Here is a 72,089-nt window from a genome sequence, read left to right on the forward strand (position 1 = left end):
TTACCCCTTTTCCTCCTCAACTGTGCTTACGGTCACTTCCACACACCCCCTCCCCCCCACCCGACACCCTCTCCCCCACCCCCCCCCATTCCCCCCTCTCCCCAGGCCACCCCGCTGTTAAGCACTCCGAGACGCTGTCCGTTTGAAGGGCACTGCGTAAGCACAAGTTGCTGCGGGTAAAACGGAGGGGGGCGGGCGGGTGGGGGGGTTCAGTTTGGATCCTTGTTGTGTCTGTGCTGCTTGGCCTTGTGTGTTGTCTCCCGCTGGACGTCTGAACGGCAGTCAGGGGTGTAAGCTTGGGAAGGCTGGTTCGCTCTTGGCCCGGTGCCCGTGGCCGAGGGCTGTCACGGAGTGTGTCACACGCTCAGATTAAGCTCCTTTCATAATTTGTTTGACATGATTAACAGAGTGTTGGGTTTTATCTGACCCGCTTGTGGATTTACACTCCGTAAATAATTGAACAGGAGCCATCACTGGCTCTGAACCTCTTATGTGTCCTGTGTAATTCACGTCTAATAGACAGTGTTCAGCTGTGAACAGTCTCACACACACACACGTACACCCACCCGTCCAGACATATACTCACACACGCGTACAGATGCATGCATACACCCACACACATCCGGGCACACATACACGTTAATGTACACACGTACATAGACAAGACATGCACGCGTACACATACACACACGCACGCACACATCCGGACACACGCATACGTGCACGCACACATACTTATACACATGCACACACACACACATCCGGACACACGCACGCGTGCACGCACATATGCACTCAGATAAAAATGTTGCCACTCCCGTGTGGTGAAGACTTGTGCCACAAGCAGCTGCGCAGAGGATTACTAATGATCAGCGCATATGATTATAGCGCCCCATGACATTCTTGAGACGTCTCAAAGCGCTTCGTAGGATCAACTGACTGTGGACGAAACAGATATGTGCACGTGTGTGTGTGTGTGTGTGTGTGTTTCTTTGTGTAGGGTTGGAGGGAAGGAGAAAATAAAAGAATGCAACACATGAAGCAATGACTCCGGTGGACCATCACCATTGTGAGACGCTGACAGAATCGGCGCAATCATTTTCGTGCCCAACTATCAAAAAGCGGGCAGTAGAATTAGTGTCGAAATGTCACCATCCGGCTAAATAGCGCAGCCTGGCCCTCCCTGGATACTGCTGGAGACATCTGTGACCTTTGCTGTTATAAGGCAAAGCTTCACGGCCCCTCTCACTGCTGTCTGTTACGCTCCTTTCCCCCCCCCCCACCCACCCACCCCCCGGAGCAGGGCCAACGCTGTGTGCAGACAGAGTCGTGAAATTATAGGATTTTTAAAGATTATATTTATATACAGACCTACAGTTCAGCTCGGCTGAGCGGAGAGAGAGAGCGAGCGAGAGAGAGAGGTGGGGAGGGAGCGAAAGAAAGAGAGAGAAAGAGAGAGACAGACACTAATGAAGGAATCTACATATTAACAATCTGACACCTCTTCACCTTCTCTGAATCGTGGGCGAAGGGAAAACCGACACGCGCAGAGAGGGAGAGATCGGCGCGAAGATAACCAAAGGGTCGGCAGAGCCTTTCACGTCGGGAGGACGTCCCAAAGCACTGGACTGTCAGGGATTTGGAGCCCTGCGTTTGATATTGAATACAAGGGTTATTAATATTATTATTATTATTATTGCTGTTATTATCCTGCGAAGGGCTTTGTCATGTCCTCCTGTGAAGGGCAGGAACCCGGTTTGAGGCGGCTGCAGAGATCCTTCCGAAAGGAAACCAGACCCGATCACTAAATAATGGGAGAAATGGCTATCAATGCTAACCAACCTCCCCGGCTGTTTTGAGGGGGAGGCGTCGCTCTGGGGGACTTGGCCCCCGCCTTCGCTCCTAAAAGCACACACTTTACAATATGCGTAAAACGAAATAAGTCATTGTAATGCGGTCCCTCAGCCCACGACTGTTTGTGGGACATTGCTGTGCGCAATTGGCTGCCGCGTTCGCCCACAAATATACACTCAATTCACTTTACAGTGTGTTCTGTGAAGCGCTTTGGGACGTCCTCCCGACGTGAAAAGCGCTTATATCAAATGCAAGGATTATTATTATTATTTCATAGGAATTAGGAGCAGGAGGAGGCTATTCAGCCCCTCGAGCCTGTGCCCTGCCATTCAATAAGATCATGGCTGATCTTCTAACCTAACTCCGTCTGCCCGTCTTATCCCCATATCCCTTAATCTCTCTATCCTTTAGAAACCTATCAATCTCAGTCTGGAATATGTTCAAGGACTGAGCATCCACAGTCTCTGGGGTAGAGAATTCCATCGATTCACTACCCTCTGAGTCAAGAAATGTTTCCTCAACTCTGTTCGAAAAGGCTGACCCTTAATCTGAGGACTGTGACCCCCTCGTTCTAGATTCTCCTACCGGGGGAAACAGTTTATTTCGCCCACAAAATAGGCAGTCAATTGACTCTACAATATATCCTGTGATGTGCTCGTGATGTGAAAAGTACCATAATCAAACATAAGGATTATTATTATTAAAACCACTGCACTTTTCTTTTTCTCTGCCTCCCTCCCCTCCTCTCTTCCCCGTTCCCAACAACCCCGATCCCCCCACTCACCCCCTCCCTCCAAAAAAGTGAGCATCAAATCGCTTGATAACAGCTTTGAGTGCGCAGTCACACTTGGAGAATCTGTGCTCTAAGAATAGACTTCGTATAATAACCAGCCTTGAAAAGACATTACATCAAAAAAAAAAGGGCAGCTTCGCAAATGTGAGCACCTGTTTCTGTGCAACGTGTCGATTAAATGATGGCTGACTTGAATATAAATCCACCCTTTCCCCTACAGCGTTCCACGCACAAATTACCATCAGATGTGTAATGTTAAACCCCGAACACAGTCGGAGCGCGACTGATAATTAGTAACATGCTTCCCCCCTCCCTTTCCTTTGGAGTTCTATTTGTGTGTCCTTTGTTTGTTTGTTTGTTTTCTTTTTTTTCCTTTTCGCCTTGAATCCAAGCGATCGACCCGCTGTACAGGAGGAGCCGGTCTCCAGGTAGTCCTCGCGTTCGGAAATAGTCGGAGATTGTGCATTTGTAACCAAAGGCGGAAGCCAGTTCTGATATAGCAATAATCCTTCATTTGATACAGCGCCTTATCACATCATCGAGACGTCTCAAAGCCCTTCACAGGATACACCGTAAAGTGAATTGACTGTGTGTTTTGTGGGCGAAACGCGAGAGCCAAATTGCGCCCAGCGGCGCCATTGAGTCACCAAATTATTCTTATTTTATTTTGATGGGATTATTACCCCCAGAAAGCGATCCGCCAATCGACTAACAACCGGGTTCCTATTTTCCTATTTACTGCTGGGTAAACAGAGGCGTGTGTGTGTGGCGTTAGGAAACTTGCCTAAGTTTTGGCCCCACCTGGGAATTGAATCCGGGTCCTCTCGCTTGCGAGGCGAGGGCTCTAATTAATACGCTACAGGACTCCACAATTAGCACGCGTGTTGAGAAATTGAAGTGAAAGACTGATGTTATCTGGGAGATTGTGTGAGAGATAGATAGTGAGAAAGAGAGAGAGAGAGCAGCAATGAAGAGCTCCTTCAAAGCCCCGCTCTCCCCCCTCCAGCCCCACGCTGGAGTGTCAGCCTCGGCTCTGAGCTACGCCGCAACAACTAACAAATGAAGCAAATAAATAAAGATAAATAAACAAACAAACAAACGATCGGAAATAGCCCAAACCTCATTTTAGACCCGATTCTGCTACGTGACAGCAAGCGGGGTGTTATTTGCTTGCGGTCCCGAGCTTTGACCTGTTGCACAGACCAAGGGCAGTACATGCTCAGGTGCGAGAGGAGTTCTGGATGAAGTGAAATACCAATTCACTGGCATCAAGCTCAGAGTGAAAGATTGGATTGAAAAATCCCACTTCTTCTCCCGCTGAGCTTTATTGATAAAAGGATTTGTACGTCTTGTGAATTAAATCCCCACAGCCAGCTGCTCACGCTAGCTCCAGCCACGTGCACAAGGCTGTGAAAAGCGCGGAGGCAGACACCCAGTTTGTAAAGCGAAACTGTTTAATACCTGCCTTGGCAGGAATGAGAACACAGGAACAGGAGGAGGCCATTCAGCCCCTCGAGCCCGTTCCGCCATTCTATTGGACCGTGGCTGATCTGTACCTCAACTCCGATCACCCCGCCTTTTTGCCCCATATCCTTCTCTATCCTTGTTTAACAGACGCCACATTTCTGCCCCAAACACTTTGAGACGTCTCGAAGACATGATAAGGAGTGATGAGGAAAAGAAAAGTATTGGGTCTAATTGGCGAGAATCGGGATTTGTAAATGGGCTGAGCCTGGGAGGGACAGAGGGAGGGAGAGAGGGAACAGAGGGAGAGACAGAGAGAGGGACAGAAATCAGTCCAGAAGGTCTTGTCTTCAAACTGGTGCAGAAAATTCCAAAAATCTTCATTGCATTTGAAGATTCTTAAATCCAATTGAAATGGAATTATGCAGAGGTGGAGCTCAGGGGCAGAGAGCATGAGTTGCATGTACAATAAATCCTTGTGTTGGATATCGTGCCTTATCACGTCATCGAGATGTCTCCAAAAGCTTCACAGAATATACCGTAAAGTGAAGTGCCTGTCTATTTTCTGGACCCGGGTTCAATCCCACGTGGGGCGTGCGAAAGAACTTATAAAGGAAAAATGTACAGGGCGATGGGGTAAGAGCGGGGCATTGGGACTAGTAGGGTAGTTGGCACAGACACGATGGGCTGAATGGCCTCCTTCTGTGCTTTGCGATTCTGTGATTCTATGAAATCTTCGCTTGATTTGAGCAGAATCCTCGTTAGGTTCGCAGGCTGAAGCCCCATTTGCTGACGCCTACATCGGAAGCGGAAAGATCTCTTAATGAAATCAGCCTAATTTCCCCCCCCACCACCCCCCACCCCTTACCTCAACCAATTTAATTATTTGTCAGAGCATTAACTTTTTCCTTTAAATATTTGATAATTCAAACCATTAGGATCTAATAAGGGATTTGGATTAGGTGTTAAGAGGGTATAATTCCTGATGAGCTGTTTAAACCCTGCTCTGACTGTTAAGAAAAGCAAATTTGGCATTTAAGGAAAAAAAAATATTCAATAGCGGCAGCTAAACCTTCATCTGTTTATGAAAATTCTAATTAACACTCATTTACAGCGTGTTCCAGGCATTTAACTCAGTGCAAAATAAAACTCCTAAACATTGCCCTTAAAAATATTTGCATCTGCTAATCACATGCCTAATGAATCAATCACAGACCTAGTTACGATAAAGCATACATCTGAAAGTAGAACTAATATTTCTGATCTGCTGCAGCAACCCCTTTACAAGAAAGTGCAAATAAATTAGCATTGGGTGGATTTAATTGTGTTTTTAATTCCCCCTTCCTCTCGAAACTCCTCGAGAACCTCCTTCCGAACCTATGGGTAAACATTCTATCTTGGTCTATATTTACTCTGTTTTCTTACGTGGAGCCTAAGATTGTTCAGATGAACGTGTGAAAGATCCGGTGGCTTCAGTCGTAAAGTTCCTCCCTCACAGATCTAATTGGATTGCTGACTTCACGGGGACACATTGCCTTGTGCGAATTGGCCGCCGTGTTTGTCCACGAAACACAAAGCCACTGCAGACCCCACAGAGTTCTGTGAAGCTCTTCGAGATCCTTTGATAATGCCATAATAATATTAATCCTCGAATTTGATAGAGCGCCTTATCACGTCCTGCAGACGTCCCAAAATGCTTCACCAAATGTTTATAGGCATTATGTCAAGTACAAGTTACAATTATTGTATCACCTGCTTATGGAGGAGATAACAGTGCACAGAATAATAGTTATTATAATAATCCTGACATTGGCACACAGCGCCTTTCGTATCGGAAATTCATCTCAAAGCGTTTCACTGGACATACTACAGAGTGTAGTGACTGTGTATTCTGCGGGTGAAAGCCATGCTTTATATAACTGCCAAGTGCTGAAAGGTTATCTGCTGCCTACCCAAGTCGAGTTGCTATTTATGCAAAGTGATAAGCAGATGGTACCTCGACTCCAGGAATATCCGATGCCCTTCTGTTGTGAAGCACACACAAAATTCTCGGCAAATGCAACTCGGAACCTAGGAACAGACGACAGTTTTTAGCAGATGGCAAGCTTAACGTTAAAATATTAACAAGCAATCAATCAATGTCTGGCTGCGTTTAATACACCTTAAACTTCTCAATCGGATGTATTGCTCCTCCGGGTGTGGTAAATGTAGATTGACCAACTTCCTGCCCCGACTGACCGACGTCCTGTTCAGGCTGATCAACTTCCTGTGATGACTGGCCAACTGACCAGCTTGTGCATGACTTCCTGCGCTGGCCGACCGGCTCTGAGCTCCCGACTGACCGACTTCCTGCCACCGACTGACCGACTTCCTGTGCCGGCTAACCAATATCCTGCGCAGGCTGACCAACTTCCTGCCAGCTGCGGGGAGGAGGTTGGCCGACACGATAGCAGTTCAAAGATTGCAACAACAACAACAACAACAGGTTGCATTTACACAGCGCCCCTCACGTGAGGCAGCGTCCCGGAGGGAGTGGGGGAAGGCGCCCGCAAGCACGACCGAAAAGGAAGGAGTTTAGGTGGAATCTGAAAGTGCGGAAGGAGGGAGGGAGGGAGGGAGGGGGCAAGTCGGAGGGATTGGGGGATGGGAATTTCAGAGTAACACTCGGAGCAGGGCGGCAAGGAAGCTTGGAGAAGAACTATCATCACACACCACACCCCCGGCCTCCACTTAATTGGAGTTGGATTTGAATCTGCTTTAGTTGCGTAGACGGTGCCAAAAGCCGAAGGGGGTTTGTGAGATGACCTGAGGCAGACTCCGATCGATCGATCGACCGGCCGGCCGGCCTAACATCTTTCAATTGGAGACAACCCTCAGAGGTTACGTCCCAAATCAATACGAAAAGTCACGATTGAATGGGCGGAAAGGACAGAAGCCTCTGAGTCTTAAGATGCTTCAAGCCTTAAGATGGGGAAAAAAATAGCTGCTCGTTGCAATGTTTCGCTCTCCTGGATGGAGAGAACGAGAGAACGAGACAAAGAGAGAGAGAGAGAGAGAGAGAGAAAGAGAGAAATAAAGGATAAATTTCCAATTCTCGGCAGGTGTGTAGTGGACAAACTTGTTTGGAAAGGAAGAAACATTCTCTCTCTCTCTCTCTCTCTGTCTCTGTCTCTCGCGCTCTCTGTATGTGCTCTGCTACTGCTCAGAACATGACAAACAAATGCTAATGATATTACTGTGTTTTCGCTCGCTCCGGTGTGCAAAGCTTTTCTGGCATTGTTTCCAACCAAGTGTGGTATTCATGCCACGTTGATGTGGCTCCACGGGAGATTTCCATCTCCCAACACCACCCCCCCGTCCCCCGTCCCCACCGCCCCCCCTCTCTCTCTCTCTCTTATCTTTCAAAAAATAAGTCCTGATTAAGCAACGTCTCCAGTGGATAGAGGCTTTGATTGGTTTAACGTTGAGCACAGACTTGTAAGTATGTAGGCTCCGTCCTGTGCTCTCGGCCGTTAAAACATCTTTTGGTAACTTTTAATCCTTGCAGTTGCATCTATCAAAGAGCTTCACGTAGTACACTGACTGTAAAGTGAATTCACCGTGTGTTTTGTGTTAGCTCATCCACGGCTGTCTGTGGGGACGCTGCTGTCCGCAATTGACTGCCGGGTTTTGCCCACAAATATGCGGTCAATTCACTTTACGGTCTATTCTGTGAAGCGCTTTGAGACGTCGATAAGGCGCTATATCAAATGCAAGGATTATTATTATTATTACTTGTTTGACTTAGACACAGTGCTCTTTGTACTAAGGGAAGCGAGCGAAGGGGAGGAGGAATAGAGGAGGCTGTTTCACCTATTTCCGATGTGCACGAGCTTATCCCATCACTGCCTCCGCGACCTGCTGACTTCGTTGCGGCCTGTCTGCTCCCTGTGCTCGGCAGACACTCCGACCTGTTCCACGTCCGACTTCCCCTGTGGATCACCGTGACTTATGGCTTCTCTACCCAGTCACCCTCTCAGGAGGACCTCTCCGTCAAGACTTGCAACAGGAGCCTGTGTCTAACACCCTCTCTTGCGGTGTCGTTTTCCTTCCCTCGCCTTCTCTTTCCTCCTTTGTCTCCTCCCTCCCCAACTCCACCCCCCCCACCACCCCCTCCTCACATCACAACCTTCAAACTGCCTTACCCTCTGAAATTCAGCCACCACCCCTCACCCCTCACTATGCGTAGAGTCTACAAAAGAAATACAGGTATACAAACGTCACCCACAAAATTCGCAGTCACTCCACTTTACGGTGTATCCCGCGAAGCGCTTTGAGACGTCTCAACGACGTGACAAAGTGCTGTATCAAATGCAAGGATTGTTATGATGATTATTATTATTCTTATTATGATGGAATAGAATTTCTTCTCATCAAAAGTCTTAAAACATTGAACATCTTTAACGAATCTTTTGGTTCAATGTCTCTTTAAGGCGTCTTCCGTGGACTAAAGTGAGTCAACGTAACAACAACTTGAATGTATTACAGCCCCTTCACATAGACAAGTCTCGGACCCTTAATACCGGAAGGGGATGTTATTTGCCTGACTGTAAGTTGGTTTGAGGAGTTCCAGAGATAAGAGTTCAGTTTGACATCTGCGGTTCGAGTCCAAGCTTCATTTTGTGTTAAGACTTAATCCTGTTCATTAAAATATGGGGGTTATTCTTCATCAGTGAAACATTTCCTAAACCAATGGCCCCAAGCTCATCTCTCATCTTATTTGCTAAGATCTCTTGTTTGAAATTTTTCATTTCTTATTTCCAAAGCATGTCCGAGGTCCTGCAACTTTGGTTCGATGAAATGGAACGGAAGGGAATGAATCTTGACTCCGCGCACTGCAGTTAGATCTAATTGGACTGCATTTGATATCTAATTTCTAGACTTCAAGAAGAAAACCGCCACAAATTGAACTCCCCTGAATATCAGGATGAATCGGATCTGAATTAAGGTTTCTGATGTTAGTAACATGGACATAAAAGGCCTGTGAGTAAAAGCGCAGGAACACGCTTCGATTTCAGAACATGAAATGGCTTGGGGGGGGGGGGGGGGGCCAAATTCCACCCTGTGTAGGGTGTCCACAAATTACCCCATTGTTACCCCATTTTTGTTTCTACGCTGCACCGACCAACAACTGAAACGTGTGGAAAAATGACGATGATTGTAGCTAGAAGTACTAAATTGTGTTTAGACACCCAGAGGATCGGTGTGCCATCGTTTTCATAAGAATAAGAATAATTCTTGCGTTTGATATAGTGTCGCTGAGGCGTCTTAAGGCGCTTCACAGAATACACCGTCAAGCGAATCGACTGTGTATTTTGCGGGTGAGATTTTCACGGCGAGTAATGATCCGTTGCCATGTTCAGTAGCATTCGGCTCATTAACACGGATGGAGCGAGGAGGCAAGTTGTCTCTCTGGCAGCATGTTTCAGGCCTTCTGTAGCCACACTGCTGTTTTGCAACCCGGCTGGTAACGAGGCTTTGTTGACGCCCTGTGCAAAGCGAGCAAATTAGTCCGAGCGAGTAGCTCACCAGGTTACACCAGTAAATTGGATGAGGAAGACCCTTTGGTTCGTTTGATCTCATCCTTCCTGAATCTCTGTCTGTCCGTCTGCCCGACCGACCGACCGACCATCGGTTACAGCGTCGAGCTGTTTCTTAAGTGAGTGAGCCCTCATGTTCTGGCCAAAAACAACGACAACTTGCATTCATATGGCACCTTTCAAGCGGGTGGTGTCTCTGAGCGCTTGTATCCTCAATGGGAGGAGGTACTTTTTTGTGGTCTGTTCTCAAATTGGCCTTCATAGCTCAACCGACAATGTTCAGCCGAGAGGTACCATTTCAAACCACATTTTAACAGACGCGGAACGGAATGTGTTTCGGAATATTTATCCGAAACCAAGGGTGTGCGTTGAGTGGACAGCGCGCGTGTGTGTGTGTTTGTGTGTGTGAGTGTGTATAAATGAATGTGTGTGAGTGATTGTGTTTAAATGAGTGTGTGTGTGTGTGTCTTTGTGAGCTTTTAAAAGTTTAGGATTTTTTTGGGGGGGAGGGGTGGGTGGGGGATGTGTCTGGCATTGATAAAGCGTGGGAGTTTCTCCTGGAGTCAGTCTGACCTGGAACACAGGGCTCTCTTGGCTTTTCAGAGTCGAACTCGCAGCCGAAGATTGTGGATTAAAGTTGTGGCCTGGAGACGCGGAGTTCATATCTATTGCAGATGATTCTTGTAAGCCCTAAAGAGCTTTTCACTGCGAAGGTACTGTCCATCCTTCAAACAAAATGTTCAGCCGATATTTTGTCTGTTCATCTGGTGTGTGATAAAGATCCCATGGCACCAATTAAACAGAGCTGAACTGATAGAACTGTCCTGGCCAACATTCGCCCTGAAAAGACTCTGAGTTGCAAAGCTTGTTACCCACCCCCACCACCCCCATCCCCCCTCGATCCTATCTTTCGTTGTCTCCTCTCCTCTCCTCCGGTGAATGGACTGGCGTACGGCTGACTACACTTCCGCGCACACTCACTGACCGTCAATCAATGGTGTAAAAGTTTATGAGTTCACAGAGAAGGGGCATCAGAATCGAGGCTGAATCTCATCTGAATACGAATAACACGTGCGCTCACACGTACATATGTATATACACGCACACCCACACACAAACACACACACACGCACAAGCACACACTCTCATTCACACATCTTGTTTGTTATTCCCAGCGCCTTGGGAACGTCCCCTCAACATGAAAGGGGCTCTACAAATGGAATTGTTGCTGTTGTTGTAATTTGCGTCCGATCCAGCGCCTTATCATGTCGACGAGACGTCTCAAAGCCCTTCACGGGACACACCGTAAAGTAACCTGATCCGTTACTGTAAGTAGGTGACCCATTGCTGTTGCTCTCGACCCATTAATGTCTGAAAGAGGTAAGTTTCCCTTTACCTGCCCCACTGACAGCCCTCAGCTCATCTCACTGAGCGAAATAATTCACCGCCCAGTACAATGAACATGGATCTATAGCCTCTGTGGGATAACAAGCTGAAATAGTTCCTTTAATTCCGATCATCGGAAAAGTAAGGATAATTGAGTCTGACGTCCCAACAGCCAAACTTTGAATAATTCCTGGTGAATAAATAGTTGTGTCAAGCCTCCGCGACATCCCGAGACAGAGAATTAAAATGTTAGCACAGTGAGCGGCGCTTAATATCTGACACCGATCCATTGCCATCAATAGCTCATTCATGCAATATTTCCTTATCTTCCCACCCACCAACCTGTCAATATTTCACATTCACTAGGAACAAGCATTAATCATCCGGCTGAATGAAATTGTGCGAGGCGAAGGATGTACTGGGGAGAAGATAATCTCTTTTTCTCTCTCTCTCCCTTTCTTTCCCCTTCTCTTCGGAGAAAGCCATAGAGAGAAGGAGAGAGAGAGAGAAAGAGAGAGGGTTTAGCAAACAAATGAACAGCATCCTCAGTGAAATCCATGTTATAACTAGCGGAAGACACCTCGAATTGAAGGGTAGGCTATGTATGGATTTTCATCGCACTGTTTGAAGTCCCGCTCTGCTCTCTTATTTCATTTCATAACTTATTCTATTTTTTCTTCAGAAGTATCCAACATGCAGTCAATAAACCCCCATGTGTTATTCTCTCCCCGCCCCCCTCCCTGCACACAAGAACATCTTGAGATGACCCTTTAATCCTCATCTCAGACAGATAGTGTGATCCCTTTAATCCATGATGGAGCCCATCCAGCAATGCCAAACACTTAGAGACATCTGAAAGGCACTCTATAAATGTACATTTTATTAAGTTATTGCACTGCTACTTGGGTAATTTCATACGTGTCTAGCAACGTCCCTGCAAACAGCCATGACGAGAGCCACCGATTTTATCTGGGCGGGGGGGGCGGGGGGGGGCGGGTGGGAGGGAGGGGGTTGGGATTATCGGCCAGTACACCCGGATACGGAGAGAGAGAGAGAGAGAGACACTCCCTTTGCTTCTTCGAATAGGATCGTTGACGTCCAACTTAACAGGGCGCAGAGAGGGAGCTCGTCTTGAGGTTTAACGTCTCGTTCCAAAGGACAGCATCTCTGACAATGCAGTGCTCCCCCCAGCACTGGCCTGGAGGGTCAGCCTGGACCGTGTGAGATGAAGTCCAATAAAGCCCAACACGTGATTCCTTCACGTCGATGCTCAATGATCAATGTCCTTGACACTCAAATGGGTCTCTCACCCACCTATTGATTGCCGTGCTTTCCTGTTTCCCAGATTTACAGTGAGCTCCATCCACTTCCACAGTTGAAGCCACTCTCCGGTCAATAAGAGGTTCCTTTGATAAACAGTCACAAGTTTTCTCCATGCGATAAGTGCAATTGGAAGGCTGTGCGATTGATTAGTAACTGCTCCACGGTACACAAGCTCTGCACATCTTTGCTCTTGTTTGTGCGAGTCCGTGCGGATCTCAACTGGGTTATCAGCAGAGAACATCCCCTTATTCCCCTCCCTGTTCATGTCCCATCCCTCATTCCCCACCCACCCACCCCCTCACTCGTCTGTATGTCCTCCTACCCCACAAAACACAGTCAATCCACTTTCCAGTATATCCTGTGATGCACTTGGATACACCTCAATGACATGATAAGTCACTATATCAAATACAAGAATAATTATTATTATTATTATTATTATATCCCCTCTGCCCCTCTGAATGTCTGTCTGTCTGTGTGTCTGGAGGTCTGTCTCCAGCACGATTTAAAATACCCTCTTTATTTGAAATAACAATTTCTGTTTGCTGAGCGTTAACAATTTCCATTTAAGACCCGCAAACGCCTGCTTTGGTTTAGTACGTCGATATAATATATACACACCCACTTAGAGACAGATTGTATTTTCTGCTCAGCTGAGCCTCACTGTTTATTGCGCATCAGGAATAACGTATGTTGTTTAAGTGCGGTTTCTAACCCTGAAGGTTAAGACCACTCCCTCATGCGTGAGCTGCATATTAAGGTTGGCGGCCCCCCCCACCCCCCCCCCATCCATTATAATCCCAATTTAGATCAGAAAATCAGGTGGTGGAGAAGGAACCCCTATCATTTCTAACTGTGTTAATGGATTAAAACGCCGCCTCTTTAGTTTTACCCAATTTTCCTCCCTCCTTCCGGCATAAACGCAATGGTGTGAATCTTGTGGTTCTCAAGCCCATCTGGACGGAGCGACGTCCCACAAAACAGCCGTCAATTGACTGACCAATTGTACCGGGGGATTGTCGGCCAGGACTCCGAGAGAGAGAGAGAGAAAATTCCTTCTCTTAGTGAACAGCTCCGAGGGCTCTTTAACGTCCACCTGAACAGAGAGATTGAACGTCTCACCCAAAGGACAGCGTCTCCGACAATATTGCGCTCCCTCTCCCCGATAGTTCGGCGGTGGTGGGGAGAGAGGGACGAGGGGGGTGCGGAGTGGGCGAGGAAGGAGAGGGGAAAGGATGTGAAGCAAGTTAAGAGGAAACACTTAAAAGAACGAAGAGAGGCGTGATGGAGTCTATCCAGTGACCCACGGCTCCATTAACATTTGACCTTCAATCTCGCGCTTCTGACAGTTATCCTTAAATAAGCAAGACACTAAGTGCTCGAGGCTTAAAGTTATCCCGGCAAAGCCACTCCACTTGCTTGTTTTGCTAAAGTGTGCGGAGCGTTTGTGAATTTAAATTACCCTGCTGCAATGCCTCGTATAATTCATTGCTCCTAAGTACCTGTCGCCTGAGTGAGTGCTTTGGTTGTGTTAAGTATCATGGGAGATAATGGACAGTTGCCGCACACATTCAGCAAACTTTTACTGGGAAAGTTCCTCACTCAATCTCGCACTTGTAATTTAGTCATCTCATGTGTTTTTTTTTGGGGGGGTGGTCCCAAGGGGTTGGACCATAAGGGATTTGGACCCAAGCTGGAGGGGGTTGGGATCAAGAGGGGGTGAAGGGAGGGGAGGTTAAGGGGGTTAGGAGGATGACCGAAGGCGGTTGGTCGAAGAGGTTGGTCTTGAGATTGGGGCCTTGAAGGAGGCGGGGGAGGGAGCGAGGCGAAGGGACTGTGGGATAGCAGTTCCAAAGATAATTATCATAGACTATATGGGTTCCACGAAGGGCTGGAACCGATGACTTTGAGACTCGGAGATGAGAGTGGAATGGGATCACTCAGACAATAAGTGGGAACCCGTCAGAAGCAGGAAAGGAGTTGTGGCAGTCCGTGGGATTTTCTCGAGGAAAACATACACAGGATTGCGCATGTCAACGAGGTGAAGGTACCCATTCATCACCAATAATAATAACAACAATAATAATCCTCGCATTTGATACAGCGCCTCATCACGTCTTCGAGGCGTCTCAAAGCGCTTCACAGGATGCACTGTACAGTGAATTGACTGGGTATTTTGTGAGCAAAACGTAGCAGTCGATGGCGCACAGCAGCGTCCCCACAAACAGTCGTGGATTTAGTGACCGCATCATTATTATTATTTGGAAGGGACTTTTAACCCCTTAAACTGATCCGCCAGTCGACGACGACTGAGCTGCTACTAACTGCTGGGTAAACACACGGTGAGGAAACTTGCCTAAGGTTTGACCCTACCTGGGAGTCATCCTGCGTCCTCTCGCTTGCGAGGCAAGCACTCTAACCACCGAGCTACAGGACTTCACAATGTGCCAGTCGGCGAATGATGCCTTACATACTAACTACCGTTAAAAGGACAATTATGTATCGGAAGAGCTTTGTTGGACAAAAAAAAAAGGAGCTGCTAATCTCTGCAACTTCTTAAAATAAAGTCTCCCATCGTTACAATCTCCGAGCGCTCACTCATTTCCCCTGATAAAAAAAAAAGTCACGTTTTCCCCCAAGCAAAAAAAAAAGGTCGGTCTGCAAAGAACTTCATTGGGGATTAACGCAGGCTTCAATAGGAGCTTTGTCGTTCAGACGTATTGTGTGGTTCGAGACTGAGAGGCGGTGGGAAAGAATCAGCATATTTGAAGGACTCTGGGAGCACCTTTCTGATCAGAGGTGATTGTCTTGTTGAGTTTGTTGTGTCAGCGCTCAGTGAAAAATCTCTCCTCGAGTTCCGCAGTTACCTTGTGCGTCTTTCACCCCTCAATCACATCAGCTCCGGAGCGCAGATTAATCACAAGGGCTTGAGTCTTGACGGTGCAGATGGGCGACGTTTGACTGCTGAGGTGTGGGAATTGAGGTGACAGGGGCGAGGGTTGGCAGATTGATGAGTATTCCCACCATCCATCCTCTGCCAACTCCCGAGATTGCGTTCCAAGATTGCAATGTTCATTTCCGGTTGTCTGCCTGATGCCAGGCTGAGCACCTCAAGTCCTTGCCTTCTGTTGCCCTCAAGGTCTTGGGCTGTCATAGAGGTGACAATTCATCTCTCCTTCTGCACAGACAGTCAGGATGGTGATAGCCAGTGATCTGACAGCCTTTAATAACAATAATAATATTGCATTTGGTATCGCACCTTATCACGCCGTTGGGATTTCTCAAAGCTCTTCACAGAATTTTCGACTGTGTGTTTTGTGAGTGAAACTCATCAGCCACTTTGCGCACAGCAATGTCCCACAAACAGCCACGGAGTGAGTGACCGATTTTATTTGGCCAGGACACCGAGAGAGAGACACAGAGAGAAACTCCCTTCTCTTTTTGAATAGTGTGTGTGTGTGTGTGTTTGTGTGTATGTGTGTGTGTGTGTGGTTGCGTGTGTGTTTGATCGGATGTTATGTGTATGTGTGTGGGTGCATGTGGCTCAGTAGAGCATTAAAAAATACAGCATTCGCAGTAATGAGCTTGAACCATAGGAAAACAAATGTCATTCCATCAACAACAGCAACAAGATTCCATTAAAAGAGCGCCTTTCACGTCGGGAGAACGTCCTAAGGCGCTGGACAGTTGGGTCAGGACCCGAGCAGGGGGAAATGGTCAGGGTGAGGGGAGGGAAGGGAGGGAGCGAGGATGGGGTAGAGAGTGGAGAGGGGAGCTGAAGGCACGGTCAAAGAGAAAGGTCTTGAGACCGGCCTTGAAGGAGGAAAGGGAGGAAGCGGCGAAGGCCCTGAGGGATGGAGTTCCAGAGCCTCGAGGCTGAGAGGCTGAAGGCCCGGCCACTGATGGTGGGGCGGGGGGTGTGGAGCAGATCGGAGCCAGAAGAACGGAGGGTACGGACAGGTAAGTAGCGGGATAGTAGGTCGGAGAGGTAGGAGGGAGCGAGGCCGTGAATGGCCTCGTAGGTGAGGATGAGGATCTTGAATTCGATCCTCTGGGGGATGGGGAGCCAGTGGAGACGAGCGAGGGTGGGAGTGATGTGGTAGGCGGTGCCAGTTGTGGCGCAGATATGAGGAAGAAAGGACAGCTCAGGGTCGAACAGAACGCCGAGGTTCCTGACCGGCTTTGAGAGGCGGAGAGTACAGCGTTGGATGCTGATGCTGTCAGCACCATCGGCCAATTTGTACTCTGTGGCACAATTAGACTTCTCTCTGAAATGCAATGAACCACCCAGCTAAGGCTTCCTCCCGCAGCCCACAGTCACCACCGAATTGGATAGACCTCCGGCTCGTGAGGTACGGGGGGGGGGGGGGGGGCAGGTGTTGTGGATTTACCCCACAGACGTCCTGTAGCTCAGCGGTTAGAGCTCTTGCCTCCCAAGCGAGAGGACCCGGGTCCGATTCCCGGGCAGGTCAGGGTGAAACCTTAGACGGGTTTCCTTCCTCCACACACACACATTCCTCTGTTTACCAGCAGTGAGTAGGAACCCGACTGTTAGTCGATTGGCAGATCGCTTTTCCGGGGATGATAACCCCTTCCGAAATAAAAAAAACTTAAAATAATAATGATTTGGTGACTCAATTCCACGACTGTTTGTGTGGGGGACGCCGCTGTGCGGAGTTGGCTGCCGCGTTTCGCCCAGAAAAAACACGCAGTCAATTTATTTCACGGCACAGCGCGTAAAGCGCTTTGAGACAGACATCTCGTCGAGCTGATCAGGCGCTATATCAAACTCGAAGAGATTATTATTATTATCCCTTTGTTCGGCCGGTCACCCCACTGAAATCACGAGCGGGGATTTTATTCAAACAGATGGGTCCGAGTGACGCTGAGCAAACAGTAGAGACTGCACAATACGCGCATGTGTGTGTGTGCGTGTGTCTTGTTGCTGGCAACGGCTGTGCGTTGTGACAGCTGCACTCATTTTCTAACCACTGGTGGGTTTCAGAGCTCAGCTGGTAGCCCTATGGGCATTCGACAGGGATTTGATGTCAATGCTAAACTCTCAAAGCCGACGCCATCTCAAACAGAGGCCGTCAACCCTTTACATGTGCTGTTCAGTGACCCAACACAACAGGAATCGCCACCCAGACAGACTTAACTTGATGTAAGATTTCCCCCTGCACCTTGGGTGGCTTTGACCTTCTACCCACAGACCTCTCCACTCACCTGCCTGGGATGAAGCTGTTTACTGAGGCAGTGTTTTCCTTGTTTTCCTCTCGCTGTATGTGGGAGCGCTGAGTGGTTTTCCCCGGGTTCTACCATGGGCGGCTAACGGGAAGCCACAGCGAGGTCAAGGCAGATCAAGCTCTTTTGAAGCTGGAGGTACCTGCTCCAGGTACACACACAGGTACACACACACGATTAGCCACCAATCGACTAACAACCGGGCTCCTACTTACTGCGAGGTGTGTGTGTGTGGGTGTGTGTGAGGAGTAAGGAAACTTGTCTAAGGTTTCGCCCCACCCGGGAATCGAACCCAGGTCCTCTCGCTTAGTGAGGTGAGCCCTCTAACCCACCACGCTACGAGTCTCTACTGTTGGTTATCCTAGAGCAGCTTTTTGTTTGTGGATAATTAATCAGCGAGGTGGTGGTGGGGGGGCGGTAGCGGTGCGGGACGGAGAGGAGGATGTGGAGGGAGAATTGGGAGGTGTGGGAGGTTTCCTCGCGAATCTGTTCTCTTCACAGGTGTATAAGCGTGACAGGAAGGTGCACGCTGATGGCTGTGTTGGAGTCTGCCAGACAGTTGGGAACTTTACACTCGGCATTTCCGTGACAGTTGTTAAGAGTTGGCAGCTCTGTGCGTGTCATGGAGCTTTGCTGTTGGCACCGGGTTCTGTAACGTACATTCTCTCTCAACATCGCTCGTTCTCATCCCACGAAACCACTAGCAGCGAGGCACCACATAATAATAATAATAATAATAATAATAATTCCTGCATTTGATATTGTGCTTTATCACGACATCTCTAAGCGCTTCACGCCTCTACACTTCAGTTTAGTGTAGCGACTGTGTGCCTTTGGTTGGCAAAAGCAGCTAAATTTGCGAGTAGCAATATTCCCACAAACAGCCGTGAAGTGATTGATGGGGTCTGATAGGGGGTCTCTGACTGCACACCTAGTCCCCCCCACCCCCACGCTGTTCTCGGAGGCGGGGGGGGGGGGGGCCTAAACTGCGAACTCATAACATTTCCGGAGAAGAAGGAAAAAAAAACAACACAACCTCGGGAATGCCAACAATCATTTCTGAGCCAGTGTGCGCTGGTGTTGTCGTTTAACATTGTGATTTATGAAACGTACAGTAAAGGGAACATGCAGAGATATAAATGGAGAACTTTGGGGTTTGGACTGGAAAGTTCATTGCTGACAGATTACCCAATCTGTGGAGCTTGGAGTCCTGTAGCGTAGTTAGCGCAGTTGCCTCGCAAGCGAGAGGACCCGGGTTCGATTCCTCAGGCGGGACGAGACCTTAGGCAAGTTTCCCTACTCCACACGCACACGCCTCTGTTTACCGAGGAACCCGGTTGTTAGTCGAATGGTGGATCGTTTTCTCGGAGGTAATAATCCCTTCAAAAACAATATGAATAATTTGGTCACTCAAGCCACGACTGTGGGGGACTCTGCTGTGCGCAATCGGCTGCCGCGTTTCGCCCACAAAATACACAGTCGATTCACTTTACTCTGTGAAGTGCTTTGTGAGGGCTTGAACGATGTGATAAGGCGCTGTATCAAATGCAAGGATTATTATGATCATTATCTTGCTGTTGGAGGCAGCATCAAAGCCAAGTGTGGGGAGGAGGAGGTGGGCATCCCATTCTGGCAAGCCTCGGAGATCTTAACACAGGAGACTTCCAAAGCCACACATATGAGTAATCAATGGCCCCAACTTGCTCTCTCCTGATGAATTGTCTATAAGGCCGTTTGGCTGCTGGAAAAAGCCCAAATCAATCAGGAATTTGCGAGGCGGGAGACTGACTATCACGCCCAGAAAGAAATAAAATTAGCTCAGCCCGGTGTGGGAAACAGAAGCAGCAGCAACACTCGAGGAAGCGGTGACAGAAAGTCAATCGCATTTTGCCAACTCAGGTTAAATGTTCGCGAAAGTCAATCCAACTTGGCTGGATATCAGAGTCTAAGGCTGACTGATGCTCCAATGCTCGTGTGTGTGTGCGTGCGTGTGTGTGTGTGTTGGTGGGGTGTTATTATCAGAGGTGCCGTCCTTTGGATGAGACGTTAAACCAAGGTCCTACCTATGCCCTGTCCAGATGGATGTTAAAGATCCCGTGGCACTAGTTTCTCTCTCTTCTCTCTCTCTCTCTCTCTACCAACTGGTGTCCTGGCCAACAATGCCACCAGATAAAGTTGGTCACTCACTCCATGGCTATTTTTGTGGAACACTGCTGTGTGCAAACTGGTGTGAGAGAATGTGTGTGGTGTGTGTGAGAGAAGGTGTATGTGCGAAGATGTATGAGTGTGTGTGTGTGTGAGATATTAGGCCAAGTATATGTCCATATTTCTTATTAACAGCATCTCCCACCTACAGAGACAGTCTGAGTTCAGGGTGCAGTGTTTACAGATTGAAATGTAAAGTCAACCTCGCTCAATAAAATCACCTCGTTTATGTCTGTAAAGGTATGAACTTAGAAGGGGAGAAACAAAATCCCCTCTTCCCTTCACTTAATTGTTCTGCCGCTGTGTCTCCGTCTCACACACTCGAACCGATGGAAATCTCTGTTATGTTTGTTTCATTTCAGGCCATGAGCTTCCTTCCCTCCAGCGCTGAGCGGGAATGATCAGCGTGATGTGAGACAACTTTTAACGCTCAGTCTAAAGATGAAAAGGGTTTTGCTTTTGTAATCTTCCGAAACATCTCTTGTGAGGACAGTCTTTTGCCTTCCCTGCTCTTCCCTGATAAATATTTCTGCCTTTCGTGAAACAATCTCTCCCCCCACCTCCTCCTCCTCCGCTGCGCAGTGCTGTGATTAGAAATCAGCTCATATTTTTCCTCCTGTCCCCTATGCTACAATCGGAGAAGTGCATTGTTGCGGTGAAGGAGGAGATCATTCGGCTCATTATATACGTGCTCAACCCTCCCTCCCCACCATCCTCCACACTCCTCCTCGAACCTCTCCACTCTAACCCCCATCTCCTGCTCTCTCTCTCTCTCTCTCTCCCCCACTATCGTGTCTGTTGCTGGTGCTCGCTCCCCCACTGGAGCTCTCCACTCTACTCCCGTCCTTGCATTGGATATATCAGGTTGTTGAGGTGGCTCAAAGCGCTTCGTAGAATACATTGTAAAGTGTAGCGACTGTGTATTTTGTGGGCGAAACGCGGCAGCCAATTGTGCACAGAGGCGTCCCCGCAAACAGTCGTGGATTGAGTGACCACATTTTTTTTTGTGTGGCGGGGTGCCGGGCGGGGGGAGTGATTACCTTTGCAAACAGTCGACTAACAAACTGAGTCCCTACGTACCGCTAAGTAAACATCGGAGTGTGGAATAAGGAAACTTGGCGAGGGATTTGCCACAAATCCACAAATCTCCTTCAACATCAAACTGAACTAAACACAGCTGGACCTGGTGTGTTTGGGGCGGTGGGAGTGGGGGGTGCGGAATGGTGTTGGGTGGTGGAGAGAGAGAGAGAGAGGAGGGGGTGGGGGAAGAAGAGACACAATTTCGAATGGAAATGCGAACATAATTATAACTTTGGCTGGTTTTTGTTTCGAATGGGAAACATCGCCACAGTACCTGCGCGGGGAGAGAGAATGTTGCCGCGCCGCTTTGGGTAGAGCAGTGCACTTCATATTAATACCTCTCTGCTCATTGAGATAATCCACCCAGACATCCAGCAAGAAATCTTTAATATATACAGCTTGGCTGGGCAAGAGCCCCTCGCTCCCAGCAGTGGGCTGGCTGGATTCACGTCCTCCGCATCTGGAAGCTCAGAAGAACTGATCCCAGAGAAGCAGGTGGATTCAAGCTCCGTTGCTCAAACCAGTGGATGCGCTCAACTAATTAAACCGACTCCCACTAGCGATGGTGTGGAGTTGAGCGGAACTTGAGACAATACGGTTGAACGGATCAAGGTTATTCCCGTGGTACGTAAGATCGGAGGCGGTGGGGGGGGGGGTGGGGTGGGGGGAAACTCACAACGGGGCAATGGTTTTTGCTTGGCATTTGACGGACTTTCCATTGTCTGGTCGGGACTCAGTAAAGTGATCGATCGGAGTTATTTTCAGAACTGGAGTTTATCCCAGTATCTTAGACAACCATCCCCACACACACACACACACCCACACACACACATACCCACACATCTGCACACACACATATGCACACACACCACATACAGATACCCACACCAAACACACACACGCCCACATACACACACACCCACACACCGAACAAAATAAAATCGGTCGTTCACTTGGCTGCTGTTTGTGGACCGGACGTCATTTGGACCGGACGAGAAATATTCAATCAAGGAAAAAAATCTGAAAACGCACTACCGATCAAACAGTGATCGCATTTACCTCGACTCGTGCAAATGTTCGTGGGGGGGGTTGGTTGGTGGAAGAGTTTGGGGGACTCTCCTTGATGGCCCGCGGGCCATCTTTTTCACCCCCTTTCTCTTTCACTTTCTTTTACCCGCCCCCCCCCAAACCCCTCCGTCTCTTTCTCGCTCTCTCTCTCTCCCTTTCATTCTCTTTCACCCTCTCTATCTCTCTCTTTCTTTCAATCTCTTCCTCTCTCTCTCTCTCTCGTCGGATGAGCCACACAGAACCAAGGCCATCATCTCTGCATCGAACCACAATTAAAGCTATGAGCAGGCCTGTTGGACAACAGTTTCCATGGGAACGCGGGAAGAAAAATATTTGGAAAAGGGGATACTAACTGTAAGGATCAGAAATACAATCACTCATCACACAACAGCCATATATAATGCTGAACCGGTCACGTCCGGTAATAACAGACTCTTAGAGTTCGAAACCTTTTTTAGGGACTTCCCTGCCCTCTGTCCCTCGCTCTCGCACGCTCTCTCGCTCATTTCTGTGCCCGTTAAGGGCCTGTCAGATGCCAGGCATCAATGCCAGAGTATGTTCGGGCAGTGGCGGTGGAGTCCCATAGCGTAGTGGGGTAGAGCGCTCGCCTCGCAAGCGAGAGGACCCCGGGGTTCCATTCCCGGGCGGAAGACAAGACGAAACCGTAGGCAAGTTTCCTTACTCCACGCACACGCCTCTGTTGACCCAGTAGTCAGTAGGAACCCGGTTGTTAGTCGATTGGCGGATCGCTTTTCCGGGAGTAATAATCCCAAAATTCCATCACTCAATCCACGACTGTTTATTGGACGCTGCTGTGCGCAATTGGCTGCCGCGTTTCACCCATAAAAATATACAGGCGATTGACATCACAGTATATCCAGTATATATTCAGTATTCATGTTGAGACCTCTCGACGGATGTGATCAAACACAACAATTATTATTTTCCTGGTGTTGGAATTTCAGACCTTCAGAATCCCCGATGGGAACGTCCACAGTGACAGGGAGAGAAAGAGAGGCATTATCAACAGGAGCACATTAGCAAAGTCATCAGGAGGGGAAGAGCTAAATTATCTTAATTAGTCGAACCTGTAGGTAGCAAACAATGGGACTATTCTCTCTGAGCTCCACTGAAAAGCACCACCTGGCTGCTTCTAAAGGGCGAGGTAAACAGTCCAATGTTATTGAAGGATACGGGGAAAGAGCAGGGCAATGGGGTAAGAGCAGAGAGCTCCAGCGGGGGAGTGAGCCCCAGCACAGACACGATGGCGAGAGAACAGGGAAGTAGGATTTACAATAGATTCCGTGAAGGGCTTTGAGACATGTCAACAACGTGATAAGGTGCTCTATCAAATCCAAGGATTATTATTATTATTACAGTCCGTTCCTCATATAGCGAGAACACAAAAAGAGTCATTTTGATTATACCTAAAGATACCTCTAATACTTATTTTAATATCGCTTATTTCCCTCCTTTCCTGCACAAAACCTCTCGACGTGAGCAGTGAGACTGATGAAATTTTAATAACTTTTTTAAAGACGGCAGATTAAGACTATAACAGATTAAACTGCAGAAGTACTTGACTCCCAAACTCATATTTTATTAAGTTTTCCTGTAACCATCCTCTGAGCGGCAATAAAATATGCATTGACTTTACGGGGGGGAAATTTCCCCCGGCCACAAAACTCACAGACAAGCGTGTTTGTCTTGTAGGTGTCTTGGGGCAGAAAACAGGGAGATGGCACAGAGCAAAGAGACTCTCTCTGTCCCTCTTTTCAGTAGCTAATTGGCACCCAGCAATGTCCCACAAACAATAATAATAAGAAGAATCATCCTTGCATTTGAGACTGTTTATCAAGTTGTCGAGACGTTTCAAAGCGCTTCACGGAATATACTGTGAAGTAATAATAATAATAATAATCCTTGCATTTGATATAGCGCTTTTCACGTTGGGAGGACGTCCCAAAGCGCTTCACAGAACACACTGTAAAGTGAATTGACTGTATATTTGTGGGCGAACGCGGCAGCCAATTGCGCACAGCAATGTCCCACAAACAGTCGTGGATCGAGTGACCAAATTATAATTTTTTCAAAAAAGAATTGAACGGATTATGACCCCCCGGAAAGCGATGCGTCAATAGGTTAACAACCGGGTTCCTACTTAGTGCTAGAAACAGAGGCGTGTGGAGTTAGGGAACTGGCCTATGGTTTGGCTCGGCCTGGGAAACGAACCCGGGTCCTCTCGCTTACAAATAGCCGTGAAGTCAGTGACTGATTTTATTTGGTGGATTGTCGGCCAGGACGCTGGGAGAGAGAGAGAGAGAGAGAGAGAGAGAGAGAAAGAGACGCTCCCTTCTTTTTTATTTGCTTGTCTGTGTTTGAGTATAATAATAATAATAATAATAATAATCCTCGGAATTATTGCAGCGCCTTTCATGTCGGGAGGACGTCTCAAAGCGCTTCACAGGGTTTCACTGTGCGCTTGTGGGAACCTGGATCACCAACCTCCCCGAAGTGGCATTCGGCCAACATTGCTGAACACTGACATCATTGCTGGTTCTGTGTTTAGTTAATTATCTGGGTAATTATCGTCTGTTGTGACAAAAGGTGTAATCAGACGATGGCAAGATTCATTCGGAGTGGCGTTAACTCGGCTCTGGGCAAGATGCTGAATACAAAACCCTCAGCAACTCCCCTCCCTCCCTGGCTCGGCTTCAGGCTCCGCCACGGTAAAGCGCTGCGCCGAGACACTACCCCGTGAAGGACGCTATATAAATACAAGCTGTTGTTGATTGAGATTTCAGGACCTGATTTTCACTGGACTCTTAACACCATTGTTGGGGTCTGTGTCTGCGTCACTGGTCTGATCCAAACATATTGTGGTGGCGACAAGATTTACTCTGCCCTCATTTGTTTTTTTTTCCGCCCCCACAAATAGGTACAGGAAATCCGTATTTGATTAATTCAACGACAAATAATAATAATAATAAGAACGATTCCTTACGTTTGATATCACGCCTTTCGTTCAGGTTGGAGGACATCTCGAAACAACTCACAGGACGTATTGTAAAGGGCAGTGACTGTGTGTTTTGTGGATGAACAACGCAGCCAATTTGCACACAGCGACATCCCTACAAACAGCTGTAAAGCGAATGACCGATATTTTATCGGTGGGGAGAGGGTGGGGTGGGGATGGGCGAATTGTTGGCCAGGAGACCGGGGGATGTATTTGTCAAATGATGGACGCTGTGATAAATACAATTCCTCACTTTTATTGTCGCTACCCTCGACTGTTCGCGTGGACCTCGTGAGGCGCAAATCAGCTGCGCATTCGCCTAGAAAAATACACAGTCACTACACTTTGCACCTCAATCCTGTGAAGCACTTTGAGCTGTGCTCCTAAGGTGAAAAACGCCGCACCAAACGTTAAGGATTATTATTACCGAGTCAATCTTTTGGTTTCCGGCACAAAGGCGAGAAAGAATCATTAACGGTCTCCAAATATTGCCCCCACTCCTTCCCCACCTCCCCGCTGTCCCCCCCACGCCTCGTTCCCCCCCAAAAGAAATCTATTTGGAGAAAGTACTTTAATCAGTTGGGTGTAATTTCACGAAAGGTTTAGCTTGCGGACAGAAACAATGCATGCTCGTTCCATTTACATCAAGGAGCAGAGATCTGCAAGGTGCAGGCGGGAGAGTTAAAAAAGCTGTAAATTCCCTGGTTTAATGAATATTTGATTATAGAAACAATTGGTGCATATAATCCTAAACATGAGTGCTTGATTTGCTCATTACCTGAAGATAGTAAGATCTAGCTGTTTCAATGGCAAAGCTCCCCTGAGCTAGACGCAACCAACAGGTGTGTGCGTGTGCGCGTGTGTCAGCCTGTGGCTCGTTCGATAACATTCGCGTCTCCAAGTCAGAGGGTTGTGGGTTCAAGCCCCTGCTACACACGCACATACACGCACGCACACACACACACGTCAAGGGATTTTGAGCTCGCAAGCCTGGCTGACACTCCAGCGCAATGCTGGGGGATACAGCGAAGCAGAGCCGTATAAGATGTCTGCTGACGGCAAACCAAACAGGTACAGGAGGAAGAATAAATTGCACAGAACGCAGAGCGATGGAAGTTTCCCATCCGCCTCTTCCCCGCCTCCGCCGACCACCCCACAGCGAATAGTGAGCATTACACCACCCCTGTTCACCCCCCCCCCCCCCCACCCAAGTATTGTTAGGTTTAGAGAATAAGCAATCGGTCACAAATTAATGTGCTGACCAGATATTTCAAAATTCCATTAATCTGTGTTTTTTTAACCATCATTCTGTTTGCCATTTATTATTTATTGCCGTACCAGAGCTATTTATAACTACTTCACGAATAATGGAATATATTTTTGTATATAATGCACATATAATAACGCAAGCCACATGACAACACACTAATAAATATATCCCGAGCGACTGCACACAAACCGGTGGGGGGGGCGGGCGGAGGGGGGTGGGGGGAGAAACGAAAATAAGAATAAGGAAGGGAGGGCATAATTAATTATAACCTGATAATAAAATCGCTCGCATTAGAAATAAAATAAAACCTATTAAGTGAAATTTTCACCGGTTTGCATCATACATCTTTAATATGCATTGCGCTGACAGAGAGAGAGAGAGAGAGAGAGAAGTGGGAGAGAGAGAGTTCAAGGCTATTTATTAACGGGTGTTTCTTGTCTGCAAAGCTTCTTGTTTTATTTTGGTCTTTCGCTGCCTCGCTGGGAGACCTGACAGGAGAGGAGAAGAGTTCTATCATCCGAACAAAGTCCCGTAGCTCAGTGGTTGGAGCGCTCCCCTCGCAAGCGAGAGGACCCGGGTTCAATTCCCAAGGCGGGGCAAGTTTCCTTACTCCACACACACGCCTCTGTTTACCCAGCGGTAGGTAGGAACACGGTCGTTAGTCGATTGGAGGATCGTTTCCTGGGGGTAATAATCCCATCAAAATAAATAAATAACAATAAATCAATCCGCGACTGTTTGTGGTACACACTGCTGTGCGCAATTGGCTGCCGCGTTTCACAAAGTACACTCAGTTCGTAATCCGACTGAGTACGGGAACTCCCTCCTCATCGGCCTTCCCAACTCTTCCCTTCACACGCTGCAGATCATCCGAAACTCTGCCGCTTGTGTGCTCTCACGCACCAGGCTCCGCGACCCCATCACTCCCACCCTCGCCCGACTCCGCTGGCTCCCCATCCCCCAGAGGATCGAGTTCAAGCCCCTCGTCCTCACCTTTAAAGCCATCCATAGCCTCGCCCCCTCCTACCTCTCTGACCTTCTGACTCCCTACCAACTTGCCCGCTGCCTCCGTTCATCGGGCTCCGGGTGCTCCGTGTCTCCCGCCCGACCATCGGTGGTCGGGCTTTCATCCTCTCTGCCCCCACACTCTGGAACTCCATCCCACGGTCCCTTGGCCTCGCATCCTCCCTCGCCTCCATCAAGGCCGGTCTCAAGACCCTTCTCTTCGCCCGTGCCTTTGGTCTCCCTCCCACCTCTCTGCCTTCCCTCACCCCTACCCCACCCCTCCCCCAGGCTCGGGCCCCGACACCTGACTGTTCAGCGCTTTGGGACATCCTCCCGACGTGAAAGGCGCTCTACACATGTAATTTTGTTGTTGTTGTTGTTTGTATCACGGTGTATCCTGTGAGGCGCTTTGAGACGTCTCAACGAGATGATAAGGGGCTGTATCAAATATTTAACTGTAAAGTGTAGTGGCTGTGTTTTGTATGTTAATGTGGCAGCCAATTTGCAAACAGACTGGGGCTCCAGATGATTTTTGCATAAATAATTCCTCCCTCATCTTAACTCGCAAACCTTTCTAGTGTTCCTATGACTATTTGGAAAACATTCAACTGCAATAAGACTTCCTGCTTAGGAAATGTAACTCAATGATATGCAGCGGCTAATTTACTACTGCTACTTTTAAGTAATTTACTTGAAAAGGAACGGAATGTATAATATATAAAGGAGGGAAAGATGCATCAATTAATAGATGACAGTCTATCACACTGCAATGATTACATTCAGCGCATATTCAAGTTCCCATTAAAATTGCATCTTATCAGAGGTATTAAACAGGATTACCATGTTTGTTGTTCAATTAGACTGATAAATATGATGCCGTTACTCTTAAAGATACCCCTTGTGATTAATACGGCACTTTATCACATCGTCGAAACGTTGCAAAGGCCTCCGCAGGGTTTTGGTGTAAAGCGTAGTGACTGTGTGCTTTGTAAGCAGCCAATTTGCGAACGGCGATGTCCCAAGGGGTGGGTTTGAACCCACACCAATGCTGGCCCACAAACACACAGTCACTGGACATCACAGTCAATCCGGTCAAGCGCTTTCAGACGACCTCAGAAGACTCGAAAGGCACCACATCAAATGCAAGGATCGTTATTTTTTATTACTATTCATTATTATTATTCAGCCAAGCCATGAAATACCAAGGACCAGGTAGTGAGCTCCCACCCAACAGCCTTCCCACCACGCAGCTGAGTTGTTTCTTAAATTATCTCCAGTTTCCTGGTTTCTTTTGTGCTCCAGTTGCGAATCGCTCTCAGTGTACAGGTATACTTCCTGGTGTCTGTGCTGAACCTGGCCTCCAGCAACAACAACAACAACAACAAATAGCATGTGTATTGCATCTTTCTCGGTGGAAGGATGTCCCAAAGTGCTGGACAGTCAACAATTTGGACCTGAGCTGGGGGCTTGGGATCAGGAAGGGTGGAGGGCAGTGAAAGTGGAGGGTAGGAGGGTGACCGAAGGCACGGCTGAAGAGGGGAGGGGTGGGTCTTGAGAGGGGCCTCGATGGAGGCGAGGAAGGGAGTGAGGTAAAGGGACCGTAGGATTGAGTTCCAGAAGGTTGAGGACGAGGATTTTGAACTCTATCCCGCGAGGAGGATGGGGTGTCAGTGAGTGGGCGGGTGGGGGTGATAGGATCCTGGAGTTTCGGAGCGGGACGGGAGAGGACACGAGCTGCAGGGATCTGAGTGACCTGCAGCTTGTGGAGGGGATCCGTGTCGGTCTTGCCCCGTTGCCGGGGCACGGCGTGAAACAGCGGAATGTAAATCGATCGGCGCACAATGTTGTCGGGGTCTAAGGCTGTTCCAAAGCCCCGATTTGACGAGCAGAAAGCTGGTTTAGCCCTAATACACCATGAATTACAGCAGAACATTTCAAAGCGTTGATGAATTATCTTCCTCCCCGCAGTATGTCCCCATAAAAATAAAAAATGCAGCACGCGTTAAAGTGGCTGAGCAATGATGTGTTGAAGGGATTGCTCGAGCGAGTGACTAATGTGGCAGCTTTTTTTTTCTTAAGCAAGACAAGAAGTTATGAGCTGACAACAGACTGTTTTATCATCCATAACTCTTGCCCTTGTCACTCCCCACCCCTTACCCCCCCTCCATCCCCCGACTCCACCACCTTTCCCCCCCCCACTCATTGACGCCGCTTGAAATGGATTGGCAGCTTCGTTAACGCCAGCGGTTATCGGCGATGGGCAGATCGCTTTGATCCGGGGGTAATAATCCTCTCCAAAGACAAAAGGAATATTTAAAAAAGAATGACAAGAAGTAGAATAATGCGAAACGCAACAGTTTGTGGGACGCTATTGCGTGCAATTGGGCTGCCGCGATTCACCCACAAAATATACGGCCAATTCTCTTTACGGTAGTATTTTGTTTGCAGGGCTACGGGGAGAGCGCGGGGGGAGCGGGATTGATTTGGCAGCTCTTTACAAAGAGCCGCACAGACACGACGGGCCGAATGGCCTCCTTCTGTGCCGTATAATTCTATGATTCTGTGATATCTTGTGAAGCGCTGTGAGACGTTTTGACGATGTGATAAGGTGCTACATCAAATGCGTGGATTATTATTATTATTATTATTATTATTATTATTATTATTATGATTAACCTTAAGCATCAGGGGTTCTACACAGGAGACAATCCCAGCTTTCAGTCCACTCGAGAGAAACCTGAGTTGGAAAAGGCCTTGGTGTTGAGATGAAATGAGGCTGTAAATGTTTCCTCTTCGCTGACATAAGGGTCCTCGACAATGGAAATGTAATAATGTGTGAAGTGCTGTGCTTTACTGTAAGCGAAGCACAGGAGCGCAAAGGGGAGTGCCAGCTGCTCGAGAACTTAATGGAACCTCAGCTAAAGATGTTTTATTCTTCAAGTGAAAAACGAGGGATCAATTAGATCATATTCATCATATAATAATAATAATAATAATAATCCTTGCATTTGATATAGCGCTTTTCACGTCGGGAGGACGTCCCAAAGCGATTCACAGAATAGACTGTAAAGTGAATTGACTGTATATTTGTGGGCGAACGCGGCAGCCAATTGCGCTGTTCCGAGACATCTCTCTCCCTCTGTCTTGTTCGTGCTCGCTCTCTCTCCCTCTTTCTCTCTCTCTCCCTCGTTCTTTCCTTCTCTCCCCCTCTCTCTCTCTCTCTCTCGTTCTCCTTTGGTTTTGTTCAGGGAAATGAAGACAGTTTCCGAGCGAAGCTTTATAGATTCCTCACGGGTCACTTGCAGTGAGGCTGCAGCAGTAGTTCCGTGCGTTACTCAGATTGCACCTGACACAACGCGCTAATCGCTAAATCGCTATGGTTTATTCCTCTCTTTCTTCTCCCCCGCGCTCTTCCCCTTAGCACCTACGACAATGCAACACACCTTCAGCGATGCATTGGCCTGTCAGCCGAGACGATGTGAGTTCAAGTCCTGACGTGGGGTGATGAAGGCAGGAACAAAACAATTATATTTGAAGGCAGGAACAAAACAATTATATTTCCACGTCGGGAGGACTTCCCAAGGCGCTGGACAGTCAGGGATTTGGACCCGAGTTGGCTTGGGATTAGGTGGGTCATGGAGGGCAGAGAGGGTGGGGTTAGGAGGGTGGTCGAAGAGGAGGGTCTTGAGATGGGCCTTGAAGGAGGCGAGGGAGGGGGGGACAGGCGAAGGGACTGTGGGACGGAGAGCTTTAAGAAATCAGGGGCGTCGATGTCAAGGTTCCCGATCCAAATGAATACTCATCAACTCATTGGGGAATCAGCAAAGCACAACACGTCTGTAATTTAGCTAAATGTCAAGGTCAGACGTCACAAATTAACAATTAATCACACAGGCATCAGAAATGCAAAGTGAGAGACCAGTAAACAGTTCTTACGTCATTAGAAATTTATGCCTGAGGGCGTCGAGTCAATACATACAATAGAGGAAACAGCTATAAGCAATGATTAGACAAGATGGCAGTCCGGAGAGAGTGGGGGCGGGGGTGCGGTGGGTGAGTGGGAGGTCTCTTGTGTCTTGAGCGAAGATGACTCAAAAGGGACTTCATATAAGTGTGCAAAATTATAAATGGGATCGTAAAAGTAAACCCCGATCAAAACGTTCAGACGCCCCGAGACAGTAGAACAAGGGGACACAGGAACAAGGGAACATAGGAGACGGGAGGAGGCCATTCAGCCCCTCAAGCCTGTTCCGCCATTCTATTGGGTCATGGCTGATCTGTACCTCACCTGCACGGATGGCGAGTTGCGCAGGGGGGCAATTTCAGGACCGACACCAGGAAATTACCAGCTAGAACAGGGGTTAGGAGGGAAGTGGGGTTGAGGCCAGAACACATATAATAAGCAGCTTGATGCTTTTGTGATGGGAGGGAGGGGTGTGGGGGAGTGGGTTGGGGTTGTGGGGGAGTGGGTTGGGGTTGGGGGTGATGGCTGGCCTGGTACGCTGAACAGTTTGTCTGTCAAGCTGTGAAATCGCCTCTTATTTCTGCCGGTGGGCTATAAACATCTGTCCAATTACTGCCCCCAGAACGACGCTCGCAAAAGACTTTTTTTATCGCAAGCAAAAATATTTTTTTGTAGCTCTCGGTAGAAGCCAAATTGCAAAGTAATATCATGTTAATGCGAGGCAGTCGGAGCCGGCTCAGTAATTGGGAAGAACAAGCTTGTCGTTTTTGCCGAGTTCAGCACCGTTACGTTGACCGAAGCCGGAGGTCCATCGCTGTTGTCTGTTGAGCGGTGACCTCTCATCAACTGTAATGTCTCTCCCCCCCCCCACTCCCCACCCCCCACCACCACCTCCGCTCCCTTCACTCAGCGAGCACCGGCCTGCTTTGTGTCCCTCATCCCGTCCATCCTCCCATCATCGGTCTCTGAAACTCCATCATCCCAATTCCTCCCTCCCTCCCTCTCTTCCTCCCCTTGCTCAAGGTCCGTCTCAAGAACCCCCTCTTTAACCAGGCTTTCAGTCATCTTTCCCCCTCCTCACCCTCTCACCAGCCCTCCCCCCGGATCCGCCCCGCTGTCGAGCACTGCACTGAGAGTCAGCCTAGACTGTGTGAGCTCCGAGGCTCGACGTGGCGGGGGCTTGAACCCACAACCTTCTGCCTCTAAGGCCGGAGCGCGACCGACCTGGCAACTGAACTTGCCTATCGACGAGCGGAGCCTCACTCTCTCAGCAACAGCAATAATAACAGTATCGATCCTTGGCCCAACTTCACACACACACGCACTGCTCAGGGCACAAAGCCCAAGCAAATGCGAGGCTCTGTCGCTCGCGAGAGAGAGCTGGCAAAGGACTTTATCGCTGAAAGGTTGACTGAGAGGGAAGGGGAGCACATGGGAAGTTGCTTAATGCGACTGTTCTGTGTCACAGATAGCATTTGGCACTGGAAATTGGAACCAGAAATCGAATTGGAACGAAAATTTAGAAAAATGATATTCCAAATATTTTCGCTGTGAAATACCGAAATCTCCTGGACTATGAAATTACCCAACACGCCAGTGGCCTCAGACACGCTATTAATGCAAATGTTTCTGGCTGTTGCAAACACTTTCTCTGACTGTAAATTCCACCCCCCATGCCCCCCCTCCCCCCGCCCACCAATAAGTCAAGCGGAGATGGTGTGTTTCTATGATTCCATTACTTAAGGGGAAAGAGCAAGGGGAATGGGGTTAGAGGAGAGAGCTCCAGTGGGGGGGGGGGGGGGGGGGGGAGTGAGCCCCAGCACAGACACGATGGGGAGAGAGAGAGAGAGAGAAAGAAAGAAAGCAGGGGAATGGGGTTAGAGTAGAGCATTTGTGCATTGTCTGCCCTTGTTTTTGGATCATTCATTCCCGGACTGGGGTCCAAGTCTTTTAGGAGGACTGCCAATGGGTGCCTGTCAACAACAACAACAACTTGGACTTATATAGCACCCCTCGAAGGTCGAAGAAGTTGCGGAGTCAGGCGCTCTGAGGCGCTACCCTCCGCGGAGGGCTCTCTCTATATAGGTGCATGTTGTTGTTGTTGTCTTCAGCCACGAAGGGTGACCTGAAGACCTATCACCAGCTCCTGGATAAATAACAATAATAAGCCTGGCATTTGACACAGTGGTTATCGCGTCGTTGAGACGCCTCAAAGCTCTTCACAGGATGTACTGTTGGGTGAATTTGTCGGTATAGTTTGTGGGCGAAACGCGGCAGCCAATTGCGCACAACAGCGTCCCCACAAACAGTCGTGGAATTGAGTGACCAATTCATAAGCAGTCACCAGATCTGAGCGCTGTATGAGCATTCACGGGCTCTGGTTCCAGGGCTCCCTTATCAGTATGACCATGTCCTGGTCTAACCATTAATTAATCCCTGTTGAATCAACTAAACGAGATGATTGCTGAACAAAGAGGAAAAAGCTGAACACTAACTCTTTAATTACTCTGAAAAAGAAATCATTTCGTACACAAGTGTGTATCGAATGGCAGGCTGGAAAAAAAACAGGAGGGTTTGATAGCCTGAGAGGTTATTGGCGTAATGAGTTGATCTGATCTGATCTGATCCGATTGAAGGGATGGGGGAAGCTTGGGTACGCATTGCATTTCAGGCTTAGTTTCGAACATCGTTAACCGCTTCAGGCCACCAAAGCCACAGAACAGAGAGGGAGTGGAGGTTTTCAGTAATAATAATAATAATAATATAATAATAATAATCCTTACATCTGATCCAGTGCCTTTCATGTCGGGAGGACATCTCAAACCGCTTCACAGAGCATCCTGTAAAGCGTAGCGACTGTATATTTCGCGGGCGAAACGCGGCCAATTTGCGCACAGCGGGCGTCCCACAAACCGCCGCGGAATTGAAAGTGACCCAACTATCATTATTATCATTAATATCGTTATTATTATTATTTCTTGAAGGGATTGTTACCCCCTGGGATTAAACCGATTATCATTAAAAGCCGCATCCGTCGAAGCGAACAGAAATGTGCCGGACGGTTGTTCGACAAACCGGAGAAACCGGAGAGCAAAGAGGGCGGTGGGGGTGGGTGGGGGGGGGGGGGGGGGGGGCAGCGGAGGGAGAGGGTTTTGATCCGGATTCGCTGAAGTGGTCAGTCCGTTTAGTTGAGTCGCAGCTAAAGGCGGATTCCACCCCCCCCCCAGGCTCGGTGAGGGTTGTGATCGACATGAGCTGCTGTCGACGCTGGTTTGGAATCACGTGCCATCATTCACCGGTGCTTTCCGAGAACAGCTGGGAGGAGGGCACGTAGGACACGAGCGCGGGGAGCCGAAGCCCAACCATCAGCTTCTCCTGCCCACCGGTGCGTCAGAGCGAGGGAGGCTGAACCCGACCTTGGTGATCTACCACCGCGGTCAATCTCACGCTCCATTAACCCGACACGTGCTGTCATTAATGGAGTGCTGAGGTGCTAACTATGTACTTGGGAAGTCATAATCTATTCCAGTTCCTTCCTCCTCCACTCCCCCCCCCACCCCACCTCCGCCGCCGCTCTCCCCACCGTGGGAGAGATAGAGCGACAGAGGTAGAAAAGGAGGGAGGGGGTGGGGTGGTAGAAGGAGAGAGATAGAGGCAGGCTGGTACTGCCTTTGGCAAGGGGGAAGAGAGAGAGAGAGTGAGAGAGAAGTGCTGGTACAGTGTGTACACACGCGTGCGTAGAGAGAGAGAGAAAGAAATAAAAACCACTGCATCGGATGAGATGTTTAAACCTGACTTTCTCTCTCCGTCTGTGCCTGTTCAGGTGGCGGTTAAAGATTCCGCGGCATCGTTAGACAAAAAAGGGCGAGTTTCCCCCCCCCCCCGCCCCCCCCCATCCCGCCCTGATACTGTGGGTCATCCACTTCACGGCAATTGGCACATCAACTGAGCAATGACCATAATAATCCTTGCATTTGGTACAGGGACCTATCAAGTCTTTGAGTCGTCTCAAAGCGCTTCACTGGGGTTGTGTTAGGCGGGTAAAGGGTACACAAAGGGTTTTGGGGCTAACCCGGGTAATTGGAATCGAGGTACAGATCAGCCGCGATCAAATAGAATGGCGGAACAGGCCGGAGGGGCTGAATGGCCTCTCTTGTTTCCTGTATTCCTATGGTGGTGGGGTGGGGTGGGATGGCTAGGGTTGGGAGTGGAGTACAGTGCGGGGAGTGGGGTGGGGGGGGGGGTTAGAGGAAGAACCCAAACCACATTGCTGGGGATTTTTGCTGGGGACGGAAGCCGAGAGATTTTAACAGGGGATGGATTGGGCGCTGCGCAATCTCTGGCACACACTACACCGGCAGATGCAAGGCTTGTCATCTTCATTCTACTTAAACCCAGGAAATTCCTATTTTCCATCAGAGGCTTTGATTTAACTAAAGCACTTGAGGTTTCAATGCTCCACTGACCTCATACTTCCTGCTGTAATTATGCAACCGTTAAGTCTCTTTTAAGCTTTCGCCGTAATCCTGTGGCATCCCTTTTCCCTTCTTATGGGACGTCACAGGACCCTTCCACAGACGCACCCGCAGACCGACACACACACACAGACCCACATACACACACACACAGACAGACACCCACACACACACACACACACACAGCAGCAGCAGCAAAGTGATGAAATATTCAACTTGATGATGATCATCGTGTCACAGCGAGAGAGAGAGAGAGAGAGACACACACACACACACACGATGACAACAACATGCATTTATATAGCGCCCTTCACGTGGGGTAGCGTCCCAGAGCGCTTACACACGCAGAGGAAGCTTTCCCTCTCTGTGTGTTGCTTTGACGCGCAGTCAAAGCTACAACAAAGCCCTTTGCTTGTGCCGCTGGTTCAGTGGTCCAGAATTAATTCTGCAGTGAGCGGATTTCGGCCATCCTTAAGGCAGACCCTGCTCGCTTCCCACCCTCCCCCACCCCCCACCCTCCCACCTCGCCCCCGACCGGCTCTGCGACAGGCTCCTTCCTCCACGGTTTAGGGCACTCGCCTCGTCCGTCGCTTGCGAGGCGAGTGCCCTAACCACTGAGCTACGAGACTCCACGTAACTAGAGATATGAAACACACTGTGATTCTCTCTATAATTATACACTGGAAGCTGCTTATTATCAGAACAATGCGCTAATTAACGTAGAGTTTCTTTTCAATCTTTCTATAATTAAAATCATAACACAGTGCTTTCAGACGAGACTCAGCCACAGAGAGAGATATATGAGCAAAAGACAACCGGTCGTTTATCCCAACTGTCTGGCTCGGTCGGTAGTGTTCCCGCCTCTGAGTCAGAAGGTTGTGGGTTTGAATTCATGGTCTAAGTTGGTGCATTTGGCCAGATAAATTGGTCCATCCGTTGATGGGACTTTCCTGTGTTTGCTGAAACCAATAAATACAGGGTCACTGCATTTGACAGCAATTATCAATGAAATGCTGAGGGATATATCGATGTCTTCAACTGAGATCAATGATAATCAATGTGATTAGTATCCCAGCAGGATAATAATAATAATAATAATAATACTGATAATAATCCCTGGCATTTGATACAGCACCTCATCACATCGTCGAGACGTCTCAAAGCACTTCACAAGGCTTTTGTGGTAGAAAAGCGGCAGCCAATTGCGCACAGCGGTGTCTCACAGTGGATTGAGCGATCAAGTGGTTTTTTTTTTGGAAGGGTTGATTAGCCCCGGAAAGCCGTCCAACACTCGACTAACAACTGGGTTCCTACTTAACCGCTGGGTAAGCGGAGGTGCGAGCGTGAAGTAAGGAAACGCACCTCCGGTTTTGCCCTATCCCGGGAATCGAACCCGGGTCCTCTTGTTCGGGAGGGCGGCTCGCTTTAAACACTGTGCTACAGGGTTCGGTGATGAACGGTGGGGAGAGAGAAATGAAAAGGAAGAGAAGCGATTTGCTTCGTGGAAAAGAACTCTTGCTCTCAATTTTCCTTCGCTGTGCGTTCACTCGCAAATGTGTTTGAACATTGGCTGCTCGGATTAAACAAATGAATATGCATGAGCCTATGTATAGGATTCCGAATAACCCGCCTCCCAACCTCCATTACAGCAAACGTAGTCGTTAGTGTAATTACCCACACAGAGAATACATTAACTTTGAACTTTCCGAGCGCTTAAAGCTGGGCTGCTCCCAGAGATTGTCAGTGAATTATTCTCCCTCGAGCATCCACGGGAGATCGTGCCATTTACCTGTCAGATGCCAGGTGTCAGCCTGTGGCTCAGCCGATCGCACTCTAGCCTCCGAGTCAGAAGGTTGCGGGTTCGAGCCCGCGCTTGTCACGGAGTTTGGAATCGCTGGAGGGTCTGTCCTTCGGCTGAGATGTTAAACCGAGCTCCCTGTCCGTTCTCTGATCGCGTGGGTGTCCAAAGATCCCGTCAATTTCTTTTTTGTTTTGCCCAACTAAGCGTCTGACACGTACGGAAACCCGTCACCGTTGCTTAAGAGTCTCCAAACTCAACTGGGAATTCCATGCATCCCACCTACACCTGGAAATCCCAGAGAGACGCTCTCTCTCTCTCTCTCTCTCTCTGGAGAGACGCATCCTGCTTACCTAATTCCGGAGAGTATTAGGGCAGGTCAGCAAGACCCAAGGCTTGATGGGTGGGGGGACGAACCCCATCGTTGGTGTTGGCTGGGGGGGGGTGGTTGGGGGGTGGGGGAGCACTGTTTGTTGGAAGTTGCCGCGCGCAATTGGCTGCAGCGCTTGCACGCAAACACAGTCACTGCACTTCACACCGATTCCCCGGGAAGCGCTCTGAGATGCGTCGGAGTTAACGGCCGTTAAATGCAAATGCAAAGATCGTTGCCCCCCCCCCCCCCGGCCCCTCGACAGAAAACACCAATAAAGAATAATGTGACACTGACAATAATAATCCTTGCGTATGATACAGACGTCTTCGAGAAGTCTCAAAGCGCTTCACAGGGACACACTGTAGAGTGAATGGACCGGGTGTGTTTTGCGGAGTGTGTATACTCTGATTAACGCACCTTTCACTGCCGTGTGTTTTTGTGAACACAGGGACAGACTCACCCCCATTGGCAGTAAACCCTGTACCTTGAATTGCCTGTTATACAGTGGCAGAATTTCAGAGTCTGATAATCGTCTATTATAAGAAGGTTAGAAGAGACCAACGCAATTTTTTTTTTTGCTTAAACAGCACATGCTGTTAAAGCCATTATCCATTTTCGTTCAGCTCTTGTGGAGCTTTATCCTTTGTCATTACTTTATAATAGATTTGAATACAGTCATTTTTAACAGCGAAATGCTGCTTAAAAATAATGGCTTGTTTTTTAGTGAGCGGGGTGGGGGGGGGCGGGTGTGGGGAGGTGGGGGCCGTTGTGTTGGGGTGGATGGGGAGTTAGATTAATTAAGACCACGTAGGGAATGTGTGGTTTTGTCAAGCTGGAATGTGATGTATGGCTGTGTCAAGCGTGGAATGTAATCATTATGATTATTTGACAGCGCTCGGAGGACACGCTAAAGTTCTCGCAGCGCTCGGTAAAAAGCTTCTCCCTCCCGGTCTCCTGTTCCGACCGGCTGTTCGTGGGAGGCGTCGCTGTGCGCAAACAGGCGGCCGCGTTTCGCCCACAAAACACACAGTCACTCCGGTTTCCAGTGCATCCTGCGAAGCGCTTCGAGGTGACCAACATCGCACATCAGACGCGAGGAATGCGATTGATATTTTATTGGCCGGCGCGCTGGTTATTTTTTTGCTCGAGTGCCGATGCGACACTCGAAGCCAAGTTAATGAAACAGATAGAGTCGGGCTTTCAACAAAGGCTGTTGGTTGTGGGAGTGCGTAGTGTGACCCGCGGCTCGTTGCGCGACAGAGGAACAGGCTTACAAACCACTCTCGGCAATCGCTGAGCGAACAAAACGCAGGTAATTGCAAACAGCCGAGTGTTGATCTCTCACCTCGAGGGCACAATGGCAAACGGGAATGATGCTGCTTTTTAGGTATTCTTTGGGAGGGAGGGAGGGAGAGAGAGAGAGAGGGGGAGGGAGGGAGGGAGGGAGGGAGGGAGGTGAGCCTGTCCTTTGGGATTATTTGCAGAGAAATGTGCACCCAGTCTCTTTGGAGTCCGGGGGGGGGGGGTGGGGGTAATAATCCGCGACTGCTTGCGGGGGACGCTGCTGTGAGCAATCGGCTGCCGCTTTTCACCCACAAAATACACAGTCAATCGACTTCACGGTGTATTCTGTGAAGGGCTTTGAGACGTCTCGACGACCTGATAAGGCTCTGCAACAAATGCCGGGATTATTACTTTTATGTTGAAAAGCCCTGCACGGGATTTGCCGTGAGACGCAGCACAGCAGCCGTGGGGCAAACCAGGTTCGGTAATTTGCGAGCGGCAAACTCCCCGCGAGGCCGTGGTGAAGCTAGCGAGCGATTTCAGCGGGCGGGGTGGGGTGGAGGGAAGGGGTTCCTGCTGCATGTTTCACCCCACCTGGGAATCGAACCCAGGCGCTCTCGCTTGCGAGGCGAGCCCTTCTAACCGCTGAGTTTTAAGAGCGAGCACCGGCACAACCCTGTCCCTCGGGGGAAGTAAATCAGAAAAGCGTGCGGCGAGGCGCCATTAAAGCAGTTCGCGAGAGCCGCAAAGCAAAGTGGGAACGGGGGAAACGGTGAGGGGTCGTGCGGCTAAGTGTCTGCGTGTAAGTTCCCACAGCCTGCCGCTCGCTAGCACTGGGTAAGCGGATAAGGTCAGCCACACCGTGACAATATGCCAAGGGAAATGTCGCTGAGTCCCGTGAAAGGCAGTAACTGGGTGGTGGGCAGAGGGTGGGGGCGCGGGCGGTGGGGGTTGGGGTGTGGGGGGTGTGGGAGGTGGGCGGAGGGGGGATTTGGTCGTGGATTGAGCGACCAAACCGTTATTGTTTTTTCCCAGTGATTCTTAACCCTGGCGAGCGATCCCCCAATCCACTGGCGACCGGGTTCCTGCGTACCTGCCGGGTAAACAGAGGCGTGTGCGTGCGCGTGTGCGTGTGCGCACATGTGCGCGTGTGTGTGTGTGGAGCAAGGAAACCCGCCCGACGTTTTGCCCTGATCGAGGGGGATCGAACCCAGCTCCTCTCGCTTGCGAGACGAGAGCGCTCGTAAGCCCTGAGCGACAGGACTCGCTGCTCCAAGAAGCACGAACTCCTCTAACAGCTGAACCACACGCGTGTCCAGGCCGCCTCTCAGAGCCCCTGTCTCGCGTCACTGACACGCCCGTCTCGTGTTGAGCGGGCGCTCGAAATCCGCGACGGCAACTTGGCGCGGGTGTGCGCGCGCGTCGCCACGGCGGAGATTACAACACCTCGCTCGGAGCTCACGTGGCAAATGCAAATAGAGAGGTGCAGAGGAGATTCGAACATAAACCCTGACCGTGGTAACGTCTGAACCGGTTGGAATCGTCACTCCCCGATTCCTGACTCGCCCTGCGGCTTGCCTTCAGGTGAACAAATCTACCGTTTGAAGGTTCGGGAAGAACGAGGTGTGTTTTACTTTGCGGAGGGAGGGAGAGAGAGAGAGAGAGACAGAGAGAGAGAGAGAGAGAGAGAGAAAGAGAGAGAGAAAGAGAGAGAAACCCTTTCGCTTACTAAAGGTGTTAACCTACGTTATCTTTCCGTAAGATATCGCTGTGCGCTCCCACTGTGGAGTCGGAGCGGCCATTTAAGATCGCGTCAGCGAACGAACAAAGCAGGAGATTAATAATCCCCTCGAAAACAACGTAAAAAATCATAATACGGTCACTCAGTTTCCCCGACTGTTTACGGGGACGCTGCTGTGCGCAGTTGGCTGCCGCGTTTCGCCCGCAAAATAAACGGTCGATTCAGTTCATGGTACATCCCGTGAAGCGCTTTGTGACGTCTCGAACGCGCGATAAGGCGCTGTATCAAATGCGAGGCTTATTCTTGTATTATTTTACGTTTTACTTGCGAAGCGCTTCCCTTCTCTAGTCCCAGGATTACCCGCAGATGTTCCTCTTGTGCGCGGGGCACAGCGCAGAGAGAGAGAGAGAGAGAGAGACAGAGAGACGAGAGGCGAGGGAGAGGGAGAGGGAAAGTCCATCTGCATCAAATCAAACAGTCGCTAATTGCTGCTTCCCCCTGACACTGGCAGAGCCAGAAGTCACACCTGTCACACAGCATTGGAGAGATCCGGTGAGAGAGGCGGGAGAAAGAGGAAGCGAAGCAGTGCCGTGGGATCGCCTGAGGCCAAGCACAAGGACAAGGGCAGGCTCGGAGCCGTGAGCGGGTTGGGGCTCTTCCATAGATTATTCGCGGAAAAAAAAAACAACCTCACCGCACTGCGATTTTGCAGTGGCTCTAACAATGTCCTTAAATGCAAATGAACCGCGCCAGGCTGTCAAAGCGGGCGCCGTGTTTCCATCGCAGACCGTGAGCTGCATCCCTGTGGCAACGCCGCCGATCTCGCTGACGTGAGCGTTCGGAATCATGATAACATTCTTGACGACGGCACTGCGGGCGGTTTTACCTGGCGGGCGAAGGCCGAGCGAGGCAGAGCGAGAGAGAGAGAGAGAGAGAGACGGAGTGATGGAGAGAGAGAGAGAGACACACACAGAGAGAGAGAGAGAGAGAGAGAGAGAGACGCACGTCTTATTTCACTGAAGATGCGTTATTAACAATTTAACGATCGGGTAGAGGAGAGCGAATCTTCAAAAGAAAATTAATATGTAAAGTCATTGAGTAGATTGTCTTCGAGATTTGGTGACAGAATCTGTGTGTGTGTGTGTGTATGTGTGTGGTGGGGGGGGATGAGAAGGCAGCAGCAAAATGAAGGACTTTAACATTCCTCTTTTTTATTTTATGTCACTCCACTTTACAGTGTAGCCCGTGAAGCGCTTTGAGACATCTCGATGGCGCGATAAGGCGCTGCATCAAATGCAAGGATAATTATTATTCTTTCTCTCTCTCTCTCTCTCTCTCACTCTCTCTTTTCTTGCTCCGCAAACACAATCATCACAGGCGGGTGCCTCTCTCCAGCTTTGAAGAGAAGTCTCCAACGAGGGGTTTAAGCACGGGTTGTGCTCACACAGCAAAGCGCTGGGCCCTGTGATAAATGACCGAGTCTCTGAACCCCTCCTGAGTTTGCCTTATTGTCTGACACATCGTGCACTTCCAAGCTTAACAGCCCGAGTTAATGATGGAGAGAGCTTGCTGTTTACTTCGCAAATTGCTTAAAGTCTCTGTATTTGTTTGGAATATTATCTATCGTTCTTCTGGTTCGGTTAGTCAACCGATTGCCGCAGATTCGCTTTGCGCTCCTGTTGCAAGTCGCTATATCAATGCAAATTGTTTTTGTTCTCGTCGTCGTTGACGTGGTCGTCGTCGTCGTCGTCGTTGTTGTTGTTGTCGTCGTCGTTTGGCGCTGCTTTCTTAGTGACTATCTGCCTGGCTCGGTGGTCAAGCAGTCTGGGAGTTTTCTCCGCTGTGTTGAATCGGGATTGCTCGCAGGTTGGGTGGGAGGTTGGATGTGACTTCAGTTGCCAGAACGAATACTGTAAACAGTTGCTCCTGTCAAAGCAGGTGTTAGATGCTGTCTCCGTCCTTGAAGGGAGCGGAGCTGTAACTGAGTGTGACAGTCATAATGAGGCGGAACTGACTGACACAACCCAACATACCCTCACGTAGCAAATAGAGTCTCAAACAGTCACAGCGCGGAGGGCGAGGGACTGAAGCACACCTCCACGGTCTCACTCCTCCCTACCTCTGCAACGCTCTACCAACCTGTCCGCTCCCTCCGCTCGGCGGGCACCAGCCTCTCCATGTCCCCCCGCCCTGTCCGCCCCACCCCATCGTCGGCAGCCTTTATACCCTCACCCTCTGGAAGTCCATCTGCCTCACTCCCTCCTTTGCTTCCTTCCAGACCCTCCTCTTTGTCAGTGCCTTCCATCATCCCTTGTCCTCCACGGCTCTTGATTGCAACCCTCAGCTTCAGGTGCAAACCCTTGACTGTTGAGTGCCTTGGAATTGCTCTCTCGATGTGAAGAGCTGCTGTGATGGGCACGAGATGAATGCAAGTTGTTGTTGGTTGAGGCAGAGTCCATTGTGGGTTTCAAGAGGGAAGTAGATGGTGCATGAAAGACAGAGGCTCGAAGAAGATGTGGGGATAAGGCAGGACAGTTGGGATGAAAGGACAACTCGCTCTGAGAGCCAACGCAGACCCGATGGGCCCGAATGGCCTCCCTTCTGCGCTGTAGCTTTCTATGATTCTACGAACGGAACCCAACTCGGCAAAATCACTTCTTCTGGAAGGTTTTCGCGAGTTAATTCGCGCTCTGCCTCGCCACACGTCTACAAGGCTCAGCTGTCACACAGGTGATAATTATTCGAGCGATAGAGTAATGCGATATCATAATCTGGATGGGCTGAACATCGGGAAAGGTGCAGTGGTTCGAGCACTCGCCTCGCAAGCGAAAGGACCAGGGTTTGATTCCTGGGCAGGGCGAATATATTAATTATTATTAATAATTATTAATTATATCTTATATTAATCTATTAACTTCCTGGCAAGCCTCCTTGCTCCACGCACACGCCGCTATTTACCCATCAGTAAGTAAGAACCCGGTCGTTAGTCGATTGGAGGATGGCTTTTCTGGGGGTAATAATCCCTTCAAAAAAAATATAATAATAATTTGGCCACTCAATCCACGACCATTTGTGGGGACGCTGCTGTGTGGGATTGGCCTCCGCGTTTCGCCCACAAAATACCCAGTCACTGCACTTTACAGTATAACCTGTCAAGCGCTTTGAGACGTCTCGAAGACGTGATAAATCGCTATATCAAATGAAACGAATATTATTATTATTATTATTTACATCCCTCCCTCTCTCTCCTTCCCTTCTCTCCCATCTCTCTCTCTTCCTCGCTCCCTCTCCCTCCCTCCCTCACTCTCTCTCTCTCTCTCCGATCAATCCATTGACTTCGTATTCAGTCATAATTTCCCAAGGCTTCCCTGACATACCAGACGGGGAAGCCGAGCAGCGTGTGTGTGTATGTGTATGTCAGGCTGTAAATCTAAACTGCCCTCAGTCCATCCATCAAAGTTATGGACATTCCATTTTCCGTTCTCTCCTTTAATTTATTGTTTCCTCCAGAGATTGGGTTCCAAATGTAGATAGATATCATTCTTTCTCACTTCCAATCCATCACATTGACTCGGGCCCCGTTATCTAATAACACAATGGCAAGGTTTTTTTTTATTTATATATATAGATATATATGAGTGAGTTACTTCAGCAAACTGTACTCAATTAATCATGTAGAACATTGCTTGCTGTTGATACTCAATGTCTCTCTCTCAAGGTGACGGATTAGAGCTTTCCTCTGACTACATCTTTCTCCCGGCTTTGACACACTGCTTTATTTGCACGTCTCTATCCGGGGATATGCTGGCGTGTAGCCCAGCAACTCAATCCCTCACCGACCGGCTCCCCTAATTAGGGGTGTAGTGAGGCGGGTTGGGGTTGGGAGAGGAAAGGAGGAGTGGGATTGGGGTGGGGGGTGGATGGAGGGGTGGGGGGTTTGGTGGTGAAGCACCACATTCTCGGAAAAGCCGTCCTTCGGATGATCCGTTGGACTGAGTTTCACCGGTTGCGCAGGTGAGCGAAGGGAACGGTTGGGTCGGTGAGGTTGATAATGTCTCTTTGTCTGGAGGGGTACCCACGGTATTGCTGGCCTTGGGATTAGCCCACATAATGTAGCGCCTTTCCAACGTCAAGGGACTCGAGGAGGGGTCAGCCTGTGGCTCAGTTGCTAGCGCTCTCGCCTCCGAGTCAGAAAGTTGTGGGGTTGGGTTCAAACTCTCACATCTCAGTGATTTTGAGCTCACAGTTTAAGCCAATGTTCCAGTCCAGTGCTGGGATGGAGGAGAGGGTGTGGTGGGGGTGGGGGGGCGAGTGCGGATGGGGGTGCGTGTGTGACACAATCAAAGAGGAGAGTCTTGAGACTGCCCTTGAAGGTGGCAAGAGAGGGGGGGCGAGGCAGAGGGATTTGGGGATGGCGTTCCGGTGGGTGGAGGGGGTGGGCAGGAAAGCTGAAGGTCCGACTGCCGGGCAGAGCGGGAGACCCGGAGCAGGCCAGTACCTGCCGAGCAGAGGGAAACCGGCCGGTTGGGCTGAGGCTAAGGAGGTCGGAGAGCTAGGCGGTGAGCAAGGCCATGGAGGGCATTAAACAGTGAGAACCTGGTTTCCAAGTGAAGGCTGGATTTTCCACACCAGCAAACGTACATTTCAAGACGAAATCGGGTCCCCACAGGTTTAGGACGAGGTGAGATATTGAGGTGGTTGTGTGACCTTTACATTAAATGAATAGACTACGATTTCAGCAGCTCTGCTGGGAGAAAAACTCGTTTCCTTTTCCTTATGTTAACCCAGAAAAAAAAACCTCTCTCTGTCTCGCTCTCTCGCTCTCTCGCTGTGCCTATTCTTATTACACAGATGTAATATGATTCCCTTCAATCAGACATCCTTAGCATAGTAATGCGAGTGTCTGCATGCAGTTTGCTGAAATATGAATGGAGATTGCATTAATCATTCTGATACACATCGCACTACAAAGGATACGTTATTTGTTATAAGGTTCAATGAGTGAGCCTGATCTTTAATTATCCCACCAAATTTCTCTCCTCGTTCATCATATTGCTAAAGTACAGTCTCACAAACTGCCTCCCACATGCTGTCTATATTAAATACACGGCACACTGACTTCAGGGCTCTGTCCAACTATCCATTCATTCTCACCCCTGATATCCAGGTTCCACTAATTCCCAGTTTCCAACAGTGCTCTGTCTTCAACGTACCAGACGTGACCTTCTGACTTGCTCTCTCCCTTTCGTGCTCCCTCCCTCCCTCACTCCCTCTCTTACCCATCCCCTCCTCCCCTCCTTCCAACACTTGTCTACTCCTCAAGCCATGCAGGAGTGAGCGACCAATTTTACTTGGATGATTGTCGGCCAGGACACCGGGAGCGAGAGGAGAGGAGAGAGAGAGAGAGAGAGAGAGAGAGAGAGAAAGTCCCTTCTCTTTTCCAACAGTGCTGTGGAATCTTTAACGTCCACCTGACGTGGGGGCTTGAATACCGGACTGTGAGGTGCAGTCATAAGCAAAGAAGGTGTATTTCAACTCACGGAACGAGAAGCAATCATTAAGACGAGGGAGAAAAAAAACTCAGATGGTAATAAGGCCGGGCTAAAAGGTTTCGATGTGTCCTCACCATCAGCGGTTACCTTATCCTTGTCGGAAACGTTTCCGATCCACAGGTTAAAGCTGTTAATGAGGCGTTCATCATCCCCATTGCTGTCAAGTCCTCGATTATCATTCCGGAGCAAAGGCGGAAAAAAAAAAGCCGAAGGACTTGTAAACGTGATGCTTTGAAGCAGAATAGTAGATCATGTGAAGTGCTTTGAGACGTGTCGAAGACGGGATAGGGTGCTATATCAAATGCACGGATTGTTACTCATTAATATATTCCATACCTTGCTCCCTGACAACCCCTGACCCTCCACACACACACGCTCCCCCCCTCCATCACCCACCCCCACCCCACACACCCACACACACACACACCCACACACCCACACACACACACACACACAGACTCCACTGTCCAGAGAACGTGACGCACAAACACGTCCGAGTTGAGACGTTGCGGAGGCAAAGATTGAGCTTCGAATACTCCTGTGTGTGTGTGTGTGTGTGTGTGAGTTGCAAATTGGATATTTATTGTGACAAATTCACGTAATATGTACTGATTTCATTCAGATCTTTAAAGCTGCCAAGCAGGGCAGAGTTTAACCAGAGCAAGTGGCCAGTGACATCGATATAATCGTCTGACAGTCTCATTGCTGCTTTCCAGCGCTGAAGAATTTGTTTAACCGTTTAATATGGCCACTCAATCCGCGACTGCTGTGCGCAATTGACTGCTGTTTTTCACCCACAAAACAGTCAATTCACTTGACAGTGCGTCCTGTGAAGCGCTTTGAGACGTCTCGAAGACGTGATAAGGCGCTATGTCAAAAACAAGGATTATTATTATTAACAGGTGGCTGAAAGAGTGGTTGAAAGGATAGGTATTGAGGTTAGTTTTGAAGGGCTGGAGGCGGGTGGGAGGAGAGAGACATAGGCGCAGAGACTCAGAGTGTGAGTTCCAGAGAGCAGGGGGTGACAGATGGTCTGAAGCTAATTGTAGTCACAGAAATAGGGTGAGTATGTATGTGTGTGTGCGCGTGTGCACGTGGGGGTGTGGGTGGGGGAGACAGATTAATGTCCGGTTGACATCTCTCCTCAGCCCTGCACTGGGACTCCGGTCTCTTGGGTCGGCACTTGCGATCGCGGTGTAATGTAAGTAGCGTAAATATAAAAGATTTATTTGAGCAGCAAAGTGCTGGAGGTGCTCACAGCCCCTCAATAAGTCATCAAACTGCACGGCTCCTGGCACACTCACTGGCTGTTTCCAGCCTCGTTCATTCTTTTATTTGATCCTAAATATTAAGAATGGATGTCCACAGAGGTGGGAACGAACACGACCACCACAACAACAACAACTTGCATTTACACAGCGCCCCTCACTCACTCACTCACTTACTCATTCACTCACTCACCCACTCGCTCACTCACTCACTCACTCACTCACTCAGGATAGCGTAGTCAAAGAGGTGTATAATAATAATAATAATCCCGGCATTTGACACAACACCTTATCACGTCTTCGAGACGTCTCAAAGCGCTTCACAGGATAAACTGTAAAGCGAATTGACTGTGGGCGAAATATATCTTCTTTTATGTGTGGAGACGGGCAAATTGCTGGCGAGTGCAGTGACTGTGACGTGCTGCAAGACGTTACAAAGCCCGCTTCCTCAACTCGAAAGCCGCCTGCCTTAACGAACGCAACCTCGCGAGGAAATCCGCCTGATCCGGGCAGCAAATCGGCTCAGGGGGCCGTTGTTCTCTGAACACCGCACGGGATGCGTTAAGGAATACCGCAAATGTTGGCTGAGATGGTTGGAGGGGCGGCGGGCGGGCGGGCGGGCGGGCGGGGGGAGGGTGGGGGTGTAGAGGGGAGGAGACGGTTTGTGAGGAGTCGTCGCAGCTTGTTGACTGAAGGAAGATCGTGGGCGGCGGGAGGAGGAAGACCGGGAGAGCCATTTGTGACCACCAGGCACACGCAAGCTGCAGAAAGCCATTCCCACACACGGGCCTGTGTTCATTCCAGGGAGTGACAGTCGCTGAGACAGACTGTGTTTCTGCAACACATCTTTGTTTCCAGTGAACAGCACTTGTCAGCCCGGGCGGAGTGAAGGCCAGGCTGATAGTTTTTCGCCTGTCAGATGTCGGTGGACTGAATCAGCCACATAAACCTTCCGGAAACCTGTCATCGGAAACCTGTTAACCCACCCGCAACTTTGAAGTCATCCCGTCTCAGCTGACGCTCACCAGTGCAGCGCTGGGCGGGGGGGTGTGTGTGTGGGGAGGGGGTGGATTGTCGGACGTGCCGTGCTTTAGATGAGACGTTCAACCCAGCTTCCCTGTCTGGCGTTTCCCTCCCCCCCCACCCTCCAACACGCAGTCACTACACTTTACAGTTCAAGCCCTATGAAGCGCTTTGAGACGCCCTTCCGCACCGGATGCAAGAATTATTGTTAGGATTATCATTTTTATATCTTCGACACTTGTCTGTGCACTTGCTGGATCTCTGTACAATATTTCAGTTAATGTGACATTGCCTTTCCCCGCCATTAAGCGCGTCGCAGGCTTGAAAGTAGAGAGAGAGAGAGAGAGAGGGGGAGATCTATTGCACTCTGAGGGCCGTGTGTGTAATTTATTCAATTCATCATCCTGTGGCAGACACACAGACACATACACAGACACACACACGCGGACACACACGCGGACACACGCAGACACATGGACACGCACACAGACACACGCGCACACGGACACCGTCTGACACGTACGTGGGTGAGAGATGTGGAATAGATAAAGAGGAGCAAATAACTTCCCTTCAAATTAACTCACGGAAGGAAAAAAAAACACAAATTAGACTGATTATGAGGTGGGGGCCACTTCTCCCCCCAAAACCGAAGCTCTCGAGCCGAGGCGTTGAGGTTGTATCTCAGTTTTGTGGTTGGTCAGGGAGCTGTGCATGGTACTAACGGATCATCCAATAACCCCCACGACAGGACTTGGATGAGACGTTAAACCTCACTCACGTTAAAGATCCCGCGGGGCTGTTGGAAAAGAAAAGAGAGTTTCTCTCTCTCTCTCTCTCTCCCGATGTCCTGGCCCGACAAATATAAAATTGGTCACTCGCTCCACGGCTGTTTGTGGGACACTGTGTCAGGTTCGTTCTCAAAATATACATTCACTGCACGTTACAGCATAATAATAATATAATAATAATAATAATAATAATCCTTGCATTTGATATAGTGCCTTACCACACTGTGTCTCACACACATCTCACAGCGCCTGACAGGACATAGCGTAAAGTGGACTGACTTGCTTCCAGTGCCCAAAAATTGTTTGGTGGGCAAAACCCTGCAGCTATCTACGCACAGTAGTGTTCCCCCCACCCGCCCCCGCAGCCCCCCACTACACGCATACACACACACGCGCGCAACGATAATAAAGGATGCCCTGCGAAGCGCTTTGAGGAGCTCCTCCCGGCGTGAGAGGCGCTGTGCCGGACGCGAGGATTCTTTAAAAGGGTACGAGCGGCGGGTCTGAAACAAAAGAAAAAACCCACAAGGATAGCTCTGACGCGCTCGTCCGTGTAGATGCGAAGCGGAGATTCTCACAGCGGCAGCGTTCCGAATGCGCTGTCGAGCGAGCACCGTATAATCAGAGGACGGAAGCAAAAGACTGATTATAGTTCGCAGAAGGGGAAAAAGAAACCCTGCAATTTACAGCTAAAAACGTGCTGCGTAAACATCTACCAACCACAAATTACATCAGTGCCGGCGTGAGCCGTGAGGCAATGTTTGGCGGAACAGATGTGGCTTGGGCGGGGGTTTAAAAATGGATCTGTTCTGCACCCTTCGAACTCCAGGTTTTAGGTCATTTTTATTTGCGAGGTCGATCTTCGGCTTTCAGCACCAGGCTGGGCTGGAGAGGAGTGAGATTTATCCCCCCACCACCCACCCAAACGACCCCCACCCACCCACCCACCACCTTCTCCCCAAAACTTGTGGGCGTGGGGAGGAAAAGGCAGAAACTTGGGACTGAAAGGATCGGGCTTTAAAAGAGCCAGCAACAGGCACGATGGTCGAAATGGCCTTCCTCCGTGCTGCTGTAACTCTCCCGTGGTTCTACAATAATAACAATTATTCTAAGACAATTATAAATAATTAACCATCCCGGCATTGGCTCCAGCGCCTGATCCCCTCGCCGAGGCGTCCCAAAGGGCTTCACAGCGTATTACTGTAAAGTGAATTGACCGTGTCAGCGCTGGAAGAGTTAATCGCCTGAGATCCGATGGCCCAGTGCTTCGAACAAGACGCAATCCCCCCGCTTTGCGCCCCCCACCACCTCTCCCCCCCCCAACCCCACTCCCCGGAAGGCAGCACTGTTCTCTGCTAATTAATTTGTTGTATGTTAACCTTATGGGACTGCAAACAGCAGCCTATCTGATCATCACTTGTGTCTCATCCCTAAACTCTGAGGCTCAGTACAAAGCTCGGAGTAATCCTTTCTGTAGCCTTTTATAATCCTGATTAGATTTCTCCGGTAGATTTGATGTAAATTCCATTGTTTAGCCTCTGTTTATCCGAGTCGGGCACTTCGATTCTTGACCCGAGAGTCCCTTCGTTCTCTCTCTCTCTCTCTCTCTCTCTCTCTCTCCCTCTCTTTCTCTCTCTGTGCTGTTTTTCCTCTCAATCTTTCTCTGATTCCCGCGCGCGCGCACACACACACAACTTTTTTTTTAATCAAGTACCGCGCTCTTTAGGTACCATCCGTCGCCCGCCCGACCAGGTAATGATCCTCGTTGGGAGGCAAGCGGAAAGGGTCGTTTCAGAAGTTTGGGCTCAAGCCAAGGTGACTTTTTTGTCCTCTGGAACCTTGTCGGAGTCCGTCAGCCTGTGGCTCAGTCCTCGCGCTCTCACCTCTGAGTTAGAAGGTTGTGGGTTCAAGTCCCGCATCACAGACTTGAAATCACACACAGTCTAAGCTGAGGCTCGAATGTAGCGCTGGGGGTGGTGGGGGGGTGTTGTATCGGATGAGCCGTTAAACCTCACTCCCCGTCTGCCTGTTCAGGTGGACGTTAAAGATCTTTTTTGGGGGGGGAGGGATTATTACCTCCGGATTAGCAATCCCCCAATCGACTAACAACCGGGTTCTTACCCACTGCTGGAAAACAAGGGCATTTGGGGTAAAGGAAACTTGCCCAACAGTTGGCGCTGCCCAGGAATTGAACCCAGGTCCTCTCGCTTGCGAGGCGAGCAATTCTCTGTCACTCCAGACGGCAAATTTTGATCAAAACGCCTTTCATTAAACCGTGTTCCTGTGTGCCTCGAGATGGTTTCTGTCAGCCCCAGCTCCTCCACACTCTGCACAGAGCCGCAGCTTAATGCCAATCATGTTCAGCCTTGACCTTTTAAAGATAAATGAAGCCGAGCAAATAAAAGAAGCAATATCCTCTGCAATTAGCTAAACTGCCAGTGATGACACACTCTGACAAGTGTTTGCGGAGAGACGAGCTCCAAGGTTTCCTCCACGTCGCAACCAGATTTGATTTTGAATGAGTTGAACGGGTTTTATAGAGAGTTTAAAATGGCCTTTTACAGGCAATTAATGCCCTGTCTCTCTGCTAATGACACCTTATAAACTCGCCGCGCTGTGTAATGTGCACCGTGCTTCCTTGGAACGATGATCGCGGCTGGGGGGTGGACGGGGGGGGGGGAACATTTTGCCCGGACTCGATGGGGAGAGAGGGCAGGGGAATGGGGTTGGAGTGGAGAGCTCCAGCGGGGGGGAGCGAGCACCAGCACGGACACGATGGGCCGATCAGCCTCCCTGTCTGTCCGAGTTCATTCTTGTTGAAAGCTATCGGCGTCTCCGAGCGAAACAGGAGTTCCGACACCTTCACAGTGAGGGTGGATTTGGTTCCATTTCATAGGAGGAGGAAGGAAGGAGCTCTGTGGTTGGACATAGAGAGCAGAACATACAAAGTCTGTGTCAGTCGCTGACGACCTGTTGCCGAAAGCAGCGCAGCAATTCATCTCGGGATTAAATGAGAGAGCGCGATTTTCATCCTGTGTTCCGGACGGCTGGTTCTTCTCCGTCTAATTTCTCTATCAATGTTACCAAATAAACCAATTTAATGTCCTAATGTAAAGCAGATAGCTGCCTAACTAGATTTCGCCAGAGCCTCAGCTACAGAGGCAAGCACGCTTAATAATTAATCAAAGCAAATCCTTATAAAAGCAGGGAAATAAAATCTGTATGAGAAGGGGAAAGCCAGTCAGGGTCTGTTGTGGATTCAGTGTTCTCCTTATATTTTTTTAAATATTTTTTTTATATTTGTGTTCCGTGAGTCATGATTCCGTGAGTGAACGTCGGTGCTATGAATGGGTAGAAAGCACCAGCGATATCTCTGGCTTGTGTCGTACCGTGTTCCTCGCTTTTGCTATCGCGCCTTTCTTGTCACCGTCTCAAGGAGCTTTGCAGGATGTACTGCCATTTTCTTTTGGGAAATAACATTGTGGGGGTACGATTAGCGTGTCGAATCTGGGACATGGCAGGTGCAAGCGTCTGCCGGGATGGTAGAAGGCAAATCGGACGGTCCTTGGTCTTCTTTTTGTCCCACAAATTCTTGTGTTCTTAATTTGTCGGTGAACATGGCAACCGATTTGCACGCATTGATGTCCTTCCACCCACACCACCTTCCCCTCCGCCCTCTCCACACACACACACACACACACGCCATGGAGTGAATGGACAACTTTATCTTGGGTGGGGTGTTAGGGGGGGAGGTTGTCGGACACGGCAAGGGGAGAGAAACTCCCCTTTCCTTTCTCACTGGGACATTAGTGCTGCGGGATCTTTACCGTCCGTTAGCTCCCCCCCTCCCCCAACCTTCGGCTCTCAGCTCAACACAACCCAAGCCGTTGGGTTAGGGTTAGGGTTAACCCAATACGATGCACGCAAAGCACTGTATTGGAGCATCAGCCTGGACAGTGTGAGTACACAATCCAGAGGTGGGGCTTGAACCTCTATCGCTTATATGGCCCCGCAGACATTTCTCAAACAGGGCATCTGGCCCTATTGGGTTGGATCTCCCTGTCACCGATAAACTAACTGCCTGAGAGTTTCCGTTGAGGAGGGGAAGGAACTCAATCCTCAGGAAATGGAGAGCGAAAATCCAATTGGGAATAACTTGCAAATAGAAGATTATCTGAGAAGTCCCAGAGAGAGAGAGAGAGAGAGGGAGAGATAGAGGGAGAGAGAGAGAGGGAGAGATAGAAATACTACAAAGAGGCTCGACCTCCGCTATAAATCGTAATATTCAGCAATTTATTTCACTTTTCAATAGGATTTAACTCCGTCATAAGAACGAAACTCCTGACACTTAACGTTTTCAATTGGGTTGCTCTGTGCTCAATGTGATTTTCCTGAGCCCTGAAGCCGGATTTGACTGCAATCTGCACGTTGTATTGTACTCTAAAACCCGCTGCTTTGCCTTTAGCTCAGAGGGTGTGGGGTATCGCACCTGAGTTCTACCTACTCTCAGCCCGCCACACCTCCCTTTTGACCCGAGAAACTGCGGAACAAGCTAATCGTCCACCCGGACGGAGGGATTGAGGCAGAGTGTTCCAGATATTGGGTGGTGGCCGTAGTGGCTGAAAGCACAGCCTCTGTAACGGAGCCCGAAGGAAATTTAAAGGCGATCAAACTATCTCACTGTGTCGGTGAGCTCTGTTTGCGTTGCCTTGCTATGATGTTTATCGCCCTGGGACTGCTGATTTCAGTAACCTCGTGTTCCTGGCGGTTAAATTGTTATTAGTCCTGATATATATGGGCATATTGCTGTACAATGTTCAAATATTTAGAGACGGTTCAAATTCATTACTGAGTTGTAGCCGGGGTTGAGCAAAACAGCGAGCCTGCTCCACGAGAATTGATGGGTTGATGTCTGGAATACATTTGCATGACTTGTCACACGGAACCCATGATATTATCGCGTTGGAGGAGGCTATTTTTGTCCCGAGGTTAGTTAATCTGAGACCTGCGCAAAAAAAGGCGCTGGTTTATAATTGGCCTTGTCACCACACTGCAAAATCACACAAGCAGAAGGTGGTGGATTCAAATCGCCCCCACGTCTGGGTCTTTGAGCTCGACGTCGAGGCTGATGTTCCATTGCACTGCTGGTTGGGTGTGAGGGGGAGCACTGCATTATCGGAGGTGCTGTCTTTCCGAGGATAGTAATAATAATAATAATAATAATAATCCCTGAAACGTGACTCAATGCAAAACTGTATACAATTGGCTGCCACACAACACACAGTCAATCAACTTTACACCGTATCCTGTGAAGCGCTTTGAGACGTCTCAACAGCGCGATAAGGCGCTGCGTCAAATGCGAGGATGATGATGATGATTATTATTATATTATTCTCTCCCTCCCAGCGTCTCTTTAAAGGTTGTGTGTGAGGATGTCGCTGTGTTTAAATCGATTGCCTGGAAAACACACAGTCACTACGCTTCACAGTAAAATCCTCCGAGGGGCTTTGATCCGTTTGGGGGAAATGTGATAAAGCTGCGATGTCAAATGCGAGGATTATTATCATTATTACTTTACGATGGCAACGGCAAAAATAGTAACCCAGTGAAATTTACACCCGGTTTGCCTAACCAATCCATCCTCTGCACAATACACTCCGTTAAAAGCGCTTTGAGACGTCTCAGCGACGTGATAAGGCCCTAAATCAAATGCAACGATTATTATGATTATTAATATTATTATTATTATCATCTAAGGTGTTGGCATTTTTACACAGCGCCGCCAGTCAATGTGGTTAATAAGTTTCTCTCCGTGTCTAAGAACAAACCTTTAGCGTAATCCTAAACTGTCCCGGTTTCTACTGTGTGAAATTAAACCAAGCAGTTACCCACAAGCAGTCATCAGGCATTCAGCTAATAATCCTCACTCTTATCACTGTCTCCGCGCACTCAACACTTGCTGACTAATAACCTGATGTTTTTTGTTTTCTGGAGTCGGACTCGAGATGATTGACTACGTTAATTTACTTTTTTTTTTCTTTTGGCAGCGTTTTTCGGCGCCTTAATTAATTCTGCGTTTAATTTCGATTGAAGTCGTTCGCTGTCCTTTGACTGAATCCGTGGCGCTCAGTGCAGCAGGAAGTTCCCTCGACGCAGTTTTCCCGGCACGATAGTTGTTTGATCAGCGAGTGCAACACAACTACTCACTACAGATAATAGATCAGTCACTTTGCTATTCTAATTAACTAGCGGAGAGCTTACCCAGCCACGCACAGCTCTCTTAAAACCACCGCCCCCCCCCCCGTGACTGGAGGGAACAAAGAAACGCACAGCCACTTGCGCCGTTTTCGTGATTAACACGAGGAACGCGGTATGAAATGCCGCGGAATTTACCCAGGATATCGCTTACATTTGGCACACCCACTTTTCACGGCGGGAGGACATCGCGAAGAGCCGCTCGGGATTTACTGCAAAGTCCCGTGAATGGTTTACTTGTAGGCGAACTCGGCAGACAATTTGCGCACGGTGACGTCCCCGAAAGACAGCCGTGAAGTGAGCGACCAATTTTATTTTGGGGTGGGGGGGAGAGGATCGTTGGCCAGGACACCGGGAAGAGAGAGAGAGAAACTCCCTTCTCTTTTCAAACAGCGCCGCAAGATCTTTCACGTCCACCCGAACAGGCAGTAAGGTTTAACGTCTCATCCGAAAGACAGCATCTATCACAATACAATCCCCCCCCCGCCCCCCACCCCCAGCGCTGCGTTGGAGCCTCAGCTTAAGAGCGAATGAGTTCCAAATGCCCACGTGGGGGCTCGAACCCACGATCTTCTGACTCAGAGGCGAGAGAGATAGAGATAGAGAGAGAGAGTTACCGACTCTGCCCAACTTGCTGTTCATTATTACTCTGGGGATGTGCAGGACAACACGACCGCAAGTGGCTGCGGATTTCGCTCTGTCGCTGAAAGACGCGAGACTTTCTCACTTCAGAAGAATCCCTAACACCGGTCCCGGAAAATCCTTCATCAAATAAGATACCCCGTCATCTTTTTTTTATTTTGTTCTTAACCTACGTTTTGGGTCATTTTGCCAACGGCTATCTGTCGGAGTGCGGCGCTCGAAACACATCGCAGCTTCCCTCCGAGTCTGACGGGGCTTGAAAGGATGGAAGCGCGTGAAGAGGAGAAGAGGGAACGAGACCCTTGCAAACGGACTGACGCCACCTTGCGCTTTGTCACCCGGCTGCGAGAGAGAGTGAGAGAGAGAGAGAGGAGAGAGAGAGAGAGACCGGGTGACAATAATAATAATCCTGGCATTTAATCACGTCTTCGAGACGTCTCAAAGCGCTGCACAGTTATACCTGCTGTGTTTCGCCCGTAAAATACGCAGTCAATCCACTTTACGTTATATATCTGCGACGTGATAGTATCGTTGAGACCTCCTCTCGACGTGCTGGGATTTATTGTAACTCTTATTTATATCGTGCCCTTTCTCGCAGAGCAGCGTCTCAGAGCGCACAACCCGCGCTCCCTCCCCACTTCCCCAAACCAAACCAAACCAAACCCCCAACACGGCCATTTCACTCCTGCTGGGGTTTTCCCGATCCGTGTGCTTTCATGTGCTCGGTTTCTGAAAACCCATTAGGTTTTAATGAGCTTGGGAAAAAACACACACTCGCGACAGTTAAATGAAGCAGAGCATTAAAACAAAAAAAGGAAGGATATTTTGATGGCTTTTCCGGCTTTCTCTCAATGCTTCTGGGAGGAGATAAGAGTATTCCGACACTCCGGAATTGGGTGCTCGTAATCGACTGGAAAATGAAAGCATTAACGGCACTCTCCAACCGTATTGCCTTTGGTTTCCACCGGCTCGATCTCTCCCGGTAGAGACTCACTGCCTCAAGAGGTTGTCTTCTCCTGTAGCCGTTTGAGATCTGGCCATTAGCTGTGGAGTCCTATACAGTCCTGTAGCTCAGTGGTGAGACCGCTCGCCTCGCAAGCGAGAGGACCTGGGTTTGATTCCCCGGTGGGGCGAGGCCTTAGGCAAATTTCCTTCCTCCACACACACACAGACACACACACACGCGCGCGCGCGCCTCTGTTTACCCAGCATTACGTTGGAACCTGGTTGTTATCTATCACTACGTAATAAGGCAAGAATTATTATTATTATTATTAATATTATTATCTGCAGTTCCAACAGCCAGTGACTGATACCTGTCAGCCAATTTGCACGCAACACTGCCCCGCAAACAGCCGGGTGGATCGAAATGACCAATTTATCATTATTTTTTTCTCGAGGGATTATTATCAAGGGTGTGGAGTAAAGTAAGGAAACCGAGAGAGAGAGAGAGAGAGAGAGAGAGAGGTTGTTTGGAAGGGGGAGCGGGCAGTTTGGGCGTGAGCTCAGGGTTACACGTGTCGCGGAATAATACAGAAACCAGATTGCCTCCGAGACGCTAAGCCCCGTTTTTTTTCTCCCTTTCCCTCTCCACTGTATCGCGCGTGAGGATTAGATAGCGAGCATCGTTTCTTCCCCTGGTATCATTTCAGTTCATCACTAAAGCTGCTGCTGCTGCTGGCTGACACCCTGGCGTGCAGGCTGCAGATCGCTTGGAAGATGTCAGTGGGATGCTACAAAACTGCTATCGATCTGTTCTTGCGGAGGAACCTGACATTCAATGTAATGGGCTTCGGTGAAATGCATTTCAGGTGAAGCTGTCTAACGCACTGAGCCTGATTCCCGGGCGCTGACAGCAGATACCTATCAAGCGCCGGAACTAATGCGGTCAGAACGACTTGCGGTCGCTCAGTCCCGCGACTGTTTCTGGGAGACGCTGCTGGGCGCGTATCGGCTGCCGCGTTTCGCCCGCAAAATACACGGTCGATTCACTTCTTACGGTTACATCCCGTGAAGCGCTTTGAGACGTCTCGAAGGCGTGATGAGGCGCTGCATCAAACGCCAGGATTATTATTTGTAATATAAAGGCTTCACCGCTCTCAAGGATTATTCGCAATGGCTCACAACGCAGTCGGGGCCTAAATTAATAACACAATCAAAAGCACGGGATTAGGAGAGAAAGCCCGAGTTGTCAGGACAACAGCGTGCAATAATTGGAGAGTACAAGAGCTTATTTTATCCCCAAGTCCTCACTGTTATCGCAATAAAACCTTTCAGCAACTTGTCACATTCCTTCTTACCAGCCAATTAAAATCCCCTTTTACTTCTCCCTCTCTCTCTCTCCCAAATACACACTCGCACTTTCGCGCTCTCTCGGATGTACACTCATTGTTTCTCTTCCATTCTCTTTGTCTCTCTCTCTTTAATATACACACCCTCCCTCTCTTCCACTCTCTTTGTCTTTCTTTCTCTCCAGCTCTCGCTAATATACACTCGCTCTCTCTCTCTCTATCTCTAATATTCACTCTCTCTATCTCTCTAACATAACAAGCTTTCTCTGTATTCTCTTATACACACTCGCACCTTCTTCCACTCTCTTTCTTCTTCTCTCTCTAATATACTCTCTCTTTCCACTCTCTTTTTTTCTCTCTCTGTGCATTGAGCAAACATGTCATCCTCTGCCCACTGACCTTTCAGTCTCAGTAAAGTTTAATCTCTCTGACTTTTCCAATGTTGCTCGGAAACGTGCTGTAATAAATCTAATTGGATATAATTAGACAAAAAGAGAGAAACAGCTCCGTCCTGGGAAAGCTCCTCACATCAACACACTTCACCCGGCCTTTCCTTCATCTTGGGAGTTTATTCTCCTTCTCTTTCTCTCTCTCTGGGTCTCCTTTCTCTCACGTCTCCTTCTCTCTATCCCTCTTTCTCTATCTTCAATCCACGACTGCTTGTGGGACATTGAGGTGCGCAATCGGCCGCCGCGTTTCCCCCACAAAACACACAGTCAATTCACGTTATGGTGTATCCTGTGAAACGCTTTGAGACGTCTCGAAGATGTGAAAAGCGCTGTGTCAAATGCCAGGATTATTTTATTATTCTTGTTATCTATATAGCTATCAGCGACGAAAGTTGACACCCGCTGTGCTGAAGCCCAGTTTTCACAGAGAACATCTCACAACTCACATCTGGAAGGTAAAACTAGTTACAGACTGTCATGCACACTGTCACCTCTACACTTGGGTTCTCTTAGTCAGTAAGTGGTGTGTCAGCTCCCGAGAGCAGACATGGGGTACGTTTCTAGAGCAACTGTGTTTTCATCTTGAACTTTCAACCTCAACGTTCGGTTTTAGAAGTAATTTGCAATTACCGAAATCAAAGTTACCTTCAGCGTTGCCATACCTGAGGTCTCCTGCCAATCTTTTCTTGAACACACAAGTTACTGGAGCTAAAAAGCAGCTTCGACACACACAGAGAAAGCTGATCTCTCTCTCCCTCTCTCTCTCTCTCTCTCTCACACACACATCCTACTCCCAACAGTGGCAATCCCCCAGTATCCTGGCAGAGAGACGCTGAGATAAGAACGTAAGAGTTTGCCGGATGAAAGAAGACCAAGCTCCATCCAGCTTGTCTTCCACCATCCTGGCAGTCGCTTGCACAGGTCATGTCCCAAAGGACACACTGTAATAGTATCCCACGATATTATTTCCTAAGATAAATCTATCGCATTTGGTCTTGAACGCATCGAATCTCGGCCACGACGACGACAACTTGCATTTACATCGCGCCCTTTCGCGAGGGGCAGCATCGTGGAGCGTTTGCTGCTGAGTGAACAGAGTGTCCTACTCGAGGTTTTGCTCCGCCTGGGAATCGAACTCAGTCAAGATCTCAGTCTAAACTTTGATGTCTCCCCACAACTTCCCAGCTGCACCCTCCTGCCTGGGACCTCCGCTCCCCTGATTCCTCGTCAGACACGGGACTCTCCTCTCTGAGTCCGATGCTTCTGGGGCTTAATCCCCACGTTAGAGCTTTGAGCTGACGTACAGATCAGTGCCGGACACAATTGCTGCATCGTTCGAGATGCCGTCCTTCGGCTCGTCCCGCAAGCGAGAAGACCCCCTGGGGTTCGATTCCCGGGTAGGGAGAAACCTTAGGCCAAACACTCCGCGCACCTCCGTTTACCAAAGCAGTAAATAGGATTAAATCGTTTGATCACTCAATCCGCGACTGTTTGCGGGGGACGCTGCAGTGCGCAATTGGCTGCCGGGTTTCACCCACAAAAAATACACAGCCAATCCACTGTACAGCGTACCCTGTCAAGCACTTTGAGCCATCTCGAAAACACGTTAAGATGTTAACGAGATGCCCGGCCCGGATCAGATGCAAGGATTTGTATTGTTACTACGATGACGAGGCCAGGTATCTCGTTAACATCTGCCGCTAATTCGAGTTCGTTCTCTGCGGCTGCTGCAGATTAAAACCCACCACGTTGGTCACGTGAGATTGTTCACTCTGCTCTCTCGTGAGTCCATGCGTGAGAGTGGTTCGATGAGGCTGGTGGGTGGGGGTCGGTGCTTGTCTTTTCCAACGAGAGACACCTAAGTAGATTAATTTCAATACCTTCAATACTTACCTGGCCTGCTCCGCACCAGCGCTCGGCTCTCGTTCGACAAGTCTCGTCCTGGCTTGGAACAAAGCCAAGACAACTTGTCACAAGGTTTCCTAATCGGCCCGGCTCAGTCGCTAACAGTCTCCCCTCGGAGTCGGAATGCTGTAAATCCGAACGTTCGCGGAGTCCTGTAGCTCAGTGGTGAGAGGATCCGGGTTCGATTCCCGGGAGGGACGAAACCTTAGGCAAGTTTCCTTACTACACACACGCACGCGCACCCACACCCACACACACACACACACACACACACCACACACACACACGCCGCGCCTGTGTTTACCCCGCAGTAAGTAGGAACCCGGTTATTATATCGATTGGCGGATCGCTTTCCGGGGGTAATAATCCCTTCAAAACTAAAACAAAACCGGGTCACTCAGTCTAACACTGTTTGCGGGGACGCTGCTGTGCGCAATGGGCTGCCGCGTTTCACCCACAAAATTCACAGTCGACCCACTTTTCGATATATCCTGTGAAGCGCAATGGTTATTATTATTATCTGGCTCCAACTTGCTCAGTTACGGGCACTTGAATGGGGATAAGTCTGCATTGAATTGCCTTAATAAGCCGGCTAAGGTTTTACAGGTCCGTTAATGGCTTTTAGTGGCAATCAATTCTCATTTGGTGACGACTTTTATTTCATTTTGGATTTATATATCAGTGCGTTGAATATTTTTTTTGTCCGGGGACGATCAATAATTTGTTATTGCAATTACGTCCAGGAAATCAGACAATCTGTTCTGCCTCTCAATATCCATCACATCTCTCCACACCACCCAACGTGGGATGTGAGGAGGGAGAAAACTCTAACAAGCGTCCAGGGAGGGGAGTTTGAGGATTGATGAGATCAGTTGACTGTCCTCCTTGGGGAGGGAGTTCATCGGGGTCTTCTTGGAACTCGCTTCCAAGAGCGCTCGCCTTGTAAGTGAGAGGACCTGGGTTCGGTTCCCGGCCTGGACGAAACTGGGACACTGCTGTGCGCAATTGTTTCTCTCACAAGACATACAGTCAATGCACTTTACAGTGTGTCCTGTGAAGCACTTTGAGACGTCTCGGAGACGTGAATAGGAGCGATATCAAATGCCAGGATTATTATTATTATTATTATTATTATTATAGATCACTGACCTGGCTAGTATGTGTCTGTGTGTCGGTTTGCGCCTCAATGTCTGTGTCTGTATCATCGAATCATAGCATACTACAGCACAGAAAGAGGCCATTTGGGCCTTTGCTGGCTCTTTGAAAGAGCTACCAACTGGTCCCGCCCCAATTGTTTTCATTTTTAAGTACTTTTCTAATTTCTAATTCCCTTTTGAAAGGCTATTATCGAATCTGCTTCCACCAGCCTTTCAGGCAGTTTCTAATATTAATAACATTACGCTCCAGGACTGAGTATGTGTATGTGTTTCTGTCTGTAATGTGTGTCAACGACTGTGTCTGTATGTATGTGGGTGTCGTAACGTCTATGTGTGGGTGTCTGTGTGTGTGTTTGTGTGTGTTGTAGGTGGGGGGTATTAGGTTTGGGGGGGTTCATTTGATGCCTACTCCAGCAGACGAGCACAAATCTGCGCCACTCTTCGGGATCGGGAACAAGCAGAGAGATTTCAGATTCAGATCAAACGAACCCGAGATGTGGAATTTAATCCACATTCGCAGGTCGGTCCTCGATTCCGGAGTCAGGAGCATCAGATAATCTGAAGCACCAGAGCTGACATTGAACCTCACGACCTGAATGCAAACCCACAGGCAAATCGCAGCTGCGCCTTATTCGTAGCTCTAACCTTTCGAAGCAGGCAGGAACACCTCCATTGATTTTTTTCCCTCCCTCCTCTCCTCCTTTCTCCACCACCCCCCACCCCCTAACCTGCTAACCCCCTCCCTTCCTCCCATCTCTCTCTATGTTGATGCCAAAAATGATGAAAGGAACGAGAGATGTAAGGGATTGGCAGAACTTCCTTTCATCTCCGGGACTTGGATCTGTACAGAGACCAGATTGACGGGGATGAAGGTTTCTCTGTGTGACTGACACTTTATTGTTCGGCCTATTTCAGATAGTTGTCCTCAGTGATATTGGAAGGAATTGCTTTGCATTCTACACTCTGCCAAACAACAACCACCACCGCCACCACCACAGATTGCATTTACACGCCGTCTTTCACATCGGGAGGACGTCCCAAGGCGCTGGACAGTCAGGGACCTGAGCTGGGAGTTGGAATCAGGAGGGGGTGGAGGTCAGGGCGGGGAGGGTAGGGGTAGGAGAGTGACTGAAGGCGCGGTCAAAGAGGAGAGTCTTAAAATGAGCCTCGAGTAGCCACAAGCATCCACAATGTGACACGTACTGATACGTATAGACTGATGCTTCAGTGCAGTACTGGGGGTGGGAGAGGGTGGGAGGTGGGAGATGGAGTGCTGCACTGTCAGAAGTGAGGTCCTTCAGATGAGACCTTAAACCGAGCCCCCCCCCCCAATCTGTGCCTTAGTCAGGCACAAGGAAAGGAATCCTTGCTGTGGATACGTCAGGAGGACGTCTCTATACGCTTCACAGGATTTACTGTGAAGTGTAGTGACTGTGTTTTGTAAGCTGGCTCGGGAATGAGGTGGCTTTTAAGTTCTTTTAAACCAGAAAGGACGAAAGCTATTCCACAGGGGCAGGAAGCTATAAAGGATTGGCAAATCACATTCCTGTCAACAAAAAGGACTCGGGAGTTATTATACACACGGTCAAAGGAATCCGGTGGGAAATTGGATGGCTGGTTCGATGGATAGCTTGCCATTGAGAGCGGTGTCGGGCAAGCTTTCCTGCTGCTTGTCCAGCGAGGACCACCCTCCCCATTGGGGCTTTGGCTTGCGGGGTTAACAAGAGCTGGGTTGAAGGATTCCCTGCCGAGGTGTGTATGTATTTATTTTTATCTATTGACAGGGAATTGAATCAACAGATGGTTTAAGTGCAAGAAAAATCAAAGAGAAATGAATCCTCTGTTTTTACCAATCACTCCTGTATTGGTCGATAAAGGGTTTAATTGGGTTTGCCTCTCCTTCCATCTGCTCCTTGGCGTAATTGCTCTTCCTAACAACCTGGAACTTTAATCAAGTCTTAGATGCAATCGTTCGATACTTTCCACGCACCTTTAATGAACACCTGAGACAGCAAAGCGAGTTGAGGACTGAGCCCGTCCTCGCGGGAAGGGCACTATATAAGCACAAGTTGTTGTTGTCGGCGGCGGCCTTCTACCTGCCCCTCAATCCCCTCCGCTCCACCATCGGGGGCCACACTTTCAGCCACCGCACCCCAAAGCCTTGGAACTCTCTCCCCCTGTACCTCCACCTTACCCCTCCTCTTCCCCTCATTTAGATCACGACTGACTACCTTCCTCTTCGACCGTGTTCACGGTCACCTCCTCCCTCCCCCTCTCCCACGCCCCCACCCGGCTCAGGGTCAGGCTCCGCCATTGTTAAGCGCTCCGAGAGACTGCCCTATATGAGAGTCGCGGTGTAAATGCAAGGTGGTGGTGTTGTTTGCTGACGACAACTGTTCTTCTCTATCCTCAAGCAAAGCGCGTGCTATTCCCCTCCTGTAATCACCTATCCCTTGCCTCCCCGCGGACCGCTCTTTTCAACATTAATTTAGGTACCATCTCCAGAATTATGTTCAGCTCAACCTCAGGATAATCAATGAGGAGTCTGGACAAAGATATGAGAACGTAAGTGCTTTTATTAAGTGGCGTCTCTCCCTCTTAACCTTTTCCTTTTCAGAAGCAACACAGGGTTTGTTGTCGAGGAACAATGGAACAACGCGGCTTCTCAGTGAACATCTTCCGCTCAGTTTCTCTGTGTCAGGCTTGGCGCAGTGGGTAGCGGTCTCTCTCTCTCTCTCTCTCGTCCGTCTCTGAGGCGGAAGGTTGTGGGTTCAAGCCCCCCCCCACATCGGGACTCGGAATCACACACAGTCTAAGCCGAGGCTGAGCGCTGCGGTGTCGGATATGCCGTCCTTCGGAGGAGATGGTGGACATTAGGTGTTAAATGATCCCACGTCGCTGTTGGAAAAGAAAGGAGTCTTATGTCAAGGGGGGGGTTGTTTGTGTGTGTGTATGCGCGCGTTTGCGTGTGTGCGCATGTTCGTGTGTGCATGTGTGTGTGCGTGTGCGTGCACCATGTACGTGGGGGGGGGGGGGCATGGGTGTGCGTATGTGCGTAGAGTGACGGTGGTGGGGGGGGGTGGGAGAGGGAGGGTATGTGATGGCAACAGGAACTCTTACGATTATATCTCGCCATTCATGCAAGGCAGTGCCTCGGAGCACTTAACCAAGTGACCTGGGCACAGCGCCAATAAAGCCTCAGCTACAACATCAATTCACACCATTGTTTAACGCTTATTCAACCGGCCCGGGATTGGATTGGTTCCGCTCACGTGCCCGAGATTACGGCTCAATTCGAATCACACCATCAGCTGGGTCATGCGGCTTCTAAAGCTACACCTGACGCCTGTTGAGGGCAATCGGTTTGTTGTTTGTTTGCCATCGATGTACAACACTGAGCCTTGTTGAGAGTAAAGAAGATTGATGTAAAGAGCAGCTGACGCTCAACAAACCGATCAGGACAAGTAGCTGATGTGGGCAAAGGTAGAGATGTATTTAAGCCCCAAATTCCAAAGAGTGTGCAAGTGGATGGTTGTTCAAAAGAGGGGGAAAAGCGAGAATTGGGGAACCTATATTGTTGCAGTTGAGATGTTAACCTGAGTTCTCCATCTGTATCTGTTCAGGTGGGTGTTGATGATCCTGTGGCGCTATTTGCAATGAGAAGGGAGTTTTTTTTTCTCTCCCCCCCCCCCCCAGTGTCCTGGCCAACCATCGCCAAATGAAATTGGCTGTGATGGTTTGTAAGGACCTTGTTGTGTACAAATTGCTACCTGTTGCTACACAGTCATTACATTTGACAGATAATAATAATAATAATTTTACATTTGATACAGGGCCTTTTACGTCAGGAGGAAGTCTCAATGCGCTTCACAGGATATGCTGTAAAGGGGAGGGAGGGGGTGAAGGTGGCAGCCAATTTGCGCCCAGCGATGGTCCCCCTCCCCCCAAACAGCCGTGAAGTAAATGACTGCTTTTTTTTCTAGTGGGGAGAAGGTTGTTGGCCAGGACCTGCCTCCGCTACCCATTACACAGGTACGCTGAGACGTTAACACTACAATCAAAGATCATCGCGCATTGACTCTCGACAAAAAGGAGCATTCAAAGGCGGGGAGATGAAAGGGTAAGAGGGAAAGGAGGGAGGACTGACATCCAGAGCCTGGGAGCAGCTCGGTCTCTTTTGAGCTCACCTGTCTTTCAAGCAAAGACACTCTTTAGTCTAGAGACAAGACGGCAGAGTGGAGACCTCGTAGACGTGTGTAAAATTATGAAATTAAACCCAAATTAATACTTTCTCATGCGCCAAGACAGAAGAACAAAAATTACCCAGGTTTAGAGTTGCAGAAGGGCATTAATAATAATAATAGTAAGAGTAATAATCCTTGCATTTGAGATAGCATCTTAGCACGTCATTGAGATTACCCAAAGCGCTTCACAGAACGTATTCAGTGAAGTGACCATATTTTGGGGGTGAAACCCAGCAGCCAATTCCGCCCAGCAGTGTCCCACAGTCATGGGTGTTCTTTTTTTCTTTGGAGGGATTATTAACCCCCAATTTAAATTTAAATGGCAATTGCAGGACAGACGCCAGGAAGTATTTCTTTCCCTTGAAGGGAATCAACGATCGGAACAGGTTACTGGGAAAGGGTTGGTGGAAGCCCCGATGTTCGGGACTTATTTTTTTTAAAAAAAAACAGCTGAATGATGTGAAGGGAGGACGAGATCAGACGGTTTGAAGGGCCACCCGAACTTATCTTGTGACCTTGTGATTTTTTTTTTTGGCTTCTGAAGAGGGTGACATCCAACCAGGTTTTTTTAAAATTCCAAACGCAGATTAATAATAATAATAACAATAATAATTAAAAATGGACTAGGGGACGCTCTTATTTTTCAGAACAAAGCACAAGAAAAATCACCGGCTCGCGTCAACAATAATAAAATTCAAGCTGAGATTGAGTGGGTGGGTGGGGGGCGGGGAATATATAATGTGTGTGTGACTTGAGTTACTGAAAACCTGTTGTAAACTTAGTGATACAACAACATCGTGTATTTATATAGCGCCTCTCTCCCGCACAGTGGCGTCCCAGAGCAATTCACATTGATGTCGGGCCTTTTTTTATGAAGGGAGGACATCTCGAGGCGTGGAAGGTTAGTGGCTTTGGCGGTGGGGGAGCGAGCGAGCGAGAGGGAGGGAGGGAGGGAGGGAGGGGGGGTGCTCAGAGCAGTCTGGAGACTTTTGTGACCAGTGTAACTGGAGCTCGACTTGTATCAGATGCTAAACACGAGGTGTAGGGTCAGCTGTCAATGTCACGTCCCAGCGAACAAGGGAAAAGCTGCATTTTAAGTGATATCAACAGCAATGTGTCAGAACAGTCACCTCACTCGCCAGCGTTCCACAGTTTTTTTTTCTTCCAGCTCGCTCCGATACCTGTCACCTACACTTGTTTGAGTTCCCCCCACCCCCCCCCCACCCCCACCCACCCTTATCCCCCCAGAATATTCTATCGCTTGTCGCAGGTGAAAGACGCTCTCCATGACCGCTACCGACTCTGCATTTTGGACTTTTTTTTGACCCCCCCCCACCACTGTCTCCCCCCCAAAAAAATCTTGATGAATCGCAGGAAAGAAATTGGAGAACGCCTGGCGATTTGGGTTGGAATTTTTTGTGGCGTGGGGGTGGCAGGGCGAGGGAGAGGGAGGGGGGGATACAGCCCCTTATCACGTGTTCGTGAAGTCTCAAAGCGCTTCAGGGAATATATGGTCCAGCGGATTTTCAGGGCGAAACACGGCAGCCAATTGCGCACAGCAGCGTCCCCACATAAACATTGGCGGATTGAGCGACCGATTTTTTTTATTAACCCCCCCCCCACCCCCAGAAAGCGATCCGCCAATCGACTAATAACCGGGTTCCTACTTACTGCCGGGCAAAACTGTATGCGCGCGTACGTGTGTGTGTGTGTGTGTGTGTGTGTGTGTGCGTGCAGAGGAAGGAAAGAGCTTTCAAGGAGCGAGTGGATGGCTTTCTTTCTCGCGAGATCCACACACACCCCACCCACCCCCACCCGGTGTTCGTTTCAAATGCTCCTTTTCTTTCTTTTTTTTTCGCGAGGAGGGAGCGAGCGAAACGGGTTTCCTTAATCGTATCCCGTCTCCTCCTGAGGAAATCCCCGCTAGCTTTTCCCGGGCCGCGGCGGGTGAGCTGCGTGCGTAACTGCGGAGACGTGGCCTGTTGATATCGTGGCAAGTTTAGATTCAACCCCTTCGGCGATGATTTTAACCAGACGCGTGTGGGTTTTTTTTTTCGCCTTTATATTACAATTCTCGACACGCTCATCTGCACTTATACATATACATATATATACATTCACACGCCGGTATACACGTATATAGAGCAACACGTACTCACACTCGCACACATACACGTACAAAAATAAGATTTCCATGTCAGGAACCAGTTATAAAATGTGGCAAATTGCAGCAACAGCTGAAATTGAAATAGCAATTACACTCCAAGTCTCGCGGTTTACGAAAATTGAGCAGAAATGACATAGTTAAGAACATATCACTTGTCAAGTCATCAACAGTTCCACGGGAGAGATGCTAAACGATTTAGAGAGAGAGAGTGTGTGTGTGTGGCGCGTGCGTCTGGTGGGGGGAGGGCTCTATCTGAATCTACATGAAACGGACGAATAGGAAAATAATCACAAGCGCGTCTTTCTTTTTTTTGTAGTTCAGGAACAAAACCGTTTCAGTTTTAAGGCAATGCGTCGGTGTACTCTTCTCGAAGTACGGTGACGTGTGGCCACGTTGCGCCCCCCAAATGCCCCACGAACAGCCCCGAAAGTGGAGGCGAGGCAAAGATGAGCGCGAGTTGCGCGGAGTTATTTCTTTGGCCTCCGGAGACGGTTTGTTTCTCCAGGGAAGAAGACGAGCGCGTGCTAGTCTGTCACGTCCTCTCCATTACCGGACACTTTATAACATGGATACGTGAACCAAAGCTTTTCATCTCTCCTTTCCTCTCGAGGTTCAGAGCGACACTGCAGAGAGAGACAGGTCGGCACTGAGTGGCATATCGACCCCTGTGTTGTGTGTTGGTGGATGTGATTGACGTATTGTGCTCTCGGGCTGTTTTTGTGTGACAACAACAACAACATATTTGTGGAAGGCCTTTCACGTCGGGAGGACGTCCCGAGGCGCTGGACAATCAGTGATTCGGACCCAAGCTGGGGGTTGGGATCGTGGAGGGTGGACGGCAGGGCTGGGTGGGGGGAAAGAAGGGTGCCCGAAGGCACAATTCAAGAGGAGGGTCTTGAGACGAGGCAAGTGAGGGGGCGAGGCGGAGGGACTGTGGGAGTTCCACGGGTTGGGGGTAGAGTGGCTGAAGGCCCGACCGCCCATCTTGACAGTCTTCTGTCGTGAGATGCGAGGGGCTGTTGGGGGTGGGGGGAAAGTTACCGGGCTATTTTTAGCAGCCAATTGCGCACAGCAGCGTCCCCACCAACAGTCGTGGGTTGAGTGACCAAATTATTATTATTATTTATTTGTGGAGGGAATTATTACCTTTCGATAGATGGATAGATCGACAGAGCGCAGGACGTATACCTTGGCGGATCTTTCGGTTCCATTTCCCCACCTTTTCTCCGTCATCTTTAACACTTGTGGCTTCCTGAGTATCTACTGGTCTGCCTCCGATTCTCGCCACTTTTCAGGGCTGAGAAGCCACCTGAGTGAAGAGCGCGATATGAATGCAAGTCGCTGGTGTCTATGGCCTTCTGGAGTAGAAGAGAGCCTCACATAATTGGCTGCCGTGTTCGCACCAAAAACATTCAGTTTCCCTTCCCAGCGAAACACTGTGAAGCGCTTTTGGGACGACCTCCCAACGGGAGAGGCCGTAAATCGAACGCAAGGATTATTATTATCATTATCGTCAAAGACATTTGGGAACCATTTTCGTTCGGTTTGACATGTCGTATCAAGAGATTTGCCGATAAGTCCGCATGTGCCTTCTTGACTAGAAATACTATTAGCCAATGCCCAAATCTGGTTGCCACAGGAAGAGTCAAAATCCCCAGGAAAGTTTTGGCGATAGTTTAACGTTGGTGGAATCGGGCCATGTGGCTCCCCCTGTGGGTCAGAGGTGGGATGTATAGTTGTTACTGCACTTAATACCCAGCGTTTAATTGAACCCAGGGTCAGGAGGGCATCTCAAAACACTTCACAGGAATATACCATAAAGTGGGGCGACTGTATTTTGTAGGTGAATGAATGGGACGTGGGAGGGAGAGAGAGAAAAACTCCTTTCCTTTTCGAATTGTCGTCCACCTGAGCCGTGCGAGCACAAACGGGCAGCTCGGTCTAACGTCTCATCCAAAGGATAGCGTCTCTGACCTAAAGCAGTTTCCCCCCCCTCCCCCCACTCTCACCCCTAAAGTATATGAATTTCATGACCCAACACGGGGGCTTGAACCCACAACAACCTTCTGACTCAGAGGCGAGAGAGCTACCGACTCAGCATCAGTCTGGGACCTGGGTGAAGTCCAACCAAGATGTTAATAATAATTAATAATAATCCTTGCATTTGACACAGCGCCTTATCGCGTCTTCGAGACGCCTCAAAGCCCTTCACAGGATATACCATAAAGGTGAATTGACCGTGTTTCGTGGGCGAAGCGTTGGTCATTAAACCCTTCGCACGTGTGAACGGTGGAGCCGTGATCGACCGACCAGAAGATAATTCAATCCAGTGATTTTTTTTTTTAATGGAGCGTTTTGGGGTTAATGGACAGAATATTCAATTACACATAAAAAAATATCCATTTCACAAAGCTTTCGCCGATACTCCAGGCCCCATTTTTTCACTCCGTTTGTAATCATTTTATGACATTAATAATACGATATTGCCTTTGAATTGTCAGTCTTAGTGGAGCTTTAAGATTACTGCCTAATTCCTGACCGCTTTTAATGCAACTGCAAAATGCCAATGCTCTCTACTCAACTAACCCCTCTCTGCTCCAAGCTGCCCATCGCACAGATGGAGCATTAACTAAACACTCATTTAGCTCCGGCGGCTTAAGGGCGAAACTGTGAGATAGTTTTGCACCTTATGAATATTTCGCAAATTATTTGCTTACCTGATCAGCTTTCCTCTTCACACACGAATTAGGGTGTGCGCGTTTGGTTAGCTGGGTGTTCCCGACACGCACAGAAAATCACTACGGCGCCTTAAAGAGTCTCGAAACCAGAGTGAGAGACACCCCCACCTCCCCCCGGGGGGGTGTGCGTGAGACACTTACTGATGGAAATTTCCCCTGGAAATTCTAGTCCTCTGGAATACAATACGCACCCTCTCTCTCTCCCCCCCCCCCCCACCCTCCCCACTTCCGTCTCCCTTAAGATTCATCACCAGGAATATGTCCGCGCCAACTCAAGTGAACGCTGAACATTGGAAAAGAGTGGCGAGCTTCTGGCTCTTTCTCCTGTGGAGTCCTGGCCAACAATCTCCCTGATAAAATTGGTCGATCGCTTCACGGCCGTTTGTGGGAAGCTGCTGCGCGCAAATTGACTGCCACGTTCGCCCACAAAATTGCGCAATCACTCCACGGGATTCATAGTAAAGTTCAGTGGCTGTGTGTGTGTGTGAGTTGCAGCCAATTTTCACACAACAGTATCCCACAAACAGTCGCTGAAGTGTGCGACAGATTTCATATATCGCTCAGGAGTGGGGATTGTCAGCGAGGATACTGGTGGGTGGGGGGAGAGGGAGAGAGAGAGAGAGAAACTCGCTTCTCTTTTTGAGTAGCACCAAGGGAACTAAATATTTAAGGCGACGTGGTTTTCCGG

General features: G+C 49.1%; 1 non-coding gene across 1 annotated transcript; it reads left to right on the top strand.

The window, feature by feature from the left end:
- The first annotated feature begins 16,798 nt into the window (after positions 1-16,798).
- Positions 16,799-16,877, top strand: trnag-ccc. The gene has a single exon. It is a non-coding gene; the product is annotated as a tRNA-Gly (tRNA).
- Positions 16,878-72,089: the final 55,212 nt, after the last annotated feature.

The sequence above is a fragment of the Callorhinchus milii genome, unplaced genomic scaffold (genome assembly GCF_018977255.1).
Source record: "Callorhinchus milii isolate IMCB2004 unplaced genomic scaffold, IMCB_Cmil_1.0 Scaffold13, whole genome shotgun sequence".
NCBI lineage: Eukaryota > Metazoa > Chordata > Chondrichthyes > Chimaeriformes > Callorhinchidae > Callorhinchus > Callorhinchus milii.